The sequence below is a fragment of the Microchirus variegatus genome (genome assembly GCF_963457635.1).
Source record: "Microchirus variegatus genome assembly, chromosome: 10".
Taxonomy (NCBI): domain Eukaryota; kingdom Metazoa; phylum Chordata; class Actinopteri; order Pleuronectiformes; family Soleidae; genus Microchirus; species Microchirus variegatus.
Window position 1 is genome coordinate 18,774,020 of NC_139811.1, and position 70,040 is coordinate 18,844,059.

General features: G+C 40.7%; 7 protein-coding genes across 9 annotated transcripts; 5 read left to right on the top strand and 2 right to left on the bottom strand.

The window, feature by feature from the left end:
* Nucleotides 1–1,087: 1,087 nt before the first annotated feature.
* ddx42 (DEAD (Asp-Glu-Ala-Asp) box helicase 42) lies at nt 1,088–9,731 on the bottom strand. The gene is made up of 18 exons (XM_083897109.1): nt 9,658–9,731; nt 7,844–8,056; nt 7,606–7,756; nt 7,446–7,507; nt 7,105–7,141; nt 6,608–6,760; nt 6,386–6,490; nt 6,174–6,293; nt 5,898–6,074; nt 5,653–5,781; nt 5,431–5,530; nt 5,298–5,345; nt 5,112–5,209; nt 4,022–4,295; nt 3,592–3,818; nt 3,396–3,506; nt 3,081–3,197; nt 1,088–2,097 (listed from the first exon to the last, which is right to left on the bottom strand). The coding sequence occupies exons 2-18, from the start codon at nt 8,047–8,049 to the stop codon at nt 1,501–1,503; spliced, it is 2,712 nt and encodes a 903-aa protein (XP_083753235.1). The 5' UTR covers nt 8,050–8,056; nt 9,658–9,731; the 3' UTR covers nt 1,088–1,500.
* A 65-nt stretch (nt 9,732–9,796) lies between these two features.
* strada (STE20 related adaptor alpha) lies at nt 9,797–18,994 on the top strand. Of its 2 annotated transcripts, XM_083896872.1 has the most exons (12): nt 9,797–9,871; nt 10,789–10,850; nt 11,249–11,341; nt 15,181–15,283; nt 15,412–15,533; nt 15,789–15,897; nt 15,997–16,120; nt 16,339–16,510; nt 16,660–16,764; nt 17,209–17,453; nt 17,559–17,601; nt 18,138–18,994. In XM_083896872.1, the coding sequence occupies exons 2-12, from the start codon at nt 10,800–10,802 to the stop codon at nt 18,291–18,293; spliced, it is 1,323 nt and encodes a 440-aa protein (XP_083752998.1). In that variant the 5' UTR covers nt 9,797–9,871; nt 10,789–10,799; the 3' UTR covers nt 18,294–18,994. The 2 variants fall into 2 exon arrangements, with proteins under 2 accessions (XP_083752998.1, XP_083752997.1); XM_083896871.1 differs by lacking the exons at nt 9,797–9,871; nt 10,789–10,850; nt 11,249–11,341 and having other exon boundaries at nt 15,118–15,283.
* A 194-nt stretch (nt 18,995–19,188) lies between these two features.
* On the bottom strand, nt 19,189–21,764 carry rnf113a (ring finger protein 113A; the record flags this gene model as incomplete). Its single annotated transcript, XM_083896982.1, has 10 exons — nt 19,189–19,325; nt 19,445–19,551; nt 19,646–19,739; nt 19,824–19,913; nt 20,001–20,107; nt 20,204–20,313; nt 20,407–20,514; nt 20,637–20,732; nt 20,813–20,895; nt 21,659–21,764. The coding sequence occupies 10 exons, from the start codon at nt 21,762–21,764 to the stop codon at nt 19,258–19,260; spliced, it is 969 nt and encodes a 322-aa protein (XP_083753108.1). The 3' UTR covers nt 19,189–19,257.
* Nucleotides 21,765–22,554: 790 nt separating this feature from the next.
* On the top strand, nt 22,555–35,018 carry rundc3aa (RUN domain containing 3Aa; the record flags this gene model as incomplete). Its single annotated transcript, XM_083896629.1, has 11 exons — nt 22,555–22,661; nt 30,205–30,320; nt 30,468–30,601; nt 30,784–30,869; nt 31,098–31,187; nt 31,725–31,805; nt 31,892–32,057; nt 32,137–32,294; nt 33,084–33,197; nt 33,866–33,972; nt 34,764–35,018. 11 exons carry the CDS (start codon nt 22,555–22,557, stop codon nt 34,904–34,906), a joined length of 1,302 nt encoding a protein of 433 aa, XP_083752755.1. The 3' UTR covers nt 34,907–35,018.
* Nucleotides 35,019–37,867: 2,849 nt separating this feature from the next.
* Nucleotides 37,868–50,126, top strand: fam117aa (family with sequence similarity 117 member Aa). Of its 2 annotated transcripts, XM_083896120.1 has the most exons (8): nt 37,868–38,240; nt 41,203–41,351; nt 44,668–44,763; nt 44,960–45,076; nt 46,192–46,308; nt 46,424–46,649; nt 46,738–46,912; nt 48,005–50,126. In XM_083896120.1, exons 1-8 carry the CDS (start codon nt 38,117–38,119, stop codon nt 48,216–48,218), a joined length of 1,218 nt encoding a protein of 405 aa, XP_083752246.1. In that variant the 5' UTR covers nt 37,868–38,116; the 3' UTR covers nt 48,219–50,126. The 2 variants fall into 2 exon arrangements, with proteins under 2 accessions (XP_083752246.1, XP_083752245.1); XM_083896119.1 differs by lacking the exons at nt 37,868–38,240; nt 41,203–41,351 and adding an exon at nt 43,094–43,538.
* A 794-nt stretch (nt 50,127–50,920) lies between these two features.
* On the top strand, nt 50,921–56,829 carry slc35b1 (solute carrier family 35 member B1). Its single transcript, XM_083896266.1, has 9 exons — nt 50,921–51,390; nt 52,733–52,836; nt 52,952–53,082; nt 53,164–53,194; nt 53,779–53,939; nt 54,092–54,218; nt 54,885–54,991; nt 55,571–55,724; nt 56,153–56,829. Exons 1-9 carry the CDS (start codon nt 51,266–51,268, stop codon nt 56,203–56,205), a joined length of 993 nt encoding a protein of 330 aa, XP_083752392.1. The 5' UTR covers nt 50,921–51,265; the 3' UTR covers nt 56,206–56,829.
* Nucleotides 56,830–58,513: 1,684 nt separating this feature from the next.
* On the top strand, nt 58,514–61,288 carry ndufa4a (NDUFA4 mitochondrial complex associated a). Its single transcript, XM_083896657.1, has 4 exons — nt 58,514–58,654; nt 59,778–59,866; nt 60,684–60,744; nt 61,060–61,288. The coding sequence occupies exons 1-4, from the start codon at nt 58,613–58,615 to the stop codon at nt 61,114–61,116; spliced, it is 249 nt and encodes an 82-aa protein (XP_083752783.1). The 5' UTR covers nt 58,514–58,612; the 3' UTR covers nt 61,117–61,288.
* Nucleotides 61,289–70,040: the final 8,752 nt, after the last annotated feature.

Below are 70,040 nucleotides of genomic sequence, written 5' to 3' on the forward strand. Positions count from 1 at the left end.
GTTTGTTAACAGTTAGTTTTTACATCTCTGCTGGAAACGCCATAAATTCCATAAATACCGTAAACATGTCCAAACAATACGATCTTAGATTAAACGTCTAAAAGACTACCTCACAGACACCTTTAGTCTTATTATTTTGGTGTTGTTGTTATTATACATGTCTCTCAATGTTTTTGTACCCCACTGTCTGCTATATCAAGTGTTGTTTATATTCTTACCTTACAGTGTGTCGTGAATGAGACGTTTACAAATAAATAATTAAGAAAACAAACCAAAAAACTGACTGTCTTTCTATCCCTTAAAAGCAGTTATATCACGCGGAATGATTAAACTAACAGTGAAATATTATTTTATTTTCTATTTTATTGTATGTGGAATGCACAGACATGGCATACACTGCCCTTTTGTTGCAGCTTTCCAGTTGATTTATAAACTCTTCACTCCCCCTGCAGATCACTGAGATGTTTAGTGTGTGTTTCTTGAAGTAGATAGATTATTGGGAGATTATGAGTTCTGTTTGTAGATCATTGTCCTGTTGTAAATGACAAATGCTTTTTTCAGTTTCACTCCCTGACTCACTGAAACCAGAATTTTGCTTATTGGCATTTGTCACATTTGCTGTGCAACATTCCCCCCACACACACATACACAAAACATAATTCCACTTCCATGAATGAACAGTGTGAAAATAAATGCATGACTCTCTGGTGCACTTCTGTTTAAGCCATTTTGATTTGATGGGAGATAAGTAAAAACATACACTTCAGTTACACTCGAAAGTTCTCACACAAAAAAACACCACCACAAATATACTGGACACACTACTAAATAACATCCTGTAGTATCGTTTTTACCATAATTTTTGACAAAAATGCCTTTTATTTCCTTAGTCTTTACCGCCCTCCTGTGGACAGACAATGTAACCGTTTTTTATTTTTGCTTTTTTATTTAAAAAAAAAAATGTCATCACAGACTAAAAGGCACTTCACTAAAACTTGCTAATATAGTTCTGTGACTAAATGATCATAGAGCCTGTTCAGAAAGCTTTATAATGAACAAAAATCCAAACTCAAAACCACACTTGGCAAAGATTTATTAGGAAAAGAAAATGTGTCAGATTTGCAAGCACAGAAGCATATTATGAGCCGAGTGAGTAGAAATGAGACAAGAAAAAAGACATCCTAACTTTGAACTGCTTACTCACACCAGCTACACTGGTTGCTCATATTGACTTTAACAACAGTCCTTATGGTGTATGTACAGTGGCTCTCTCTGAGCTGCTTGTGCTAAATCGGTCTTGACTTGACACACTGTTGAGTTCTGACCAAATAAGGAGGTCCTAGCCAAGCTGACAATGGCATGGTTAACTTCATTTTTTCCACAAAATCCTCCTTATCACCCTGTGCTTGAGCCAGCCTCTGCTATCTGCCTACACAGACAAGCTTATCATGAGCAGATGGTTGCACATATTATTCTATTGAATGTGTTTCTGTTTTTCCTTTAGTTGTCCCACCTACTCTTTCTACGTTTTGGTGGTTCAGGAACAGCAAAGCTATCATCTCCTCCTCTGTCCCTCCCCTCCCCACTCCCCCTGTCTCCCCCATCCCTGTCACTTCTCCGATCCTCTCGGTCCCGCTTGCTTCCATCCCCGTTGCGGCTGTCACTGTGGCGGCTGCTGCTGCTGTGGCGATCCCGATCCCCGTGGCGGTCACGATCTCTGTCTCCATGCCGCTCTCGATCACTGTAGCGATCGTCACTGCTGTGCCGTTCACTTCTATCACTGTGGCGGTGGTAACTGTCCCCATGTCGCCCACGGTCTTCACTATGTCTGTCCCGTGAGCTGTCTCTCGGCGATGAAGGTGGAGGGAGGCTGGGCTGGGAAGTGGGTTGACTGGCGGGCACTGAGCTCAGGGTGCCAGCACTCGTGAAGCCGGACATTGACAAGGTGGAAGAGAGGGATCTTTCTGAGCCATTGGCAGCTTCTGTTGGCACAGAGCTCAGACTGCCAGCACTGGTCCAGCCTGACGAGCCGCTAGCCTTGGTGCTGAGTTTAGGAGGACCACTGGATGCAGCCACAAAGTGGCTCTTATACTGAGCCTAGAGGAGGAGGAGAATAAGTTAAGAACAAGAGATTAGCTGTCTGGACAAAAAAAAAAAACAAGGTGTGATGGATTTTATTCCTCCTTAATTCAAAATGACTAAAGTACTGTTGAAAGGAAACTTTTGGACTCAAGAGTATGAAATTAGTATTTCCCTCTTTTCATGGAATTCCATGTTCAAGCTGTAATGAGCTGCTAGAAGTTTGTAGACCATTTCAATTAGTACCCCATAGTATCCAGCAGAGGGTGCTCGTAAGAATTCCTAACATAGAGTTCCTGTTTGGGGACCTGTGCAAAACCCAGCGACTTTGGTAAAGGCAGCTGCTATCTTGGAGATAGCAAGCCTACATGAAGGAGACTCCTCTCAGAGAGAAAGTTGCCACATAATGTCTCTGTAAGCTGGCTGTGTGTACCACTGACATCTGTGCACTCTGAGCACGTGTTCTCATCTACATGTAGTATTATAAATAAAAATGGAGCCGCATTCCATCCCAATCAGCTTGAAAGATTTGTGCATAATAATAATAATATATATGTATATGATAACAATAAAAACGATATAATATGATTTCACTTTCATTAAAAGCTGTTTGTTCCATCCTACAGCACCGAGTGCGATATCTTATATATATATATATATATATAATACTGCAACGCTAGCAGCACTGTTTATAAAGTGACGATTATTAAAATTGTCAATAAAGTAATTAAAACTGCAATGTTTGCCGAGTATTAGGTGGGAGCGTGGGTGTTGAATTACGTGTCATCATAAACTTGTTCAAAGTGCATGGAGGTTTGTTGTCTTTATACCAACATATTTCAGGGTGGACTTTGACATAAGACCATTTCTTTAATATGAAGACCACAAACAAACAAATCTGCTGGGAATGCAACTAAATGAAATAAACCTTTTCAGGCTGATTTGAGTGAAAATATATATATATATATATTTTTTTTTTCTTAAATAAAACAGAACAGTACCTGGAAGGCTTGTTTCATTGCAGCCATTCGATCTCCCATCGCCCCAGTAGCTGGTTTGCTGTAGCCCTCAAAGCTACTTGTGGAAGACAACAAGCTGCTGCTACTGCTGCTGCGTTCCTGGAAACACAAAAACGGAGTATTACTCATCCTCTGAGTTTTTCTAAATTTAGAGGAAATATCATTCTTTGCCATCATTGTTTTTCAGACTCTCAGAAGAACTCCAGTCAGAAATATTAGTTTTATTCATAATTTCACAGCACATTTAAAAAATGAATCCTGAAGAGCAGATTAATAGACTAGTAAACAGCAACTCACAGAACTTTCAGCCCCTAGACCAGGTCTCTCTTTGTAACCAAGACCACCTCCACCAATATTTGGCTTCTTCCCTTTACCTCCCTTGAATCTGGACTTCCTGAACCACGGATTCTGGGAAAAGTAATGCAAAAAGAACAAATTAATCCACTCAAAAAGAAACAACAAAAAAATATGTAGGGTAGTTACATATTCTCACCTGCATAGCTAAATCCATGAGATCTTTGGAAACAGCTTGATTTGCTCCCTCCAGATTTCTCACAAGGTCTCCAGCAAAATTTGTGTCTTTGTTGGTGAGAAGGGTATAAGCTAGACCCTTCTCTCCAGCACGACCAGTTCGACCGATCCTGTGTGTGTGCGTGTCAATGTCTCGTGCCACATCATAGTTCACTACTGTGCGAATAGACGGGATATCCAGACCTCGAGCTGAGAAGGAATTATGACAGTAAGCCAAAAATACCATGGGTTTTTGTCAAATTTGTAAGCAGATATTAAAGTCTTATCACACAATTATTGATATACTGTCACAGCTGTTCATTCATAGAGCAAATGTTTGAAATTGGACAAGAATGGGTTCATGTGGTCATTCAAACATAAGGCCAAGCTGAAGGAAGAAAACAGGGACTCACCAGCAACATCAGTGGCCACTAGAACGGGCAAATTCTTCTTTTTGAAGTCACTGATGACCTTGTTCCTCTCACTCTGGTCCATATCTCCATGCAGGAGGCCAAGGCTGTAGCCCTCCTGTGTCAGGTTGGTGGCCAGTTCTTCACAGTTTAGTTTCTTGGTTACAAAGATGAGGACAGAGCCGGTGGAGGTGAACTCAACCAACCGACGGGTCAGCCATGACCATTTATCCGTCCCAGGCAGCAGTTCCACGACCTGGGTCACATCTTCATTGGCCTGGTCAGAGAGTTTTTCAGAACAGTTTTTTAAAATTACATTTACTGAGCTGAAAGGTAATATTACTTGTATTTGTGAGGTACTGATTCATTGTTGGCACTGACTTTGCCGAGCACACTGGTGAGCATATTGCCATTGCCAACAACCAGCCTAAGAAACTAACGCTCACTCTCACTGACAACAAGGCTGCCAGCAGCAATGCAAAGAAAGAAGGAATTTACCTACTTAACTAAATAAGCAAATGCATCAATTCTACAGCCGCTTAAGCCTAAGATATCTTAAGAATATATTTGCCAATTTTTTTGACTGTAACACAGTCTTTTCTGACTGGGATATTAAGTGTATGTCATTATCTTAAACAGTCAAAAGTCCATAGGGAATCAAAGCAAATCAAAGTTGATGATCCACTGCCGTGTTAGAAGCTCCTGTGTCCAAGCTAACACTGATTTTCTCTATGGACCTTGTTGAAAGAGTGTTAGTTAATTGACTGTTTTTCCCTTTGTCCCTTCTGTGAGCCATGTTTTCAGTGACAGTGTCTCGGTGGTGTGCTCAGCGAAGTGAGTACTAACAATTTGTCTGTACTTCATACAACCAGACTTCAAAAACAATCTCTTTAAAATAAATGTTTCTGTGTAATGCAACATTCAAGGTTTTTCAGTTTAAGCATACTAATATCTGTGTGCTTGAACTTATCATTTATAGCAAACAAACAGACAACCTGAAAAATAATAAGGGCAAACTATTCTTACAGTGAAACTACTGCTCTAAAAATAAATGTTAATTTTATTGTGACATATGATGTGCGATGCCACATACCTCTCCAATGTCTCCCTGCACCACACGGATAGGATCTATCAAGATGTCTCTGGCGAGCCTCTCGATCTTCTTTCGAAAAGTAGCACTGAACAGAAGAGCTGTGACAGAAAACACATCATGAGTAAGTTAAAACTTGCATAAGCCCTTGCTACTAAAATAAATAAAATATTGTTTTAACACTCTTACTCTGTCTGTCTGGGCGGACATGGCTAGCAACAGACCTAACCTGATATTCTGAAATAGGGAAAAGAAAAATTAGCTACAGTGCATTATAAAGATTCACAGCATCTTTTCTTGAGTACTGATCTTTTCAACTCACCAAAACCCATATCAAACATGCGGTCTGCCTCATCAAACACAAGGTATGTCACTCTCTGCAGTGATGTGGCCTTCTTTTTAACATGGTCAATCAGACGACCCTGCGTAAACACATGTGAAGGGTAAAAATAGTGTTTGGTGCAGCAGTGAATTATGTGGGGTTTTATTTATTTATTTATTTATTTTTTGGAGAAGAAAGTCAGTTTGTAGTCCTGTCTCTTACCGGAGTGCACACCACAATTTCTGCTCCCTCCTGTAGAGCCTTGGCCTGCTCCCACATGTTGCCTCCTCCATAAACTGCCACAGAACGCAATGAGTAGGCTTTCCCAAAACGCTTACATTCTGCATGGATCTGGTAGATATTTAAAATGATACACACGATTGCAACAAGTGTCATAAAACAGATTTTTGTAAATATTGTAGCAAAGACAAAAAATAAATTTACCAAAATCTCTTCCCATTTCATACCTGCTGACAAAGTTCTCTGGTGGGACACACGATAATTGCAATGGGCCCCTCTCCTTCTTCTAACTCCTTTTGGTCCATGATGTGAACCAGCAGTGGCCAGATAAAAGCTGCAGTTTTACCACTGCCAGTTTTGGCAATACCTATCATGTCACGTCCAGACAGGGCTATAGGCACACCCTAGATTAGACATCCATAACAAAACAAATTTTACCATCATTAAAAACGAACATATAGCGTCTTAATATGTTGCAAAATTATAATAAACCTGCACAAAACCTGGCACTGAATCGGCGTGGGCTGCGTGTACTCGGACTTGCGGATTTGGTGCATTAGCTGTTCATCAAAGCCAAAGTGGGCGAAGCTGGTGCACGGTTTTGGAGGGGCAGCACCTGATACCTGACAAAGAAATGTAGTGAACGTTACAAAGGAAAAAGTCTGCAGTAGAGTCTGGTTAATTCAGCATCACAACTTGTAATGAACATACTTACTCGTAAGTTCAGTTTATGCCTTAAGTCCAACATTTGTGTTCCAGTCAGGCTGCTGAGCTCTTCATGCTCATTGTAGAAGTTTTTCTCAAAGGGTGCGTACTCAATCTATAAAAACAGGCCACACATATCACAACAAAATAGTTTATAAAATACACAGATACACAAAATGTCGATCCATGGTTGAAACACTGCTCTGTGTTTTATTAGTATTGTCAACTCTACCTCACTGTGGTCAATAGGAGGAAGCGGCAAGATGATTTTCTTGGTGGCAGAGGGGATTGGGTTCCCGTCGCTGTCATAGTCAATGTTCTCGTCCTCCTCCTCCAGGGTCAGCCCAGCTGTGGGATTCTCTGCCATGTAGCGGAAGTAGGCTTCCTGCAGAGAGCATAGCACCTCACATGAAAAATCCAGTTGGATTGCTGCTTACCACAGCAAAAGTGATCAACAACATACCTGAGGACACAATCAGCATTGTAACGAAAGGATAAATTATGAGTGAGAATCTGATATTGACACAAACCAACAATGTGACATGCTTTTTCTAAAACAAGACTATTCAAAACAGTTAAAAAATGTTCCATCATGATGCTATTACATATGCAACTTGTATGATCAGCTATTTAATTAAAAAAAACACAACAGAAGACATGGAATGTTTGGTCAGGAGACCTTTCTGATCAGCGATGTAGTAAATTAAAAACTCTGTGGTTCTCACTCACTTGTTCATCTTCTTCTTCAATGTCATCACGAATACCCCTGAAATGACAAGCGGAGAAAAAAAACTTCCCTGCGGCTCGTTCATACACCCAAAGCAGCCCACATCCCACTGTGACTACGAATGTGTTACTTACCAGAAATTATATTTTAAATCCTTTAAAACAATGTTGTATGAGCCATCATGTCCTGAGAGGAACTTAATTAAGATATCATCATACTAATTGTTACACATATAATCAGCTTTTTCCATCTGGTCAAACTGATAATTTAACACTAGTATAAGGACCTAAAAGGTGACTTCAGAACTAAAACAAAGAAAAAAGTGACTGTATTTAAATCTTACTTGGCTGACTTTTTCTCTTTTTCCTTTTCCTCTAGTTTCTTCATGTCTTTAGCTGCTTGGTTCTGAAGGAGAAAACAAAAACAAGATTTGTAACAGAAAAGAGCAGATTACACATTTGAATAATATGTTAGCCTCTGCTTCAGTGACAGTATCTTCCCACCTCAACTTCTGCCATGAAGGCATCCAGTGGGTCATCCTCACTGTCTGACCCACCACCAGACTGCATCTGCTGTCGCGTGGGCGAATTCTCAGCCGGGATGTACGGTAGATCCACGTTGCTGCCAGGCTCCTCTTCATCATCTTCAAAATACCTTGTTAATGGCAAAGTAGCATTTTTGTATTAATGTGAATATATGTGTATACATTGAGCTTATGTAGGGGAGAGATGTAATACATACGCATTTTCCTCATCAAAATTAGCTCTTTTGGTCCCTATTTTGTAGAATGATGGGAGCTGCTGGTTCTTCCCGTAACCTCCCCCTGATCCTGTGGCTGCTCCATGAGAATTTGGAGGAGTGTGAGGTTCCTCCTTTTTCCCTGCTAGAGCAAATCCTCCAAACCCAAAACCCCGCTTAACACCCGGACCGCCTTTGTTCCAGTTCATGGCTGTGCTGTGAAAACAAAAGAAATAGTCTCACTCTATAGACAGTACATACAGCACAAACAGTACACACAGACATGCGAGAGTGAGCGTGATACGGTTCCAATATCAGGTGATGTTTTTGTTCGTAGCAAGTTGCACCTTATTACAGTCTTATTACATTTAAAAATGTTAATGATGTCATGTCCTATGTTGCATATTAGGATAGGTAAATTAGAATTAAACATCCCTTTCACTTTACGAAAAGCAGGTTTCCATAATTCATTGTGTGGCCCTTTGTTTCCTTTACCAATGCCACCTGTAGACAAATGTTGCCCACCCCTGTCATATTGGCAAATGTCAAATCACAGAGGCAGGACTGGTCACTGGTAATCCTGGGTCAAAAAGTGGTAGGTTACACTTGTCATTTTAACATTTAGTAGTTACTAGCTCATGTGAATAACATAACAGACATCCTTAATTCAGTTCTGCTCAGTCAAAATGAACATTTCAGATAGCCATAATAATGTTCTTCCTAGGACAAATGCTGTCACTTTTTCCATTCATGTGTATGGGGTTTATCATAACAGATACATTTAATTTAAAAACTGAGAGCCCCCAAACAACAAAATTATTACCATCCACAATTCCAATTTGAGAGACCTACAATTTAATTTCAGAATCAGAATCGTTTTATTGTCATCGCACAATGTACAACTAAATTTTAGCAGCAACCAGGTGTCCACACAACATAATATAGTAAAACCACGTACAAGTAAAAAGTACAGGTTAAAAGAAAGTAATTTTTGACTCATTATAATTCCAATTCATATATAATAATAATAATAATACATATTTTGGGATTGCAGTTCACTCAATTACAGATACCAACATTGTCCATTTTACATATATCAAGTTTGATGTGGTCAAAACAACAACTAGAAGTAAAAACGTGACTAATCAAACCATGCTACTTTTGGGGATACATGCTGTATCCCAATTTTGAATAACTTCATTTTAGATATCTTATAGTTATAGTGTATAATGTAATGCATCTTCAAATAAACTTTAAATTAGAAACATGTGAAATCGGAAGTAGTGAATATCATAAAAACAGTCAAACATGAATTACTGACTTAGACGAGTCAAAACGTTATTACGACGAATAAGATAAATTATAACAACGTTAATTTCTGCAATGTTACTTCAAGATAATCAAATTGAGAAAATACATGTAACCAAAAAAATCGTCATCTTCAGCGTCGTGCATGTCTGCCAAGAGGCGATGCTACAATTATCTGGGATAATCCAAAGAGGGAGTGGACGTAGTGAGACTAGAGCATGACGTTCGTGACCTGAAGCAAGCAAGTATTTTACTAAACACAAACATACAGCAACACGGCTCTACGCGAAAATGTTCGCATCAATTTAACACTGACCATGTTTTAGTATAAATAGCGTTAGCTTGGCGTTAGCTCAAGGCCGCAAAATAAGGCCGAGGTAAGACAAGTTCGACACTTGGCCGTGCAGCTTTATTTGGGTCTTTTCTCGCGAAGCCGCAGAGTATCCTGCAACTTTTTTTTTGCGTTGAGTGAATACATCGATTTGTTTTTGTCAGGAGTCAGTATTTACCTGTTCCACGCGTTTGTAAATGAGCCCGTCTGTGTGTGTTGTCTTTAGAAGAAGCGCCGTATACGTCATCAATGCGCGCAAAAGTGGTCTTGTCGTCGTTTACGTGCGACGTTCATGTTTCTGGTAGACAGCGTAGTGGAAAGCTGTCAAATGATGTCTCTCCTTTGATATGATATAACTCCGAACAGACTTCGCTTTTCTGAACAACACATAGGTACGTTATTAAAACATTAAACATATTTCCGTTTCCTGTTAAAGTAATTAATGACTGCTGCTTTAGCTAACGGGAATTTACTAATGCTAGCCTGCGCGCTCCATCATAGCAACATTAGCGAAACACTAGCTCGAATGGTTCTGCTGGAGAATCATTGATATGCTTTGATTTATTTTTTTCCCCTGTTGATTCGTTTTCTATTCGCGTGAATTCAGTGCATGCGGGTGCTTAGTAAGCACAACTATTCAAGCCTAAATTGTTTTCAACCTTAACATTTGCATTAGGGGTGGGAATCACAGTATACCTCACGATATATGGTCCATGATACCACTGTATCACGATGCAACGATTCTGTGATACTCAATATATTGCAAGACAATCATATAGCGCTACATCACAAATTCTGTGAAGGGAAGAAAGCAAAACGTGCTTGAAAAGTTAAAAGGGCACGATTTTGCTGTTTATTTACAACACTGACAACAATGTGCGTCTATGTATTGAACATGGATGGGGCATCTCTTAACGTAGCTTTCTCCACCATTATCCCACTGTAAACTCCCTCTTCCCCTTCCCTCTTCTCTAATTTTGTTAATTACAATTTCGATATTTGCCATGGCTCATTGATTATCATATTGCATGAGGAAGGACGGCGATATATCACAGAATCCATGATTGGGTGATATGGCGATTATGACTTTAAGAAGTTTTGTTTTCTTCACTTCTTCAGTAAGATATTGCGATTTATCGCTATATGATTGTCTTGATTTGTCTATTGTTGCAGAATCGTGTGATATCATTGTTATCATGGACCATGTATTGTGTATTATTATTATTAGAAGACACTGAATCAAACACACAAAGCACATACATTAAATGCACATTCAAAAGTATATCAAATATCTAACTTTTCTTCACAGTTATTACCTGGATGTTTTCAGCATCATCTGTAACACACTCAAGAGGATCCATGTCTTTTCTTGTAAGTGTTTGCCGAATACAGATTAAAATAAGATTTTTTATGTCTTTAATTTTTTTTTATTCATTGTCAGCAAAATTGGTCTGTAAACACATATATGATAGATTTCATTTGAAGCAGCTAAACGCAAGATCATTTTTACCTGTTAGACTCTGAATGTCTTCAGAAACCAGGTAATTTTTTACCAACAGGAAAGCCTTGTTGAAATTGTTAAGCTTTAAATTGAGCTTTCCATGACTTTGTCTTCTACACAAGCGACATAACACTTTTTTTTGCGTCAGATTAGGTCATCCTCATAAAGCATCTTCATTCAACAGCTTTAAATATGTAACCTTCCCTTATTCTCGCTTGCATTTTCTCTCCTTTTTTTCCATGTCTGTTATTAACCCTCTGTCTGTCAGCGTTGGGTATCTGAGAAATTGAGTGTGGAGAGCCTGCGGGATTTGGAGTTATTTGGAGGTGAGCTTCAAGGCAAACCAGCCCATAATGAAAGTGTTCAACATTCCCAAACCAGTGCTTACACTCTTGACCTTTCATCAGCACAAAGATTTAAAGAACATTTGAAAAAGCTTTTTAGATCAGACCCCATGCTTGAATTACAACCATGTAAAAATGCCATTCAGGGTCTCAGTCATGGGTTTCCTTTCTTTACTTTGATTCCATCCTCATTTCTGTTTGCTACGATAGCTTATCACACACAGGATGCACAGACAAATGACTTTTGAATGCATGTGCGCGCTTGTTACATACAAAACCTGTGTGCTATTTTAGTTCATGCTGATGTGTGTGATGTGGATGTTGAATATTTTAATTGACCAATGTTTTTAAATGTGAATGTTGCCTCTTGTGGAGCTGTTTGTTTTCTTCTGTATCTCATAGTGTCATTGTTTGTATAAAAACAGCAGATGAATCCAAGAAGATGAGAATTTGTGTGTGAGGAAATTGTATTTACTCATGGAGATATAATGAAAGAAGGGCTCTGCCATTGGTCTGTTTTTGATTTGATATGAGATCATGCTAGAGCATTTTATAAGAGCGGTAAACACGCATTTGTGTTCGCCAAGTTCCTAAAAAAATGGATTTCAATTAAGTTCTTTTTCGTGCTTTTACTGTCAATTTTTATTTTAAACAACAACACAACATTTGACCCAACTGTAAGATTTCAAAATATATTAATTGATTTCTTACATAGTAGAAAGGAGACATTTGTTGTTAGCTGTGGTTGGTATTTTATTTATCTGGGATATTTCCTGCAGTCATTTTAAGAGACATTACACTGCCTTGCAAAAGTATCCACCCCCCTTGGCATTTTTCATGTTTTGGTGCCTCACAACCTGGAATTAACATGGATTGTTTGAGGATTTGCATCATTTAATTTACAGAACATACCCACAACTTTGAAGATTTTTTTTATTGTGAAGCAAACAACAAATAGGACAAAATAACAGAAAAGTCATTGTGTGGAAATCACAGCTCCACGTCGCTTTGGATAAGTCTATATGAGCTTGCAACAACTTTCCACTGGGATTTCTGCCCATTCCTTCTTGCAAAACTGCTCCTGCTCCTTCAAGTTGGATGGTCTGCGCTTGTGAACAGTCTGACCACAGATTTTCTTTTGGATTGAGGTCTGGGCTTTGACAAGGCCATTCTAACACATTTACATGTTTCCCCTTAAACCACCCAAGTGTTGTTTTAGCAGTGTGTTTGGGGTCATTGTCCTGCTGGAAGGTGAACCTCCATCCTAGCCTCAAACACACACAGAGTTGTACAGGTTTTGCTCAAGGATAGCTCTGTATTTCATCCATCTTTCCCTCAACTCAGACGTCCGGCCTGCTTAAAAACATCCCCACAGCATGATGCTGCCACCACCATGTTTCACTGGGGTATGGTGTTCTTTGGGTGATGTGATATGTTGGGTTTGTGCCAGACATAGCATTTTCTTTGATGGCTGAAAAGTTCAGGTTTAGTCTCATCAGACCAGAGCACCTTCCTCCATGCATTTTGGGAGTCTCCCACATGCCTTTTACTAAACACAAAACGTGCCATCTTGCCTCTCTGCCATAAAGTCCAACTCTATGGAGCGTACGGCTTATTGTCGTCCAATGTACATATAATTCAGTCTTTGCCGTGGAACTCTGCAGCTCCTCCAGTGTTATCTCAGGTCTCTGTGCTGCCTCTCTGATTAATGTCCTCCTTTCCCAGTCGTTGAGTTTTGGTGGGCACGGCCGTCTCTTGGCAGGTTTGTTGTTGTGCCATATTTTTCTCCTTTCACGTCACTGACTTAGACTACTGTGTTCTGATCCATCACATAAAATTCAGATTAAAAAAACATTGAACTAAATGCTGTAATATAACAAAATAGGTAAAAATCCAATGGGGGTGAATACTTTTGCAAGGCACTGTATATGGTTTTGAAAACAAACCCATTGTATATTAGTGGTTTGCTTTTCTTTGGCACATTGGTTTTACTTAATAATTGTGAATTATGTTTTCTTTCCAAGCTTTGCCTCATTTTCATTTTCTGATAAATCATTGCTTAAGGTTGCGTGTTTGCTTCAGTGTATTTATATTTTGCATGTTCTGCATTTCCATTGCCTTTAGTAATATTTGGAAAGAACTTTCCAGATTTTATTAGATTTATTTTATTCTATTATTTTTATATTTATCATTGATTTATTATTATTTGTGTGGGTAGAAAAATATTGTTTATATTGATATAAGCAGTTTACTCGGGGCAGAATTTTTATTTTTATTGTATTACTACACTTTCAGATTAATCCTGACTGCACAGATAAGTATTTGTTAATTGGTTGTTTGAAAGGCAAAACTGCTGTTCCAGACAAATCCTGTTAGCCATAGGACAACAAATGCCATCGATAATCATTGACTCCCACAACCAGAGGTCGATTCCCAGTTCAAGAGCTGCTCTTGACACAGATCCTTCTCTTGTTTTGTGTGTGTTCATGTCAATGATGTGGTTTTTCTACCCCAGAGCAAGCTCAGGGACTCTCTCACAGGAAAGTAAGTGTGGTACTCCTGTCACTGCATCGTCATCCCCCATTTGCCTTTTGTGTATGTGCTGGCATGTGTATGTGTGCATACAGATTCAAATGCAGAGGACTCCACAAACCCTTGAGGCTTTGCACATTTCTGTATGCATGCGTGTTGAATCCAGGACACACTGTACATGCTTCTAGCTCAGAAGGTCATTTCACGCCACTCACTTGGGCTTCTCTCGTAGAATACAGGGACATTGTAGCTTTTTTAAATCTCTTTTCTGTCTGAGTGTGTAGTGTGCGGTGAACATGCTGTGGTCAGGGTAACTGCCCGGTTTGGATTTTTGAGATTTTTCCTTTCCTCACTTAGTCTAAATTGTTTTCCTGAGAGTATTTTCTGTTCAGAGCAAGAAGTGTGTGTTTTGACTCTTGCCTGTCTGTGCTGATGGCTTGTTGGTTGGTTTGATGGTGAACTGATTGTTTCACATGTTGATGTGAGCCACTGCAGGCTGTAGATGGATATGGAGCGTAAGAAACGCATGGTAGCGTCTTCAGAATCTGAACAGTGTCAACTGTAACCCATGTGATTTGATCAACATTTACAGACATTTCTTCAGCTGATGGCTGCCATAGCATGCTGCACTTAGTGCCAGTTTTGATTGAATATAACGTTTCTATATGGCAGAAGGCGGTCACACGTGGAACATGGTTTTATTAGTAAGGGTATTTTCAGAGTTGAATGTGTCTCTGATCTCTAAGCTATCTCTAACTCATACGCTAGAAGTGCACTATTCAAAATTCTGAATGTGTGTCTTCTTTGTCGTCACCATGGAAACAGTCCAAATATCCATACAAGCTTGCCTTCATTTGCGTCCACAGCTTGCTACTGCAATCTGTCCCATTTCCATCATTTGAATGTCAGTGAACTGATGGAACTCAGGAGTCCTCACTGCCAAGATTTATTTATATTTTGATGCATTAGTCTAAAATAATGTATATGTACATATGTAGTGTGTGTACCGATATACTGTTAGTCCTTTAGGCCATAAAAAAGTGCCTCCGTGCCCTGTTTTTACACTTTTGTAATCTGTATATATGTATTAGTAACTCACACCTGTGTGTTTTGTTTCATATTTTTCTTATGCTAGTGTGATGGTCACGCTAACACCTTGACAACACTTTGGTGATCTTTTAACAACCGATTTCACAGATACTGAGCCTCTGGTAGTCACTTAACAAGCCCTTGGGCACAATCCTACACTGTGAGACTTAAGGTCAGTGTCCAGCCAACTGACGACCAGTTTTCATTCACTCTTTTCCTTCTCTTCTACCTTCAGGTCCATGAGGACAGTCGGGAGAGTCTGACCTCCCTCCCTCGTAAGGACACGATGGGCAGTTTCCTCCCTGACAGCGGCTCGTATGAGCTCCTCACTGTTATTGGTAAATAAAGGCAGCTAGTAAAAAACATTTTTGTTAAAGACAAATTTTGTCAGACATACTACTACTAATGTAACTCTGACAGAAATATTTCTCTAATTGAACCTTTTCTTTGCCTGTGTGTGTTTTAGGTCGAGGTTTGGATGACTTGATGACTGTGAACCTGGCTCGGTACAGACCCACAGGGGAGCATGTGGCTATCCGACGAATTGACTTGGAGTCGTGCGCTAACGACATGGTTACCTACCTGCAGGTCTGCATCAGTCTGCCATCTTCCATCAGTCCTATCAAACCGTGTGATACAACTTCACTGCTGTCCTTGCCTTTAGTGTAAAAAAAAAACTTTCTTTCAGCTCTTTCCCCATCGGGATACACTGTATACATGCAGTATGTTTTCATTGATTGTTTTGTCTTTACCATTCACCCCTCAGAATCATTGTCTGTGCCTGTTCTTCTGACATATTAAAATGTCTTTTAAAATTAAAATTTCTTTTCATCTGCCTGTCAGTGTGAACTCCATGTGTCAAAGTTGTTCCACCACTCCAGTATTCTGCCCTACAAGAGCGTCTTCATAGCTGAAAACGAACTGTGGGTTATCACTCCCTTCATGGCTTTTGGTAAGAAAATCACTGTATTTTATTATACAAGTAATAATATAATTGTAACCAGAGTTTAATCTGTTTTCTCACCATGGTTGTGTGTGATTCTTTTGTTAGGGTCAGCCAGAGATCTTATCTGCTCACATTTTTCTGATGGTATGAATGAGCTGACTATCTCGTACATTTTACTGGGGATGCTAAAAGCGCTTGAATACATCCACCACATGGGATATGTGCACCGGTAAGAGACTCCTCATACTAGAGAAATATTAAACGTTGCCTAATGAAATAAAAAGCAAAAATAACATTTGACTTTAAGAGTTTTAAATCAAGGGATTCAGCACAAGTAGCACATCACCTGTCGAGTAAATACAGCTGTTCATAGAGTTCATGCTTCCATCAGCTTCTACTAATTAATAAGGGGTGTATTCATTGTTTTGACTGTCTGCTTATTTGTAGGAGCGTGAAGGCCAGCCACGTGTTGATCTCAGCAGACGGACAGGTTTGCATGTCAGGTCTACGGAGCATCTTTAGTCTGATCCGTCATGGTCAGAGGGCCAGATTTGTTCACGACTTTCCTCAGTACAGTGTGAAGGTGCTGCCCTGGCTAAGCCCTGAGGTGCTGCAACAGGTACTGAATTCTCACTGAAATGCTGTTATGCTGTCAATGTCTTATGGGGGTTTACATGTCTTCATGCTGTGGCAGTAGCAGGGATTGGTCATTAAGTCTGAATTGATAGCAGGGGATCATTTTAAGTGTCTTTCTTTTTTCATTCTCAGAACCTGCAGGGCTATGATTCTAGATCTGACATCTACAGCCTGGGGATCACAGCCTGTGAACTGGCGAATGGACATGTTCCTTTCAAAGACATGCCAGCTACACAGGTGAGTGTGTATTAGGAATACTTGATTAGTCAGTTTCAGAGTCAAATATAATAGGGGTATATTCTCCTAGAAAAACTTATATAACAGTATTTTCCGTGTTGATTCATCTGTGGCATATTGTCTTGATTAGTTGTTTGGTCCATTAAATGTCAGAAAATGTTTCCCAAACCTCAAAATGATGATGTTCAAATTTCTCATTTAGTCCACAAATCAAAATGACTACAATAAATGACTTAATTGGTTTATAGAACTCATTTTTATTATTAAAAATAATAATAATAATAATAATAATAATAATAAAAACACTCAAGGCCATCTGTGTGTTCCTACTACTATACTTGCCTTCAAATTGCCCCTCGGGGACTAGATCTAAAGTTCTTTGAATTGACTTGAAATGAAGGTCAGTAAGCTCACCTGTCCTGCTTCCTCTGTCGACTTCCACAGATGCTGCTCGAGAAGTTAAATGGAACAGTGCCATGTTTGCTGGACACCACCACTATTCCACCGGAGGAGCTGTCCATGAAACCATCCCGCTCTGGAGCTGATTCCGGGATCTGCGAGGGTCCAGGAGCTGGAGGGGTCAGACACTCCAACGGAGACTCATCAGCAGGACACCCATACAATCGAACGTTCTCCCCACACTTTCATGGCTTTGTTGAGTTGTGTCTCCAGCGAGACCCAGAGAGGAGGTTGTGCATTTATTTTATCAGACAAGTTCAAATTGTAAATTTTTTAATTTTCAAGGCATGACAATAATTTTCTCACTGTTGTTTTTTTTTTGTTTTTTTTATCAGACCTTCTGCCACCACTCTTATAGGTCACCCCTTCTTCAAACAGGTAATTTGTCATGTCCAGTGTGTACCAATTAGTGTCATCTAATGGTGAGACTGCAAGTTGAAACAAATGATCTGCTCACTTGCATAAGGGAACTACAGTGGCCTTCACATACCAGTAAGGATGGTGTTCTTTATTTGCTGGCGAGTAAGCTTTTGCTTCAAAATACTAAATGCACTCTGGTTGGTTTCATGTGTCAGTGCGAGCAATGACCCTTGCCTAAAGTACATATAAAAGGCTAGTTCAAGGTCACTGAAAACCAAACTATTGTCAATTCAAGGTGATGATACACTTATTTTAATATGCTTATGGATAGTACATTAAATGTCTGCCAATAAACCCTCCGAAATCTTACACACTAGACAGTGTGTTCAATAGCATTGTGTCCTAACAAAATGAAAGGTTTCATTAGCTCACCTGGTCCGACAATACATGCCATCAATGTTGCTCATTTTATTTTGAATATAAAAATGGTTGAGACTGAAGAGCGATGACTATTTATGAAAATATCAGCTGTTATTTTGTTTTTCCTCTCTCAGATTAAACGTCGGCCCTCCGAGGCGCTGCCTGAGCTCCTGCGGCCCGTGTCACCCATCACCAGCTTTGCGAGCTCCCATCCACAGGACTCTCCCTCTGGACTGGCTAGTTTGGAGTCAGGTCTCAGCCATCTGGAAGTGGACGACTGGGACTTCTGACAGTGGACTCAGTAAGGAGACACTTGTGGGACTCTAATTATGGGAGAAACTACAAAAATCCAGGAGATATTTTTTGTAATGGTCCCATTGTAAATAATCCAAATCTTAAACTCAAAAGGAGTTGCTGTTCTCAGAGGTTAAAAGCCAGCAGCCATCTTGCCTCTTTTTGACGTCTCTTGCACGCTTTTGTTCTTTAGATATGCACAGACCCTTGCACTGCACTGATGGCCTCTCTTTCTCTTTGTAACACAACTGTTTACAGATTGTTCTCCCTCATGTTAAACCCAGCTACCACAATAGTCAAAACACAACAGGACTCCTCATTTTCTCATATTGTTGCTGAGATATCACAGAAGGGTTTATGGATGTAAGTATAATCTAAACCCAAAGATTCTAGAACGCATGAGTGGGACACTCCGACTTAATATTCAGAGGAGACTCTCTACCTCTTGTTAGCACATGGCTACTATGGGTGGCTTATGTGTTCAGTGAGACCACCATAAGGCTGCACACCAGTCCTCACAGCTATCTCTGTCTGCAACACCAGATGGAAGGTTTGACTTTTCCCCATGTAAATGCATTTCTTTGCTCAGCTTGTGACACTACAAACGACATCTCATGCTTTACACGTCTCACTTTTGCTACACGGAGGTTCAGTGTAACAGCTGTTTGGTTCAACCTTCAGAGCACAAAAGTGTGTATTTCCTTGAACTTAAGCTGGATGTGATGTTACTTATGTCTAAAATATGAATGTTACATTGGTGCTCGTTTTGTCTGCATGTATTTAACGGTGAGAACAAAACAAAGTGTTTCAAATGTTAAACTTGACTTTTCAACAATAAACACTGTTCACTATTATGTTTTTATTTAATTGTATCACGCAGGGAGTCAGAGAGACTGTCTAAAAAAGTATTTTATTCAAAATGTACACAGACAAACACTTAAGGGGAAGGATGGACTGTTGCTAATCCTCTTCATCGGATGGGGGTTGGTCTGCTGCAGCCTGACGTTTCTCCAATTTGACCATTAACTCTGGAACAGGGGGAAATAATAGAAAATATGATTTAAGGAAATCAACTTCCTATTACCATTAGAATTCCTGAGAAGATGGTGATGCGTGCATGGTCGAAGACATGTGAAACTCTGCTTACCTTTAGCAGGGTTGAAGACACCATTGGTTTGAGTGTTGCACACATAGCAGCGCTTTGACTTGCGGTAATGCTGAAGAGCACAGACCTCACAAAAATAGTGCCTGCACCTGGGAGACATTTGGCAAGTTTATACTAATATACTAAAACAAGGCTCTGTGGGGTGTGGCAGCAAAGGAAAAACAAGCTAAAGAAGAAACTTACTTTGTGATAATGGGATTTTTAAAGGACTCTCTGCAGATGAAGCACTTGAAGGGAAAGTCCTCATCATCACTACTGACCTCGTAGTTCTCCTCATCTAGATTTAATCACATCATAGTTCAGGAAATGTTGATGCAGAAGCTGGAATAAGAAAGACATGAAATCCACATCCTGAGCTCACCATTGGCCCCATATCGACCCTCATCCAGCTCCCTTTCAATCTGCCAGCCATGTTTGTAGTCTGATCTGTCGTGAAGGAACTTGCAGCTGTCTAAAAGCAAGAGAGAAGAACATGGAGACTGAAAACAATTCTTCTTCAGGGCGACTTTAAAATGTTTAGATACAATCTAATAATTACCTCCAAAACCACAGAAACCAGTCTCCTTATAATCTTTGCAGATGTCTGGCTGGTAGTCCCACCTGACCGTAGCTCTCAGGTGTTCCGGGGCTCGGATTGGTCCTTTTCTGAAATAAAAAAAAAAGTAAATTAATAAACAATGACCAACACTGATATTCATGAATCCTGTCTTATTAAAGCATATAACGTGTGTTAGAACTCACCTGACCATGCCAGAGGAGGCGTTGCCCATGGTGGTATCTTTGGGCTTGATGAATTTTTGGTAATTGTTTATGCCACGGTAGATTTTATCGTCCTCTTTACCCGTCAGCTCCTGTTGAAGGAGGAACAGGTGTCTTTCTTTAGCTGTACATTTGTGAAAGAAGTTACAGTTTGATGTTCCAGGTATGAGTCATCTCTTTCTTACCTCTTGGATTTTCTGACTCCTTTCAAAAATTGCCTGTGCATCGTTGTCCTTCTCTGTGTCCAGCTGATATGTAGCGGTTGCCCCCATGTCGTCAGGTCCCTCTGGTTTCTTTTGTGTATGATTGACAGAATAGTGGAGAATGAGAAGATTTCAGCAGCACTTTCAAGCGAAGATTCTGTGGCAATAGTGTGACAAAGTGTAATTTTTTCAGTAAAAATGTCTCAACTCACAGCTGATCGTGTGGACTTGTAGGCGACAGTGATCTTGTCTTCTTTTTCACCTTCACTCTCACTGGAGGATACAGCATCTCTCTCTACTTTCTTTGACTGAGAAAAAAAATAAACACTTGTATGTGTCTATTAAACTCAGATTTTATTTAAAATGATCATTGTTAATATTCCACTACCTTTTGAATCATGGGGTTGACTCGTAAACCTTTCTTTTCTCTTCGGATCACAGAGCACTGTTCCTCGTTGTCATTGTTGCTATCTGGTGGGGGAAAAAGCAAGTTTAACAGATTTGCATCTTCATTTGAGGTTAGACACCTCAAACTTAAATGTTTGTTCATTTGTTGTTTTTCCTTATATCATGTATCCCTCCACACCAGGGGTGGGTCAAAATGTCAATTTCAGTGATATATCGCCATCCTTCCTCGTGCAATACGATAACTAATGCGCCAGGGCAAATATTGATATTTTAATTATCAAGCGGAGAAAGCTACGTTACATGATTCCTCATCCACGTCCAACAGATAGACTTAACGCACTGTGTTCTCGGTGTTGTGAATAAATAGAGAAATCCTGCACTTTTAACTATATGATTGTCTTGCAATATATTGATTATCACATAATTGTTATCGAGTATCGAGTATCGTATGGTGAGGTAGCCTGTGATTCCCACCACATCTCGATTACGACTGTCCCATGTAACACCGAATCTATTCTGTGTGGACTAAAGGAAATAAGGAAAATATCCTAACAGGTCGCATCACTCAAAATTCCGAGGGAACAAAAACGCCACAATGACACAATCGCTTTCTGTTTCTCTGCCACTATCTCATCGTGTTCCGCTCTTTATCTTGTAATTGTATTAATTGCTATTACGAAAAACCATAAGCGGAATACACATGAACGCACACAAACCATAGATAGTTGTTAACATTAACAGGTCTGTTGACATAATTTACGACGTCACAACCACACAATAATGTCGTCAAAACATCGGGAAAAATTGCTCGACGACGAACGGTTACCACTGTCGCTGTTGCTTGCTTTCCTTTTTCGCCCGGAGAATTTTTTGGTGGATTTTTTGAACAGAAAAGTGCAAGAGCCCGCTTTAGGTTCTTCTGATTCCGCCATCTTGATTACAACAGAACATAAATAACACGCCGGGTCTCCACAGCGCCCTCTAATGTCATGGAGTCGGAGGAGGCTGAGGAGAGAAGAAGCGGAACTGGAAGACCAAAGAGAAGAACTTTGATGTGCGTTGGGAAGCTTTGAACTGTGACTGAGCAGACAAGGTGAGCTGGGTTTGAACTTTGAACTGAGCAGTTGTGTAATTATGTAACGCAGTTCTGTACTTAACTACAAAATTCACGTATCTGTACTTTACTTTGTTATTTATATTTCTAACAATTTTACTCCACTGCATTTCCCCTAACTAACTGTGGACATATATACGACACAATCTGAAATGTAACAAGCCCTATCAATGAAGATTATTCATTTATATCAATTCTACAACGTAAAAACCCCCACGTGAGACTCCTTTTTCATGTGTGTCATATGCTGGTATGTTATTTTTTATTTATTTTGTCCGTCCTTTTGTGATTACCAATAAAGCTTTATTAAAAAAAAACCAAAAAAAAAAACCAATAAAGCTTTGTTGAACTCTGATTAAAATCTGAAAATAAAGGCGTTGTCAAACACAACAATTAAAAATGTTTTATTTTGAAAGTCTCACCCGGAAATCTTACATGTAATTGCTTCTATCTTGCTAGCCTCCTCCTCCTCCTTCTCCAGCATCAGCAGTAGCGTCGTCCGTGGCTCTCTCGCGGTGGATAGCGGGTGTTTGTAGGACACAGGGCCTACGGAGGGAGGGGTCCTGGCCTGGGCACGCTTCCCTAAGAGGCCCCGGGGCCGCCGCTGGATGGAGTCGGGCTGCATTCAGACAGCAATGGCTATGGGTCTGACATCGAAGAAGGCGTCTGCACGGAGCGTCGGCGTGGAGCGAAAGAACCTCATCACGGTTTGCAGGTACACACCTCATGAAGTCATCGATATGCTGTGATTCTGTGTGGCAAACAAATCCCGATCCTGCTGCTCACCTCTCATGTATGTTTAACAGCAAGATGGAACATGATGATAATGATAATACAGGATAATGTTAAGGATGGAAAAAAGGGCAGGTGTGTCCCCGTACAATAATCTATAATTACCTGTTTTGATTTAGTGTTTTGTATCAAACGCACCTGCAACGTTGCCTTATCAATATTATTATTACCAATTATTTTAATAGACAACAGTCTCTCCATCACAGGCAGGTTGAGTGTCCGTGCAGGACAAGGGCACGCCGGACTCCTCCCCCTGTGTCAGTGGTCCTCAACCCACAGAGCACACACACACAGTGCTGATGGTCTTTATATGGCTTCCCATAAATCACTGTCTTGTACAGTGTTCAGAACGGTTGGAGCTGAGAGTGTCTGTGCAGCACCAGAGAGTCCATCATCCACCAATTAAACCTCCATCAATTTAGTCGCAACTCACCTGACAAAAGGAAAAAGAAAACATCTGCGCTGTTCAGAACCCGCTTTCAAATATTCAAGGTCAGGAATGAAACTGCTTTTATGTGCAGCAGAGTAGTTTCCAACTTGTGTTGCTTACAAGGTTAAAGAACCAGCTTGTAGGAATTAGCGACATCTCATGGTGAGACTGCAGATTGCACTACCCACAGATAATAAATACACCCACACAAGACCATATAAGGTCGTGGTTAGCACTTAGAAGACCTGGGTTCGCAACCCAGTCAGAACAAGGGTCTTTCTGCATGGACTTTGCATGTTCTCCATGTGTGTGTGGGGGTTTTCCCCTGGTTCTCCAGTTTCCTCCCATAGTCCAAAAACATGCAGATTTGGGGATTAAGCAAATTGGACACTCTAAATTGACCGTAGGTGTGATTTTGAGAGTAAACGGTTGTTTGTCTCTATATGTGGCCCTGTGATGGACTGGCGAACTGTCCAGGGTGTACCCCGTCTATTGCCCAATGTCAGCTGAGATAGGCACAGCACCCCCCACGACCCTTTGGTGGAGGATGAAGCGGTAGATAATGGATGGATGGATGGATGGATGGTTGTTTGTCTCTATGTGGCCCTGTGATGGACTGGTGACCTGTCCAGGTTGTACCCAGGCTTTCCCCTATGGATAAAGTGGTAGACAATGGATGGATGGAAAAATCATGGATATATTGTTGATGTTTTTGCTTAAAATGACTTATTTGGTAATCAAACAAATTTATTAACTGGTGTTCTTTGGTTTTGCAGGATGAGTGACCTCATCCAACTATTATATACCTCTATTTTTGTATTCATCACCAGATAATTGTGGTAAAATCACAGATTTCCTTTGATAGTTCAAATAGGTTGTTGTTGTTATAGTGCTACTGTGGTTCAGGAATTGCAAATTGACTGCAGTCGTAAATGGAGCCTCACAGGGACATAAGTATTTGTGGAAGATGCATCACGCATCCAATCCACGCCCCAATATAAAAAAAAGGAGACTGATGCTGAAATTGACACTCAATCAAGCATTTTTATTCCACTACCTTTCTGTCCAAGGTTCGTTTCCTACATTTTAGTGACACATACAGTGAAGCAAAACAAACAAGACCTCACAGAGCATGACTGCAACTAAAGAGAAGTTCTGACGAAGGACTGACAACACAGAGAAATATTAGCGGCAGCACAGCAGCACTGTTGTTGAACCGACTGAGCTTAGACTACTTTAATCATGTGAGCATTTTAAGGACACAAATACACACAAACACTCTGGACAAGACAAGAAATGAATCTCAAACAGCTTTTCATCAGTAATGCTTCACTACACAGTTTTTCAGACAAACAACATGATGACAGTGATTAGGTTCACGTCCATGCTTCTTCCTGCATCTCCTCATCCGTGATGTTCCTGACCCTTTTTGTTCTTTCTTTTTTTTTTCTGTTCTTCTCCATGCCGCTCTGGTCAGAGTTCATTCAAGTAGTCGTAGGAGAGATTCTGATGCTGAGCATCGTGTTGGTGCAGGACACAGGATCAGGGTGCTGTCGGTCGCGCTGACTGAGACGCAGCCACTTCTACAGCTTTGAGCTGCTGCCTGGCTACAGAAGCTGAGCTCACATTAGTGCGTGATTAGTACACCAAGCCAAGCTTTTATTTTTCTAACATATGTGTGTATATATATATGTATATATAAAATTTGACCTTCTCCCAGTCTTACATTAACATTAACAGTCAGAACACTCGGGGATTAAAACTTCCAGTTCGCAAAACTTCATTTGATGAAGTTTTTTCAATTTAGGGAATCATTTTAGGGGTCAAACAGTTCACATGTTGTTGGATAAGGTTCTTTTAACTCTGTTTATCACTTGTTATTTCTTCCTTGATGTAAAGTAAAGGAAAACCTGATCAAGAATCACAGGGAACTTATACACAAGGCCTGAGTGAGGGAGGGATTACAATTGGTTCATCTGTAAATCAACTGAAATACTCGTAATTAAAATAAACAAATAAACAAAACAATTTCTCTTGATGATGGAACATGTTAGAATTGATTAAAAATAGATTTATGTGTATCTTCCTGCAGAGGTTTGTGTCAGGTGTCATAAATATCAGTCACACCAAAAACGTCCAAAGGAATTAAATTTTACTGGCCACCCAGAGATAAGAGAGTCGGTGATATGTATCTATGGTGTCCACAGTGACAGCAGTGCCTCCTGTGCTGTTGCCACTAGCAACAGGTTTCATCTTAACATGACGGGGCCAAGCCTTCTGCAGTCGACTGAGAATTTCCCTGCCACTAAAAGGTTAACTTTGTTTATCGGAGCTGAATGTAACTTAACAGTCACAGGGCGGTTTGTTTACAGGCCTCATGCGGCACTCCTGATGTGTGAAAATGTGATGATTTGTAGCTCCTGTCTGTTTTAAAGAGCTGTCGTGCCGTCATCCGTGACTGGTGGAACATGTTGATGTGAACACACGGTGAACCTAAGAAGACACAGATGAGATGAGTGAGACCTGCCTGGAAAGAGAAAGGACGGGGGAGGGGAGAGGAGAGGAGGGATGGAGGGAGGGAGGGAGGGAGGGAGGGAGGGAGGGTGGTGTGCTGCTGTGTAATGGCTGAGGCCGAAGCTCTCGAGGAGAGAATAAAATGTTCTGTACTCTAGTAAACACAAATACATATTCACATCAGCTGGACATGCTTCTGCAAGTGGGCAGCTCTTTGTTTTCTTTTTTTATTATTATTCTGAGAAATAGCACAGGCTGACAGCTGCATCGTTTTGTGCCACACTCCACCTCTCTCACTCTTTCAACCTCCATGTCTCAGAAAACATTGTTTTATCTTTTTTTCTGTTTTTGTGCAGTTTTCTTTTTTCTTTTTTTATTTCCCTGATTTTGAAACTATTTTTTATCTTTATCATCGACCTGAATTATGTGAAATTACAGCAGAAGATTCCTTCATTTTGGAGCAGATCCGCCCACTCTCTTATCCCCACCAGTTTTCCCTGTTATTCCTCATTTTTTTCCCCCTCTGTCCTGCTCAAACATCTGATTTACACTCTTGCTGCTTCTCAGCCTTTACGGTCCATCTTTCACGCTGCTCCAGCTTCACCTCCTCTGACCATGAAACACTTTGCCTGGACACTTGTTAGCAGAGGGGATGGGTGAGAGAGACATGGACACACCCTGCTGTGGTTACTTTTTCACATCTATTATTAGGATTTGGCCCAGATCATTATTTTTATCTTCATATTTATCAGAGCACAAGGCATTCTTTCTCTTGGCTGCATGTGCCGCTCCAGCGCTGGACAGGCCTTCTCCCCCAACAGTCCAGGATGATAAACACAGCACTGGATGGTGTTACACAAGGCTGCGGCCAGTGAGGAGTCTGCTTGTGTCATCTGATCCTGCTGGTTATGCCAAGACTAAAGAGACAGACAGACAGAGAGAGAGACAGGAAGAAGAAGAGAAAGGAGTGACAGAAATGTTTATGTGGGAGGAAAAAAAAGAAAGTTGAGAGGGTTAATATGAAGCTTTGTGCAATTAGTTTTAAGCCGATAAATGCAGTGTTGGTTATTTCAGGTGGTGCTGCAGATCAAACACTCGTGCGTAAGTACAGTAGAGGGATGAAAAGTGAGAACAAGAGGGCATTTCAAGAGAGCTGAGAGTGGGCTGGGCGGGGATCCAGGCTGAGTGAGAGGAGGCACAAAAGGAGACTGTCAGAAGGCCCCGCAGTTGTTTTTCAGTGTCAAATCGTACCAAGAGCATGTTGCTTTTCCACTCCATCCATTTGCATTTAAGGCATGCCAGCAATGCCTCTTCAGATCAAAGGACTTTACAGAGGAATTTACACTCATCCGCTGTAATGGTCCTTTTGTGATAAAGCTGCCAATTTAGGTGGTCACAGAGGGTTTTCTGCTGCAGTTGACTTCACTCTTTTATGATTTGAAATGCTTTCACATAAACAGTCAGGCAGCCTCATCTCAGAATTCAAGGCTGCATTGTACAAGTGGAAGCTCATGGATGATTGTAGCACATACAAATAATACTACGGTGCAGCTCCATTAAACAATGAAATCATGACTTTTTGAGACAAAGTGAAAATGCCACTGACCTGTGTCCTTGATAATTCCGGCATGGTGGTAACAAGTCAAAGTTCCAAAAGTAAATTTAATCCAGTGTTTGCTCTCAGTTGGCATAGACCCAGTTTCGATGCTGTGGTGGTGTTTGTTTCTTCTCTGTGATGGTGCCGTTTTATGGTGACATTTTCTGCCTGGCCCCCTACCCTGCAACGCTGTCCCCTCTCATCTAAAGTGTCTTGCGTTTGGGGAGGAAGGCTTTCCGGAAAGAGGTGGTGGTGGTGCCTCTGCTGAAGGATGCGGTGCCCAGGGAGATCTTGGTCTTTCCACTTGTGATGGTGGAGGAGCCCAGCGATGTTGTGCTCTTGCCCCTCATGATGGAGGAGCCCCCCATGGCAAGCTTGGATTTCCCCCTCTTTATGGTGGTGTTGCCCACAGTTAAGGCAGTCTTCCCCTCGGTGAAGCTGGTGTTTCCCATTGAGGAGAAGCTTGTCTTCCTGACCCAGATTCAACGGTGAGGATTGGGGCTCACTCGACGCAAAGCATCGCACACTCATGCAGCACGCCCTGCTCTGCAAGACCTCGAGAGTAATAGTAGCATCAACCGCAATCCAGAGCAGACCAGAATGCTAAGCGTGGATATCGCGACCCCCGTGTCACATAAAGCTTTCGTTGAGCTGGTCGACGTGGGCTCTGGAAGGCCACATACCACCCATGTGTCCCTGTGAATGGACAGAGGCAGCCGTAGGTGGCCACAGCCTCTAGGCAGCCCAGGACAGTGGTGCGATTGTCCAACCGCCACGACGACACCGGACAGTTGAAGGACACATTGTTGTAAAGGGGACAATCTGTGGTGACATCACTATCTTCTGGGCCATTGTTCCTTATAGCCTCTGATTGTAAGACATTCCCTCTGTGTACAACTGTATGCACCATATGTGAAATGAGTTGCAAAGTGTCAGATTTGATAAAAGAACGGATGCACGTCTTTGTGTTCTCCACATGTGTTTTAGGCTTTGTTTGCTCGCATCCTGTATTTGTGTTGTCCCTCCCTGTCCCGGGTTGTGTCCACACGGTGACTCGTTTACAACTCTTTTCAGCGAGCAAGTCTGTATTTTTCTCCATTTTAGTTGTTTTGATAATTGAATATTCCACAAGAAGTCAGCTCTACATAAAAAAATCAAGCCAAGCAGTGTTTAGACAGGTTACCTTTATAAGCACGGTTACATTCGTTCAGTTTTCTAGTTCAATTGGTTCAGTTCAGAATGGTTATGGGAATGCATGGGACATGCTTCAGAATATCAGCCAGTCTTGTCAACAAGTGTGTCACATTTATACCAAAATGCATACTGGATGTTGACGACTGTGCATGCACATACAATACAGGGGGATCGTGCTGATGAAACAATACACACACACACACACACACTCTCATACATCACACATGGCTGTTTCGCAAGTTGACACACAATAAACCGTCTCATTGTTGGCACATTTACATAACACACTCAGCACGGCAGCTCTCAATTGCAAACCCATTAGATCGGCTGCTCACTTTGCACTTTCATACCTTATAATTGGTTCTTTGTGCAGACAGGGTTTTTATTCATGAATCACATCCTGCTTATTGATCTAGAAACTTCTGACACACATTGATCACAAATATTAGCAGCTCTTCTTCATACTACTAACCTGCTATCATTGACCAGAAAGACATATCCATGGGTTTTTTAAGTGTGTGAAGGATTTATGTGTGAAAATCCCAGTAGACGTTGCTGTGCTTTTCTTTGCCCCTGATGAGGACGGTTTTGACCATAGACATGGACTTGTTCCCATGAGTGAATGTCACAGTGGTGAGCGAGCTCGTGGTCTCCCCTCGTGTGACAGATGTTTTGACCACTGCTATGCCAGTGTTGCCCAAACTCACTGTGCTTTTGTTCCAGGAGATGGAGGATTTACCCCAGGAGAAGGTGTATTTGGTCCTCAGGATCGAAACCCTGCCTTTGGTGAAGGAGGTCTTGCTTGATGAGAATGCGGTTTTCCACTCATTGTTAGAGTCTTTTTTGGACTGCGTCGATGCTGTGGGTGTCTTTGCCCTTGCATCAGGGGTTCTCTCCATTTAGGTGTTCTTGCGCCTGGATGCCAACGCTTTCCGGAAGGAGGTGGTTGTGGATCCCCGGGTGAAGCTCGCTCGTCCCAGAGCCACAGTCGTCTTTTGTCTTTGAATGGTAGAGTCTCCCATGGAGGTGGTGGTCACACCCCTGAAGATGGAGGACTTGCCCATGGAGACGGTAGTTTTTCCCCTGGCTATGGAGGTTTTTCCCACTGCCAGGGCAGTCTTGCCCTCGGTGATGCTAGTGTTTCCCATCAAAACAGAGGCAGTCAGCCCGAGCCTGTGCCTCACAGCCGGCTCCTAACATGCACACTGCATAGCTTCCTCCCTGTGGCGGGTGCAGGGTGAGTGTGAGAAGTCGAAAGCCAAACTAAAGCTGCAGTAGCTGCCCTAAATAGATCGGACCACCGTGTATAGATGAGGGGGAGGGAATTATTTGATCATTCTTGATCCTTCAGAGGGACATGACCCAAAGAGACGTGGAAGCACATCATGCACAAAGGCTGAAAAGACAGGGGATTAATTGTGTCGTTTTCATCTTAACACTGCCAAAGCACTGAAGGGGTACATTGTACATTGTACACAAGACAATTGGGGTGACCTCAGTGTGATAAGATGGCACGGTTCCCAAAAAAGGAAAGAGAAATCTCTGCTGTTGTTGCAGGGTTCAAAATACAGTAGTACATTTGTCAGCTCGGAAGCAACATACGGCTGCGTTTCACTGGCTTGTGCAGCAGGCAAACGAGTTCAAACATCTGAAGTGGCTTCTCTTTTTTTTGTCTCTCTGCTCTCATTTGAATTGATCGAATTCTGCATCTTCTCTGTGTTTCTATTCCAGATTCTCTGTTAAGACTCTCCTGGAAAAGTACACAGCAGAGCCCATAGATGACTCATCTGAGGAATTTATTAACTTTGCCGCCATTATAGAGCACATCCTCAGCCACCGCTTCAAAGGTAACACTACAGGTGACATAGCGTAGGACAAGAGAGACAAATTAGTTAGTAAGGCTTTAGAAGTGTTTAATACAAAGTTGTTAATTCTAAAATGGTGTGTGTGTGTGTGTGGTTGGGTGTCACTGCTATGTTTAAATGTTTGACCAGGTTCTGGAAGCTGGTTCAGCTCAGATGGACAGCGCAGTTTCTGGGAATACATCCGAGTGGCATGCAGCAAGGTTCAGAACAGCTGCATCACCAGCATTGAAAACATAGAGAACATCAGCACATCACGAGCCAAGGCAAGTGTGTTCCCGTTCACTAGTGTGCGTGAGTTTGATGTGGTAGCAGTGAGAGTGTGTGTGTGTGTGTGTGTGTGTGTGTGTGTGTGTGTGTGTGTGGGGGTGTTGGAGGGGTGGGGTTTGCCAGGGAGAGCACCAAACAAAGCCTCATATTCCTACTCTTCTTTGACTTTGTCCTACAGGGCCGGGCATGGATTCGAGTGGCACTGATGGAAAAACGTCTGTCTGAATATGTGTCCATTGCTCTGAGAGACACGAGAACCACCAGGTCAGGCCAGTCATGTTAAAGGGACTGTCCCCATAATTCAGATTGTGTTCCTTTAAGTGTGGTTGCAATGTAGCAAAAGTGCAATATCCAAATCATGAAACACTACAATTATTTGATAAAGAAAAAAAGGTGTTATTAAAAGAATTATCATGGCTATTAAACTGCGATATTCGTGTTCATGTAGTATACGTTAATGATAGATATGATAACGACGTCTTCACCTGACAGGAGGTTCTATGATGATGGAGCCATTATGCTGAGAGAGGAAGCCACAGTTCTGACCGGCATGCTGATTGGGCTGAGCGCCATTGACTTCAGGTAAGAAAACGGCGACATACATCGTGTTTCAGTTAGAATATATACATTATTAATATATCTGCCTTAAAAATCTTTTATGACCCACATTTCACGGTGGACCTGTATGCATAAATAATACATTACTATAGTATTAATGTACTTTCTTCTGTTTAATGTCAAGAGACATAAGAGTATGTCTAAAATACAATATATACAGGGTTTTAATGTCTACACTACAGACATACAATAGCCTTCTAACGCGATTAGCAAACACAATGTACCATTAGAACACTGGAAATGGGCCTCGATACACCTATGTACATATTCCATTAAAAACCAGACTTTTGCAGCTAGAATAGTCGTTTACCACATTAACAATGTATAGAGTGTATTTCTGATTAATTTAATGTTACATTCATTGAAGTGAGCCATAACTTTTGACAGGTAATATTTACTGCACATCATAGGCTAGATATTTGCTCGTAGATAATGTGTACACCCATTGGGTTCGTGAGATTAATATGAAGTTTGGGTTTTTTGACTGTTGTTTCTGTGCAGTTTCTGTTTGAAGGGTGAGACTCTGGATGGGAAAGCTCCTGCTGTCATCGACTACACACCCTACCTGAAGTTTACTCAGAGGTGAGACTGATCTCGTCGCTTCACCCTTAGCATATCACGCGTGTGCAAGTGTAACGCCACAATCCCCTCCCCGTCTCATTGTACAGTTACGACTACCTGAGTGACGATGAGGATCGTCACAGTGTGGACAGCAGTAACAGTGAGGAGAGCGTCCCTGATCATCCATACATCCCCCTGGTGACCGACGAGGAGAGCTGGAGCAACAAGTGTCGCAAGATGGAGCAGAGGTTCAAGATTGTTTACGCCCAGAAGGTGACTCCCCAAAAAGAAACGATGAAATAAAACAACCACTATCACCAAACCAACCCCTAATTCCTTGTTTGGTGTGCAGGGTTACCTGGAGGAGCTGGTGCGTCTGCGGGAGTCACAGCTGAAAAACTTGGAGACAGAGAACAAGCGGCTGAGGGCCAAAGTGGAAGAGCTGAGTGTGCAGAGCCAACAGGAGAAGAAGGAGCTGGAGGCCATTGTGCTGGAGCTACAGGCACAACTGTAATGAAGCATGACAACAACATTGAGTTCATAGTGACCGAGTAAAACATTCCAAATGAAACCATATGCCCTTGAGATAATCACACCACATCCTGCACTCTTAGAAATAAGGGTTCTTCTAGAAGGACTGAGGTTCTACCTGGAACCATTTGCCTCTGAAAGACCCCTTCCAGAAGAAAGGGTTTTTCAAGGGTTCTTGGTAACACTAATGGTTCCAGTAAGAACCAATTTGATCCAGAGAACCCTTTAAAACCCCTTTCCTGAATAAAGGATTTTAAAAGGGTTCTTGGTGGAACCCACCAAAAGGGTTCCAGGTGGAGCCAAAAAAGTTTCTCCTTTGAGGACAAGCCGAAGAATCTTATATGGTTCTACTTTTATTTTATTATTTATCTACAAAGAGTGTGCTTGGATGACATTCAGTTAACTTTTCATTCTAATAGAGTTTTTAACAAGGAGATAAAGTGGGCATTTTAATATAACCACATAATTAGGAACATTTGTTGGTGATGGAACATTTTTACTCATTTGAGTTAAGTTATTGGTCTATGAATGTCCTTAATGTAACCAGATATGTTTCTCTATAGCAGATGAAACAAAGTCAATTAAATGCAGATGCAGTTTTTGATGTTGCCAGTTTATGAGGCGACACATCTGATAAACCACATACGCGTGGCTCAACCTTTAGAAGAGATACACAGTTTTTACTTTAACTCTATTTCGGTAAACATTGTTTTCCTGGAATGTCGAGTATTTCTCCTGATATGAATCTATTTTGTCTGATCTGTCCAGCTCGGCCCTCACACCCTGTGATTCCTCTCATCTGGATAAAGATCTCTCCATTCCATTGGTCAATCAGTGGTCCACCATCACAAACAACCAAGGCGATGTCAAACTGTTCCGCAGGTAAAGTTAAACGTTTACACTATAAGTTAAAGTTATAAGTAAGTATAAAGCTGATTCAGATTGTCTTTAAACGGGACATGTTATGCTAAATCAACTTTTTTCATTTAAATCCTTATATTTGGGACTCTGGAGGCCCTATCAGTTGACAAAGTGTGAAAAAAGCTGACTCACTCATGTTTTTGTGGTCCTCCTCAGCCTAAGTACAGGAGATAACACATGTGATGTTGACTTACTCACAATACATAAAACAAGCGAGAGTTCTGGCGAAGGCAACTTTATCCGAAAAGAGGAAATCCGCAAAGTCCACAAAAAGTTCTATTCTTGGCTCCACAGTGCAGCACAGAGTCCTACACAACCTTCCAGCCTCAGAGGATTTATCTGTCCAGTGGATACATTTTATATATGGGCGCAATGTGCCTGCTAGAGCCTGCAAATGATCACTTTTCCCAATGAGAAAAAAAGCACCAAGGTCCTGAGACTCCCGAGAGCGTAGCCAGAACCAGAACCGTGTCTGTCTGAAAGCACGAAGTGAAAGGATGAGGATTAATCTTTTGTTTTTTAACTATGATTCTTTCTTGAAATACATTTAGTGTAACAAGACTTGCCATTGATGCACAGCCTCATACCCAGTGTTAATTTGTGCCATTATGATGTTTTTGTCGATCCAGGAGGAGTTTCCACAGTTTTGAGCAGCTGTCTGCTGAAATCAGTCTGAACTCTGACTCCCAGAGGACTGATGGGAGACAGAACGGAGATGCTGACTGGACTTCAGCAGGTAAAATTACTTTTTTATTTTTTTATTGCACATCACAACATATTCATCACAGCTTATGAAGTAAAACATGTGGAGGTTTGTAGTGCTGATATTGAGCTCACAGTTATTTATTTGATGAGGAAAAGCCATTATTTGAATATACTTCATTAATCTTTGATGATACTTTTATATTAATTTTATTTCTTAAACTTAGTGGTGCTTAATTTTCATTAGCACAAAGGCCACCACACTAATGTTGTATTGCTTCTGCTTGAGTTTGAATATACCCTGCCCAGTAAAAAAACAGTTGTTTGACTCTCTTTATCTTGATTATGGCACACTTTACTTTGATAATATAACTCATTTTCACATACAGTTGCCTTTATTGTTTGCAGAGATCTTGTAAAAGCTTCTTAACGGGGTTAAGGTCTGGACTCTGGGGTGGTCAATCCATGTGACTCATGATAAATCCTGGCATTGCTATCAGGGAATATTCCTGAAAGAACTGTTCATTCAGTATATTTAGGTAGTCTACTGACATCATAAGGTTGCTGAACTTTGACCCAACTGAAACAGCCCTAAATCATAGCATTGCCCCCACAGGCTTGTAAGATAGACACTAAGCAAAATATTATATTATTTCATTATGTGGCTTTTTTATGGCTGTGTAGTGTATTTGTATACTTTCCCAACTGCATAAAACCCTTTCAGTGGCAGCCAGTGATACAAAGACAGGCTTGATGCTTGTTTGTGGTGTTCCATGTGGGCAGCTTGAACTATGCATGATCATGAGCTGATTTTCGTCCATGCAGGAAAAGACAACACTCCTTCCATGCTGGGTCTGTGCGGCTCTCTGGCGTCTTTGCCGAGCTCTAAGTCTCTGGCCAGCCTCAAGTCCAGCGAGTGTTTGGTCAACATCAGCACTGACCCCAGCCCCGCACTCTCCCCCAGTTAGGAGCTCCAAACTAACCGCAACTGAGATTTCACCCCCAGCCTGTCTGCCTGGTGATGCTGCGTTGACCAAGACCCTATACCATCCATCCATCTTTGGATTTTTGTACACAAGAGTGAAGCCATCTTGAACCCAAAAGGATCCATTAAGTTTGATTGTGTCCCTTGTTCACTTCTCACACACTCTCCCAACCACCACTTTGTAATATTTGTGAATCTCCTCAGCCATGCAAATCCACCAAAGCATCAGTTTATTTACATTAAAATGTATCATCTGTGCGGTAGTGAGCTTTTCGCTTCTTGTTTTTCCTCATTCAAATACAACCAAAACAGCTCTGGCTGCTCTGTGGATGCAGCCACCGACAAAGGGGTGTGATTATCATTGTCAGAGATAAAGATTATCTATCTTTCTCTGTCTTATTGCTGTCTGTTTTGTGACTTAGACTGAACGGTACTAGGGGTCTGTCTACACTGAAGCTGCATATGAGTTCTGCTTGAAAAATCAAACACCACAAACTGTTGTAGTCTATTTATTTATTTATTTATTCAATCATATCTCACGCCATCACTTTTGTTCATTTATGTAATTGTGTGGTGTTTTGGATTTCTTTTTTTACGTTGCAATAAACTGTCTTTTTTCCATTAATGACAGTCTGTTTGTGTACATCAGCAGAGGAAGAACAATGCAGGTCTGTGCTCTGTCCCCCACCTTCAATGCAGTTTAAATGAGACCTCAAATGTGTAAACGCTCAAACTGTTAGGAATTATTAAAACATAAAAAATATGAAAGGGCTGAAGACAACGAGTGACAAAATGGTGATTGTGAAAATGGTTAATGGCGGTATAATTGCACCAAACATAATTTTATGTGATTGGAGTATGGCCTGTATGGCATGGGCCACATGTACTTTGGCTCCACCCTGTGGCGTAACATAAAAAGGCATCATGGGGCATAATCCTGGTCCTTGGGACCCACTGCCCTGCATGTTCTAGAAAGTTTCCCTGCTCCAACACACTGGATTCAAATAGTCAGCACGTCAACAAGTTCTGCAGAAGCCTGATAATGAGCCAGGTGTGTTGGAGCAGGAAAACTTCAAAAACATGAAGGTCAGTGGGACTTGAGGACCAGGATTGAGAAACACTGGCTTAAAAGCAACCTTCATTTTCATTATCTCCATAAGAAAATAATGTAAACCTAATTCTAACTGAATAAGTAAACAATAGGTTCACCTGCAACAGAAGGACAGATGTGCTTTATTTATCCCAGCACCCCCGTTTTTATGGAGATGCTGAACTTCTACCTCTTACAGGATAAAGCTGCAGCTTTATAGCTGTTTGACCTCCCTGTAAAAAAAAATATAATGGGAGAGACAATTAATAGAGCGCATATCGAAACCGAATCATTCTTCGTTATTCTCTATTTGTACAGCACAGAATCACAACATGCAGTCCTGAACATCTCGAGGCGCTTCACACTGTAAAGCTGTGACCTTATTAGGACTAAAGAAAGACATGTTTCCTCACATGGAGACAGTGGAAAGAGAAAAGCCTCCACATTTTTAACAGGAAGACGCTAAAAAGAGAAGCAGAAGCAGATTTCAGGGTGGACGGCCACCACCTGAACAGCTGGACTGAAAGAGGGGAAAACTAGTAGCAGACTCACTGTTACAATTACCAAAAACATGAAGCAATTATAACAAATGAATGTGTTATTCAAAGCAATATTAACAGCACAGGTAATAATTATGCTGCTCATAATTAATAGGGTCATATGTTTTGCAGGAAAAGCACCTGATGAGTTATCACTTGGTTGTAAGTGAATGTAAGTGAACCTTTGCTCTGAAGCCTTTCATGACCACACTCACACACTCACAAAAACAGATTTATAGGGCTATTCTTGTTATTTTAGCCTCTGCATTGACTTGTATTCATTTGGACAGTTTAACTAAAACCTTAATCCTAACCTTAACCATAACCAGTTAATGCTGAAGTCCTACTATGTGAAACTTTCAAATATAAACAAATGTCTTTTGCATTCAAACCAAATGACACAGTTTCTCAGAATAGCAATGGTTTTTATATTTTATAATTTTATTATGTGTCTGATATATGTATTTTATTATCATGAATGAAGGTGCAACAAGCATAACAGCTAATATATTAATACAGCATATAGAGATACAGCAGCAAATCACTTTGTCTGAAACCTTACACATGCAGGAGTAATCAGACTATGAATCACATTATCCAGGTATGTTAGTCCGACTAAGACTGGCTCGATTTTAGTCGGACTAACATGCTTACATGGCATTAAGAAAACCAAATTATTGTCTTAATCTGACTTAAACATGTAAACCTACTGAGTGTTTAGGCGACAGAAGTTACACACTGGAGGGTTTTTTTTTTTTTTTAATTCAAACCTGAACCAGAGCCTCAGGAATGAGGTTCTACATGATTAGAACCAGGCTTTGGTCCACATGAGGACTATACTGGTACCAGAAAAGGTCCTAAAGTAGTAACAAAAACACACGCACACAGTGAATAGAGTGGGATTTGGATGTGGGTTTGAGGGGGAGGAGTGGAAGAAGAGGCATGTTCGACATCGTGGAAGAAGAAAGAAAATTCAGCAGAGTGGGTGGAAACTTCAAGTTTTTTTTTCTCCCCCCAGCTTTTACATGACGGACAGATGCAATGGCCAATGAGAGCTTAGTAGTATTCTGCAGCAGCCAATCAGCTCGTTGCTGTAGGTGTTGCCCTCAACGCGATATGTACACAGGTTGAGCTGTTGTGAATGTGTTGTCAGTAGTTTGCGCACAGTTGAGACTGACGAGTAAGCTGTCTGTCCGTCCGTCTGTCTGTCCGTCTGTCCTCCTGCTCCTCTCGCTTCAACATGGAGAAGGAAGGAGAACTTTTCATGAAGTGAGCTGCAAGTTTCACTCTGCTGCAAACTTGGGAATAAGCTGTGCTGTGTGGCCGCAAATCATGGTCTTCATCTTCATCATCACAAAAGAAAGCTCAGACAGGGTGCACGAGAAGAGGCCCACGCACTGCTGTGGATCATCTCTGTGGATCGAGTGAGTGTGGAGGGAGAGAAGAGCAGCAGCAGCAACAACGAGAGAAGAGTAGGAAAAAGAACTGTGCGCGCGTGTGTGTGCGTGTGCGTGTGTGTGTGTGCGTGTATAATCTGAGTCCGGCCGTGGGAGCAGAGTGGGGGATGTCCGGCAGAAGTGGAGGAGCTCCTCGGGGGTGCAGCAACCCCAGCCTGCATCCCCTCAAAGCCACAGTGCCATACCAGCTCCAGAGAGGCGCAGCACTTCTCAGCAGAGAGGTCAAGACTGGTAAATCCACGCTCACTGAGGAGGAGGAGGGGGAGGAAGAGGGGGGGGGGGGGGAGCAGGGGGTCACTCCAAATTCATGCATCCACTTCCATGTGGGCCAGTGTTTGGTGTCAATGTATCACCATTAATCCTAAAACAGATGGCACCAATGCTCAGGGGTTTAACTTTGTTCTTTCTGTCCAACAACAACATAGATTTATCTTCTCTGTACACGGTCTCACCAAAATACCTTAAAGGGATACTTGAGTGCTACCAGAAAATGACTTTGGGAGAAGTTGAAGTCACAAAAAAAATAAAAAATAATATTACTTTAGTAAAAGCCTTAAAGTATATGACTTTTACTGTACTTATGTGTCAAAAGTAATTTGCCAAGTTTTAGAAGTAAAAGTTTCTATAAATATAAATAACAAAGTAAAGTACAAAGTCAATTTTGTACTTCAGCACAGTAACTGAGTATTTTTACTTTAGCTGTCTGTAATTCATCAAAGAAAGAAGAATTGGTGTCAAAGAATAACTCACTAATCTCTTGTTTGACAGAAAACAAATCAGAACCAACTTGAAATCGATTAATCGCTTTCCATTAGTCATTTTCCAGTCAGGACAATTTTGAAATTGTCACTGCGGTATGATTCATGATATGACAGGGTAATGGTAGTTTTAATAATTAAGATAATTCTCATTTTCATTTGAATAACACATTTAAAATGATTACTGTGTGATATTAGTGCAGATTTGTGAGACTGTAGAATATGATGTGTAAACATCAGTCAGGACAATATCTGACGATTCATTGTTCAGCCCTAGGCAAAACTGCCAAACATGTACTTGTTCTAATTCCTACACAGCAAATATTGTATGCCTTTCTTTCATACATACATCTTTATTTGTAAGTAGGTTTAGCCTGTATGCTCTGAAGAAAATGAGGCTCTGAGAAAATGGGATTGTCCTTTTGTGGATTTTCGTTTGACGAAATGGCTAATTGGTAATCCAGAGAATACTATTCTATCATGGAAAGATCATTTTGTTGGCTGCATGTTATTAAAAGAGAGCAACAGTGTTTTTTTTTTAACTTCAACATGTGCTGATTGTAGCACACTTTTATTTGACAAAAGTGTTTGTTGTCTTGATGCAACGACGACAGTGCAAACTCGTGCTATGAAATAGCAAACTGCACTTTTTATAACGTTTATTCAAACCAGATCTGCACTCGATCTGCCGTCTAAATAAAACAAACAGCTACACGGTGAGAAAGTTGAGCCAACAATGAAGCCTCTCCCGGTGTTATTTGGACACTCGGTCTCCCCCTGTGCACTCTGACCTGCTGCATGCTTCATGCTAACACAGCAGCCGCCTTAAAGGCGTCTTTGTTCTACTGCGTTTGGTCTTTAACCATGTCCATGAAAGTCACATTTGCATGTAGTGGTGTTTATTTATACATCCTGTCTGCCCTGTAACCTGGGTAACCTGATGACAGCATAGAGGATGTGTGTGTGCTTGTGAGTGCACAAAATATTGTTTCCTTTTTAGGACATTTTCTGGTATAAACATTGACCTCATTAAGACCAGACTTTGGTCCTAATGAGGCAGAACCTAATTTCTGAGTTACTGGTTTAGATTAGAGGAAAAATGTGAATTGTGGTTCGGTTAAGGTCAGGGTCAGGCACTAAAGGTCAAGTGTGTAAGAAAAGATTGCAAGCACAGTAAACCAGCCCGCGTTCACACACCCCATTACCAAAGATCCACCACCGTACGTCATCAACGGCGGGAGTTAATCAATGCTATACATGAATTAAACACGACAGTGGAACAGGGTGGACTGCCGCAGTGTGAACACAAACCAAAATTTGGTTTGGCGACCGTGCCGGAGCAGTGCCATGTGGGGACGACTCCACTCACCACTCCCTTTTCCCAAGCACGTCAGCGCTTTAGAGAGGATGTTTTTCATTTTAGTTTGCATGGTAAACTTCCATTTTAAAACATGATGGAACATGTGTGAGCGTTTGTCTGTACGTGCTGCTGTGGAAACCTCTGAAAAGCAAGTCGAGGACTATTTCAAAGCCAATAAACTCTTTTAAATGTTACACACTGGACACTTTCATTAGTTAGAATCAAGCTTAGGGGGAAAGGCTTTAGTAACCTCTAACAAGAGTACCTGCATAAACTAGGAGTGGGTCAATAATTGTCGTTGATAATCGATATAAAAGAGCAAATATTGAAATTTTAATTAACAAATGATGGTGCTCAAAAGTAAACAGTTCCTGCTACTGCTCAAATGATTGAGGGAAACTTGGGTGGAAGTTACCTGAAGAAGAGGTAGTTAGTAGCGGGATAATGGTGGAGAAAGATGCTCTACCCACGTTCAATACATAGACTTTATGCACTTTGCTCTCCATGTTGTGAATAAATAGAGAAATCCTGCACTTTTAACTTTTCACGGACGTTTTGTTTTCTTCAGTTCGACAGACATCGTGATGCATCAATATATGATTGTCTTGCAATATATTGATTATCACAGAATCGTTGCATCTTGATATTATTGCTATCGCGGACCATGTATCGCGTATCGTATCGTGGCGTATACTTGCGATTCCCACACCTGGATGTCTTTGTTTCAAGGTCAAAAACTTGTTCCACATCTGCCTGAGTTTACGATGAGCTGCCAACACACACGCACAAATGAACTTACACGACTTGACAAACTGCATGAATAATGGTGGGGAGGAAGCCTGGGAGCAATTTTGTGAACAATTACCACTGTTGTTATAAAATAGTATTTAGCAGACAGCTGCATTCACAGCCTTCACGTTGAGCGTCACTACAAGCTAAATATGATCAGCCCAGAGTAAGTTTCTAGCAGACTTCTGTGAGGCAGAAATAGTCTGGACTTGTACTGGATGAGGACTTGCACAACCCTGACACACTAACTGACTTAATGTGTTTTTTACGTCTGTCTCCAAAACAGCAGACAGGACTGCGGCTCGTCCTCCCAAACCCACGATCCGCAGAACTCTGTCTTTAGATGCCATCGTTGGACCGTATCTGCAGGGCCAGTGGCCCAAAGAGGCCGAGGGCATGGCGGCTGTTACCTGTGTCAGTAACAAAGCCACGCAGGTGAATATCCGTCACAAACTGTCTTCTGTACAAGCTGTTGCTGCATGTTGAGATATGATAAGAGTCGGACACTTTTCTTGAATGTGAAGCTTTTCTGTAGAGCACATGATATCTGATGTTAGCGCTGCAGGTGTCTGGTGGTTCCATTTCCACCCTGTGAGTAGAAGGCAGCCAACTGGAAATAGTCGTTTTTGTTCTTCTTCAAAGTCTGCTGTTCTTCCCTTTCTGCCAACCCCCCCCCCCCCCAAAACTGTATCTGCTCTTAACTAGTGCACAAAGCCCCGACTCCCATCACCAAGCTCCGCAGCTTCGTCTCCTCGCTCCTGACACGGTTTTAACCCAAACGAACCCCCTTTGCCTCCATTGTGAGGAACAGACCCTGCCTGACCTCATTTATACAGACACCCCATCCCCCAGCATTCTCCTCAACCACACACACACACACTTGCATGCACACAACCACCCTGCCCTTCTACCACAGTTCCTTTACGTGACTTCAGATGATATAACTGCTTGTTTTTTTTTGTTCTTTTGAAGCTTTTTTTTCTCTGATCAGGACAAGGGCTGAACTGTAAATTGTTTTCAATTTGAAATTGCAAGTTGCAAAAATACAACAAACACATTTTATTACGTTATTTTTTATTATTATACTATGCTCTATGACAGAAATGTTTAAAGAAAAATGGACTACATACTCACTGGAAACAAACCATATGATAGACAACACAATAACTGACAGTAACAGTAAAATTCACAAAGACAAAGCATTTTCATAATATTCAGAAGATATTCATCCAAAGAAAAAAAGTATGAACCCTAAAATGTATGACATTTAGTGATAAAACAGGAGAGTGTGATTCACGCAGTAGGACTACAACTAACTATAATTTTCATAATCCATTAATATGTCAATTATTTTCTCGATTAATCGACCCGAACCCAATGGTTCATAAAATGTCATAAAATGTTGAAAAATTTTGATGATGACATTCTCAAATGACTTGTTTTGTCCAAAAAAAACTAAATAATTCAGTGTTATTTATTTCTTTGTGATATGGAGCAAAGAAACCAGAAAATATTCACATTTATGAAGCTGAAAAAGATATTTTTTTAAAAGACTTGCACCGATTAATCGTTCATCAAAACAGTTTGCGGTTAATGTAGTTATTGGTTAATAACTGACTAATCAACATGTGTCATAATGCTGCAACATGTTGTTAATGTATAATTCAGAAAAATAGTGGACTGAAGCTTGACGAAAAAAAAATCAAATATGATATAATGGTATGATATGATCAATAAAGTAAACACAAATGTGAATCTCAAACTGATGCCAGAGGAAAAATGATGATTGAAGTCAGTGAGATTCATGTCCAAAACTGCATGGCACTCCATCCATAAGTTGTTTAGAGATACTAATCAGTTCCTCCAGCTGTTTAAAGATGAGGATTCTTTTTTTTTACCTTTGCAGCAGCTCTTTCGCTGTTATTGTGTTCACATTGCAAGCAGGAATTGAGCAAACCTTGAATGAATCGCCAAAGCTTGGAAACATTAGCCATGCGATCCAAATGCTGTGCTACCTTTGAGTCTTTTTATAGATCTGTGTTCCATGATACTCTGGTCATGTTTTGTGGAGGGTGTGGTTGTTGGTGCTGGGGGCGATGGGGAGGTGGCAGCTGTAACTCTACACCAATGTCACTGTATGACTGACTGCATGCTGCATTTTGACTTCTGAAGCCTTGGCGATGGGCTGCGTCCGAGCCGACTGGACCGAACAGAAGATGGGAGCTGGTGTTTACCTGCGGGCAGCTGCGGCGCCGGCCAGATTTCTCTGAGCTGTGGGGCCGACACTTGAAAAAAAAAAAACAGGCTGAGTTTTCTGGGGGACAGAGAGCTGTGACATAACTGTGCTGCAGGCAGCGAGAGCTACATGACTGGGTGTAATGTTAGCCACCTCGTGAATGTCATGGACACCAGTGAGTGGCTCAGATTGTTAGCGAGCGTCTGAAGCAGTGGACTCTGAGGAGGTGGTGAAGAACACCAGAACTGCTGAGAAGCTGTCGCTCACCACCGTCTGGGTTTCACCTGGTGATGATGAATTTCCACTCACCTGCACCCAACCAACAAGTGGCAGCGGCCACCCAGACTCCCACTGGTAGAAGATCCAGAGTCAAAGTGAAGAAATCGGTACAGACATATATGAGTGGCATGAGGAAGTTAGAGAGTTGTGAGTTTTGAAAAGAAGCGCACAAAAACTGGTTCCTGTTTTGTCCCTCTACAGTTTTGTATATAACAGCTGTATGTGTGATTATATGTTAGTGCATTGAAGTGTGGAATGCTGATAGTCGCTCTGTATTTATAGTCTTTAAGGCAAATGTGGTTTGGGTGTTTGCGCTTGTTTGTGTGGAAGTGAAGCTGTTTTACAGCTCATCGTGGTTTTTTCTTTGGCTTCTTCTTCTGCACAGCTGTTGTTGGGCAGGTGTGTAAGACAGCTGTGGGGCTCCACTATCACAGTTGATTATAGTTCACTGGGTTGAATAAGAGATGGTACAATACCACTTTTTTTGTGTATGATACTGATATCACAAACTCAAGTATCTACAATATTAGTCCGATACTGTTATTTTAGACCATTTATGAACTATGAAGTTGGTTCTAGCATGAATGTGCAACAGGAATTCTTCTTCTTATTATTATTATTATTCCACGGAATAAATTGCGTTTTTCAGGCCTTTCCCATGCCCCAAAACTCACAGATTTTTGCAACCATGTCAGACCTGGTGAACGATTGTGTGTCAAATTCGTTTTAGGAAAAAGTGTGGAAAATTGGAAGTGGGAGGGACGCAAAAAAAAGTGCTAGAAGGTCATCTCCTGTCGGGTTTAACGTACATGAATGAAACTTGGTACATTAGGTTCATTAGGTTGGGCCCTAAATAAAAATTGATGACAAGTGTCCTGTGAATCCTACAGGAAGGCCGCAATTTTGGATTGAAAGCAAAAACTTTCAGGCGTTTTTGGCGAATTTGCACCAATGCTACAAAATCTATCTCGTCTTACAGTTTTTGAGCGATCAAATTTGTCTTTGAGTCATTTCAAAGGCATATTTTTTCAAATGTGTAACAAATATTTATCTCCCAAATAGAAGAAATAAACACCTCTACGTGATTTTGATCAGTTTCAGACAATACTGAACGATACCAATTCCCATCCTTAGGTTTGAATAGAAAATACTTCCAGAGATTCTTTCCAAATAAAAATGTCTTAAATGCCTTTTCTTGTCTTAATGCTCTGCCTTTTTATTTGTATTTTTTTAAAGACTCCAAGTTCCTGGGCAGAGGAGACTCCGGGAAGGAGAAGTGCTGGTGGACACAAGCGCTCAGCATCGTGGGGCAGTGCAGAGCACCTGAGGGAGGCAAGTATTTCAGTCCATAATAACAGCAGGTCATGGATCTAATCTGTTTCTCACTCCACAGTTTTATTTATTCATTTTTATTCTGCAGCGTCTCACTCATAGCATGAAACTAAAAACGGCTCCAGGGGGAAAAATGTGTAACCTCTTCTCTTTTCAGAAGGAACGACTTTCATTTTGTTCACCGCTCTGCCCTCAGGTGGCCAAGCTGAGGCACCAGTTGCAGAAGCGCTCCCGCCACGTCCCTCCCTCAGTGGGGTGCGAGCACCCCCACCACCGCCACATGCCAGGAGGTCATGTGACAGGCGTCACTCAGGTAGAACATTGCTCTTCTTCCTTCGTAGGACCGTTTTCACCATAGATACAAACACCAGACTGCGTCTCACAGGCAGAACAGGAAGAGCTCAGTAACAGGGATATAAAAAAACCACTGGTGCTTTTCTTAGGAGCGACTGTCATCGACGCTCCTGTGTCACTCACGTGTCATCACTGAGAGACAATTTGAAACATCACACTGTACCATTCAAACCATAGAGAGAGAAAAGAGCAGACATGGAATGGGCTGAAGTACTTGGAGAGAAAGAAATGAGATGAATACTTTCATTGTTAGTCAGAGACTTTTAACAGCTCCATTTGTAATGTCACACAAGATAAAGATGAAGATAAAATATGGATGAATGTATATATGTATGTATGTTTGATAACCTGAGAAATACCCCACAATGAGCCTTTTATATTCATATCAGGAGCAAAGTCAATTCTGTGGAGGCCACCATTTTGGACCACCGTGTTTTTACATTAGCTCACAATGGACAAACTAAACATAATTTGAGATTTGAGGTTGATAACTGAGGGCAGCTTCTCCAACACACTGGGAAGGGAAGGGTGAGGTGAGAGATATTCAGCTGCAACGTTGTACGTCACAGAAAAACCACCAGCTGTCGTCTTCCCTCACTGGAGGAGATCTCCGGCTCCAGGTGTCCAAACAGAGCCGGGAGAATTATCAAAGACTGCTCCCACCAAGGCCGTTAACTAGGAGCATAAAGTCTTTAACAAACAGAGTCAAGGACAGTTTTTTATGTCCTTGTCTATGGTTCACCATTATGGCTGTATGCTTAACATACAATCTTGAGCCATGTGCAATATTCCTTTACAGTATGTGCAATATTTGTTTATTTGTCAATTAACAATCGTACAATTGTTTGTACTGATTTTATTGTCTGTCACTTTCCTGCTGAAATATTCTATTTTAATGCACTTCACCAATAAATGTTGCTGAAATTTTACATACTGTACCTTGCAATTATATAATATTAGTATACACATTACAGTTAACCACATAATTAACCACACAACACTGTATTGATACAGTTATTGTAAATGCAGATTCAAGCCCAGATTCATCCTAAATGTGTCATATTTGTTCTTCAGACAGTGCCCCTGATACCACTGAACAGACTTGCACCGCGTCTGCGACGCAGTGTTGAAGGTCTCAACCTGGAGCTGGAAGAGGTGTTTGTGTCTGAGAAACCTGACGATGAGCACGAGGTTATAAAAAAAAGAAATGACTCAAATTACACCTACGTTTTAGTTCTCTTGCTCTTTGATTTTGTGTCTTTTAGCTTTTTATGTCTGACCCTTTTTACTTGACTGATTATCACAGATTCTGGATATTCCTGATGGCCACAGGGCTCCTGTCCCAGTGCAGAGATGCAGTAGCAGCTCTCAGAGTGAACCATCTCCGGGGCCCCTGGATCCTTCCCTCCTCTCTCCTTGTCCGTCCCCGTGTCCTTTAGATCCAACTCTTCTGTCACCTTCAAATTCACCTCTTACTTTGAATCCACTACCTTTGTCACCATCCCAGTCTCCCTGTCCCATGGGAGAACCAGGTCAGCCGTCATTACATTATTTTTGGAAATTCAATTTTTGTTTTGGTTGTTATTGACAATACTTGATTATTTCTGATCCTGTGTACAGAGCCGGTGGACTGTGAGACCCTGTGTCCTTCTCCATCTAAGCTGCTTCCTTCATTTGCACTGGCTCCTCCTCTGCTGCAGTCCTGCTCCTCGTCCCCTCGGCCCAATAAAACCTACTCCTTCCAACGTGAACAACCAGAAGGCTGTGAGCTAGTTCCAGTTTGTGATGAGGGATTGTAAGTGTCGCTTTACAGATCAGAATATCATGATATAGATGATGTAGAGATATGTTATCACAGCCGGAATGTGCAGCTGGAGGGCTTCAGCACAAAACTTTACTTCTCTAGACTCCTTCTAATAGTTTGCTAAACACCAAGTGTGTGGTCCTGCATCGACTGAATCATCTAGTCTTTGCTTTCTCAGAATTAAAACATGAAAAAGCGGTTACAAAGTTTGTTGTGTCTCTGGTCGCCCATGTTTTTGAAAATCCTTGAGTGTGGGGCAGGCTTTAGATTCACAGATACAGCTACAAGAAGATTTTTCAGAATGAAAATAGATTAAAATAAACGTAAATATAAGTAGATAGCAGCAAAAATAATTTGTGTCATTGTAAATATTAATACAATAGTGCAAAGGTACATAAAACACAAACTGGATAGTTATGCACAGTATTTGCATTTATTGCAATTAACAGTTTGCTTAGATTATATTTGACAACAATGTTTAAAGATGCATTATGTAATAAATCTAAAGCAACTGATCTTAAAATCCTCCTAATATGTCACAGAGACTCAGGAATAATGTTCATATAACAAACTGAACTCACCAACAACAACAGTACAGACAAAATATTTGCATTAAAAAAATATTTTGCAGACTGCAATCATGTTTATGTTTTGAAATCATGTTTTGCCATGTGGCGCCACCTACCGCCGTCTACCAATCATTGCAGTCAGTAGATTCTCAGCTGCCGAGCGACCACGGGTTGCCAGTTACAGTACGTCTGAGCTACAATGGTGGAGAAAACGAAACCTAAAAGACCTCTGTATTTTGAATTTGAATGTAGTAAGCGTTTTTGGCCACATTCTTACATATGACGTCTTTACCGAGCAGTTACAGACAGTGTTTAGTATCACAGGTTTACTACATAGGGATGTGGGGAGAAACTGTTCTTATATTGATGCATTGAATATCCGCCGTTGAAGGGGGTGAATAGCTGCTGTGATAGAGAATGGGGAGACGATGATTGGGGTTAACATTGCAATTTGAAAACAAGCTACAAGATACAACTGACCCCGCTGCTCTCTCTCCACTTTCTTTACCTCCAGGTCTGCTTGTCAGGATGAGCCTCTCCTGCAGCCGTCCTGTCCTGACCCCAATAAAGTGAACTTTACGCCCCACGGAGGCTCTGCTTTCTGCCCTGTCAGTCTTCTGAAGCCCCTCCTGCCCTCCATGGACCTCCTCTTCCGTGGTCTGTCAGTCTCTCCTGTCACTGGTTGTCCAGGTCAAGCCTCTCCAACCAGGCACCTCGGCATGCAATAGGTGGACATGGGAGCAGATCCCCTCTGGACTAAACCACACTGCAATAGCCAAAACCTGGAGTAACTGGCTGTGTTTTGCATGTGGGGTATGTGGCGCTCACCTGGGTCGTCGCTGCTGTAACATGACGTGATCCCTGTGATCAAAATAAGAGACCTTGAGATCAGGCATCTATTTTTCATCATACTGAAAACTGATATTGACCTAAAATGTGGCTGCTTTGCTGATTGTTTCTTAGCCCTGGAGTGTGAGTGTGGATTCAGATGATAATTACTCTACATGAGCACTTGACAATGACAAGCTCAGGAAATATTTCTGAATGCTGGAAATGTTTTATGTATGACTGACATTTTGAAACAACAGCTCAGACAAAGACTGCCGTCTGCAGGGATGATTTTTACTACCACCTTAAGTGAATTCAGTCCAAAAAAGTCAAGCACTTAGTGCACATGTTGACATGAGTATTATTTTCTTTCTATTGTTTAGAAACTCTATTGTCTCTGAGAAAATGAATTCAAACCCTGCAACACTTTAAGATATAAACTGGTTCATCATAAGGACAAAATCCCCAGATGTCGTAACCGCCTCAGCACAGAAGAGCCAGCTCATCTGGAAAGGACTCAGCTGTGCACTTATACATCTGAAGGACAAGGGACACTCTTTTGAGGATGAGGATGTTCACATTCTGGCCAAGGAAGACAGATGGTTTGAAAGAGGAGTGAAGAAAGGCATCTACAGTATGTTAACCTGGAGAAACCATCACTCAACAGAGGAGGTGGGCTATCAGCCACCTGCAATGCTGGCCTGAACTCTCTTCCAAAAAGAATCAACAAGCAAACGCATAACAGCAACAGTGAAGTCGATGCTTGCACAGTAGTAGTCTCTGCCTCTCAGGTGACCCACCTAACGACCCGTTCATACCTTGTTTCAGGTGAAACCAACAACCTGAAACTGGGAGTGGTGAATAATCTGCATGTTTCTACTTAATGACTCTCTAGACCAGTTTCAGCCTCCAGAGGTTAAATGTCTGGTTCTTCCCACGAGCTGGTCAGAACTGAAGAACCCTCTTGGATGAGAGGTGAAACGTCTTCAACTCAAACAAGTCCAGTCGCCCACAGCTAACTACTGAAGACAACATCCTTAGTAAAGCATGGACACATTTAGAGGATGTTTCAGCTTAATTCAACAGACTTCATTGTTGAAAAACAGAATAGTTGATGGGTTTCCTCCTGACGTTTTCATATGATTTGACCTGCTGTTTACAGTGGTCCACTTTTCTACAAATGTATTTCTAGCTAGATATATATTTTTGTATTTTAAGGGATACTGTGTTAGTATTCACTATAGAAAGTGACTTGTATTTATGTGTCAATTACACACAGTGATGGGTGTTTTATTAGCTTTACTTGCCTACAGCTGGCAGTGTTTATACCAAACTGTGCTTTTTAAGATTTTGAGTGGGCCACACTGAGCATCTGGTCAGCCTGAGTCTGGTTGGAGAATGTCAATGTTTCACCATTCAATTTGATGAAGAGATAATTCCCTCCGTGTTATTGTTTGAATATATTAAACCATGTCTTTGTTTTCCAAAAGACAGAAATAAGGAGCTACTTGAAACAGGCCAAAACAAAAATTCAAAATGTACAAAGAATGTGTGATCTGTAAAGTAAAATTTGATTTGTGATATACATGGCTGAAGGATTTATTAACGGTTAATCCAGTATTTCACGTTTACACAATCTCTGTTGACAAATCGTGGACATTATTTGACTAAATAAATTTTTTACATAATGTATTAATCAACTCATGGTTATTTAGGGCTTAATTGCTTAATTTGTAATGGTGATAACATTTAAACATGTTAAATGTGTTGTTACTATTGTAATGAAAATAAATTTACCAATATTTCTGGATCCCTAAGAATATTTTCTATGTGATTTTTAAAAAACGTATATACACAAAGGGTGGGGGCAAAAATTAGAAAGGGGAGTGATGGAGGGGGTGGGGGGCTGTGTAGGGGATTGGATAGCAATCAGATCTTAATGTGTACACTGGAGATATATCCATGTGGTGAAGTGTTATCCGATCAATGTCTGATCACAGAAAACACATCCAATAGCAGGAGTACAGGGGGCCAAGTGTAGATAATAATTTTCAGTGGAACTACTCCTGGGGTCTGTGCCATACAACTTAATGTTCAAAAATCCGAAATATCCCTTTAACGTTCGGCGTTTTTGTACATTAGGGCACCTCCACCATGGACCTCCACCCGTACCCCACTGTGCAGCGTGCCACTGCTGTCTGTTCGCCGGCGTGTCACTGAACACGGGCCAATGAATGGAATCCACATCCTTGGACGACAAAAGGCCAGGCGACATTTTTAAAGGAAGGACCCCTTGTTTTCTAATAGCAACCTTCGAAAAGCTACGTTGCAAAAAAACAACAACCCGACATTGGCGTGACCGCGTTTATTTCTGAAAACAAAGTGCAGCGCCGTGGACTTACGCGAATTTAGCATATCTTGCGGGTTTGTTTTATTCAAGTCGCAATTCTAACTCTAATATTTCAGGCATTGCCACAGACACCCTCGGGTCCTTTGTCCAAAAAAACAGTCTTCCTGACGCAATCTATTTATTCCACTAATTACAAGTTTGGGTTTTGGAAGAAGACGCGGACATAACTCCATAACTCGACGGACAGTCAACATCCGCTGTTGGCAATAGGATTATGTTGACATAACAGTAGTCCCGGACCTAATAGTTTGGCTGCCGGAGATAGGATGACACAAAATAAACATTAAAATGACTTGACATGTCCCGGCAATTCAAACTACTCTTCGCAATATTTGGACAAATACTCGCTGAAGACGGGACAGTTTGGGATTGTTCTCTGTAAGAAATCTCCGGCCTCTTAAACATCAACAGCTGGGAGGAAACAAGAGCAACATTTCCGGGTTCGTGACATCGGCTATAGTGGAGCGGGACGTCGGCGCGAGGGGAGCGGGGAGCGGAGTGGTGTCGTTGTCCATACCCGGGTTTGTGGAGGACAGCATGGCTACGGGAAAGGGAGCAGGAAAACCCGCCTCGCTGTGGGATAATATGCGAATACGGTTCATCGTTTGCTTCCTCGGAGTCTTTGTGTGTTACTTTTATTATGGAATATTACAAGAAACAATGTAAGTAACTATATAAAAAAATAGAAATGTCCATGTGCTACCCTAAACAGCGTGTGTTTACATTGGAGAATGAGCTGCTTTCGCTCATACATGAATACTGTATGTGCTTGTGTGTTTGGACCAATCGTTTCATGCGTATTTGTCCCAATTATTACATATACGTAGATTTAAAAGTGCAGGATCTTATAATGGAGATTAATTATTAGTTAGTTGTCGTTTTTTCTTAACCGTGTGTACATAAGTAATCAATATGAGAATGTTACAGTGATATTCTGTTAAAAGTCCATTCTATGTATCATCTCTATCAATCATCTGCCATTAATGGAATAGTGATTATGTTGTATGTCAAACATACACTATCCACTCACCAGCCATTTTTATTAGGTACAAAGGACATCTAAAGATGCAGGAGTGGCACCTGGTGAGGTCTTCAGCTGTAGTCCACCTGCTTCTATGTTTTGACGTGGTGTGCCTTCAGAGATTGCCTTCTGCATAACTTGGTTGTAATGAGTGGTTCTTTTTTTATTATTATTATTTTACTGCTCCCGCTCTATCGTTTTGATTAAATCTGGTCATTCTCCTCTGGCATCAACACGGCATTTCCAGCCACAGAATTGGCACTCACAGAATATCTTCTCTATTTCTGACCAATCTTTTTAAAATCCTTGGCAGGGTTGTGCATGAAAATCCCAGTAGACCAGCAGTTTCTCAAATACAATAGCTTTCCCACATATCGTTCAGTCAGGTTGTCTTCACACCTAAATTAATGAATTCATGTTATTGCCCTGTAAATGGCTAATTTGATATTTGTTTTAATAAAAAGTTAAACAGTTGTACTAAACAAAGTGTCAGCTGAGTGCAATGGGATCAGTTAACAAACCAACATAATGATTTGATGTTCTGTAAAAACAAAGAAAAATAAAACATTGCGAGAACGCCATCTGTCAAAAAGAAATACTGAGGAATGATTAGGAATCATATGAGGTTTTAAAATGTTTGCTTGAACCTGCTATACATGGTAAAACACCCTTTTTACAAGTACAGTACTCATTTTACATATTCGTTATGTAACACTATTGTTGTCCTGGTTTTCTGTAACAAAGAAGACGCAGAATAGTGGAAAACTGACATAACCAACCAAGCAAGACTAACCACAATAACGTGTCTTTATACACTGCATTGTGCCCATTCCTGTTCTAGAAAGAGTCTTAAATCTTGGAAGAGTGATGAAAGGGCCCCACCCTTAAACATTTTCTTCCTTGCTCCTTCCATAGCCAGGGGTGTACATTTTAACAATCATTGTCTGTGACCAAAACCATGTTGTTTTTTCTGACTTTTCTAGTACCCGTGGTGAATATGGTCAAGGAGAGAAAAAGGAGAAGTTTATATTTGCCCGGACATTGGTGTTCATCCAGTGCATTATCAATGCTCTGTTTGCTAAGATCAGTGAGTATGCCTCGTACAAGACATGACAAATGAAAAATACAACTTTTTACTATTAAAAAAATATAATACAACATATTTCACACTAAAATATGAAATCTTTCTTTTGTTAAATCAGTGATCCAGCTCTTTGAGAGCTCAAAACCGGATCAGACCACGAGCTGGCTCTATGGATTGTGTTCCCTCTCTTACCTTGGAGCCATGGTGTCCAGTAACTCTGCCCTTCAATATGTTAACTATCCCACACAGGTGAGTCTGCCGTTAAGATTTTTTTATTGGATTGTATTTTTCTTTTCTTCCATTGCGAAACTCTACTTTTTCTTGCGATAGGTACTGGGAAAATCATGCAAGCCCATACCAGGTAGATATGATATTATCACCATTGCACATTTACATCTCTGTACATATTGGCATGCCTGTTGACTTGACTAATATGTATGCATATCTTCATTAACTTGGATAACACTAAACAGAAATAACTTCAGGCTTGTTTCCTATGATCTGTGTCAATATGCTGTAATAATTTGTCAATAATGTGCAACGCTATGGTGATGCGTATAGAGCACTTGTCAAACGTGATATTCTGACATCACCCAGAACAGACCTTGGATTACAGATAAAGTAACAGACTATTGTCCAATGTGTGGAGTTCATGGCAAAGTTGTTGGAAAGTGTGTTGTGTTTGTACATTAAGGTTATGTCTCCCTGCTCACAGCAGAGCTTATCTGTTCTTTTCACACACATGTATACTCTTTTCACCATTCATGTACTCCAGTCTCAGGGAAGAAAGCCTGATATTGTATCTAGTATCGAGATTAGCACATTCTACAGATATGTTTATGTATTCTTCTTCTGTTTCTCTCTTGTAAATGTGCACAACTGCTCTACTTGCGTTACATTGCCCCTCGGGGACAAATTAAGTTCTTTGAATTTGAATTGTTCTAGTGATGTTGCTTGGAGTTACAATACTGAGGAAGAAGTATCCACTAGCCAAGTATCTGTGTGTGCTGCTGATTGTGGGTGGTGTGGCGATGTTCCTCTACAAACCCAACAAGAGTTCAGCTGTGGCAGACGACCATGCATTTGGATTTGGGGAGATTCTGCTGGTGAGTTAACAAAGTTTTACAATACATTAATTTCACTTTTGTCCATGTATTATTGTCACACATTGTTACAGAAGTGCTCATGTAACCATGGATACTGTGGCATTTCCAGGACATTGGTCTCATGCTGTAGTTGTTGTTTTCTGGTGTTGTAGCTGGTGTCTTTGACATTGGATGGTTTGACTGGTGTGACCCAGGACCACATTAGGTCTCGCTTCCAGGCGAGTCCCAACCACATGATGCTAAACATCAACATGTGGTCCACTCTGGTGCTGGGACTAGGTGAGTAAACCATGGTCTTTGTCAAAGATTCACCTAATGTAATATGTGTGACAACTAGTGCTACAACCATGGAGTGTGTTATTCCAATTGAAACCACATCAGGCAAATTGACAGGCATAGCTGTAGCTGGAGAGGAAAAGCTTAATGATCAACATCATCTTGGTATGATTCAATACTGGCCTGCAGAATAAAATGGTTACACTGTCAACTTTAAATACAGTTTCAGGCTGTTAGGCTTGGTTCACGCTGGAGATTAGGGTCCATAAAATAGTCATATAAAGAGATACAATGAGGGGAACTTTCAGGTTAGGTTCTAATGGGCTGTATGATACAAGAAAACCGTAAGACTGTTTGTTTTGTGTCACATTCAGTTTCAGTCTGTTTTTCAATGCTATTAAATAATATGAAGTCTTTAAATGGCTTAATATTTCACCACAGTGCAGTCAGTTTGTCACTTTTATATTTGTTAAATAAAAAAGCTTCATTTGAGTGTTGTCCCTGTACTCATCCACTAGGTGGTGTCATGTGCTCAAACTACAAACACTGCAGTCTAATCATTGCCAAGACAACGCACACAAAAGAGTGACACTAATGTCAATGACCGAGTTGTTTGAAATTGCATTAATGTTTGTTTTCTTTTACTGCTTCTTCCCGCTCTGCTCTCAGCTGTGTTGTGGACAGGGGAGGTGTGGGATTTCCTGAATTTTACTGAACGCCACCCCAGCATCTTTTACAACATTCTTCTCTTTGGACTTACCAGTGCTTTAGGGCAGGTGAGTGGATGGATGGAAGAACTGAAGTTGTTTGAGAATTGTTTTCCTGTTTTTGATTTTTTTTTTTACTATGATTAGGCTTCTTTTTAGGTCTCAATGTAGCATTAGGCAATGCGTCTGTACACGGGTCACACCCACCATCTCTTTCTAGGATAGCTTTGACCTAACTGATAAGATAGATAGCCTTTTCTATGTCTCTAGTGCGGCAGAGATAATAAGAATCCATATTGAAAGTCTGTGTGCCATGTGAGGACTTTTGGGCTTAAATACCCAAGGGACAGCCTTTGGAATTGAAATGCAATCCACAGCGTTAACCTGTGTTGCTCATCTCTTTTCTCCTTGATGCATCAAGCATCAATAAACAGCTTCTAAATAAGACATTTGTGTCTCTTAAAGCTGCTCACTTTTCAAATCACAGACATGCAACAGATGTATTAGAAATAAAAATTTTACATTTGTGTAGTGTTGTGATAGGAAAAAAAGAGTACTTTCATAAATGTTATGAATTTGATACAAAGAGAACACAAGCGTTGTGTCGTCAAGTTACACTGTGTGAGTATTTCTTTAATTGTCTTCCAGACCTTCATTTTCATGACGGTGGTGTACTTCGGGCCTCTGACCTGCTCCATTGTCACCACAACGAGGAAGTTCTTCACAATCCTTGGCTCTGTTCTTCTGTTTGGCAATGTCATGACTTCAATGCAGTGGTCTGGCACCATTCTAGTTTTCCTGGGTGAGAAATGAATCAATGTTGGTTAATTACTCTTCTATTTCGCATTTTTGCTGTTAATGCCATGCATCACTGTATAATTGGTGATGGATTATGTCATTATCAAATACATTTAAAAGTCTGATTCCATCAAGATCCATAGCCTGAGTCAGTTGTTTGTAAAAACAAATAATTGGGTCCAGTTGGGGATTACTTAGCCATCCCACGCAACCCATTTGGTTGACTGGTAAATTATATATTAGTAGTTTAGCTGTAGGGGAGTTGAATTTAAAGCCGACAGGAAAGATTCCTCATGTTTTGTGTTTATGTTTATTTTTATTATTGTTGTTGTTGTTTTTATTTTATTGGACACAACCTCTTGTGAACACCAGTCTGTAAGATAAGACTTCCTTTGCTTCTTAATCAACCAATCTTTGGTTTTCTCACTTTAGGTCTTGGACTGGATGCTAAATTTGGCAAGACCCCCAAGAAGACTACACACTAAACCATCTGAAGCACAAAGGAAGATGGGAACATTGCAGAACAAATGCAAACACTTGACAGACAGAATCTTATTTTCTTAAAACATCCTGTACAGGCATTCTCTGTGTGCCTATGATTTGTCCAAGTACAGACAGATTTCTAACGTTAACTCTATTTAAAAAGAAAAAAGAGAGAGTCGTCATAGTTTTCAACTCCATTGTCTGTCATGTACTGTAAAGACATTTTTTCTAGGGAACAAACTCTAAATGCGATCTGATGTGCAAATTTTTTGACCACCGGTTTATGGAGGAATGTGGACTGACTGAAAGTTACAGCTGTAAAATGCCTATGTTTAGACAAATCCTCATTGTTTTGAAAACCATCTCAACTCCACTCGATGGAAGTTGAACCAAACAAAGCTTAAGAAACATATATATGCATTTAACCCATGAAGTTACCAACAAACAAGACCTGATTAACAGAAAAACAACCAAGTGTTATGCCATTTATATGGGGAAAAACAATCATGGTATGTAGTCTGTCGTTACCTCCAGTCTCACTATTCAGCTGTTTGTACTTTTTATTTTGTAGTTCTAAAGTTGAAAATAACTTGCCATAAAAGGGAAGTGGTGATATATCTTTGTCATTTTGTTTTTATGTCCCAGACTTGATTTGTTTTTATAAAATGCCATTTATTGACTATCCTTGAGCATAAAAATCTTGTGTCAAACACTGGTTTCATCTCTTGTTGGAGGGCTTGTGGTAAAATAATGCATGTAGACATACAGTACAATTAATTAGGGATGGGCACGGGTATTCAGTTATTCGCTTGATTATTAAAAAGTCTATCAGTTACTGTGACTATTAGTAATAAAGAAACAAAACAAATGTGTTAAAAATATATACTATATATAATATATATATATATATATATATTCTAATATTATAAAAGCTTTATACTCCAATGACTCCCTAATTTGTAGTGCATCTATTATCACAAAGTGGCAGCAGTAGCAAGCATTTAGTTTAGTGGACTTACTGATGGAATTTCAGAGATTTCTTCAATAAATGAAGCTGCCCCTCTAAGCTCAACACGCACAGAATTGAAGTTGAGAATTTGACAGGGTCTTTGAATGCATCTGCAATACTTTCACTAGCTCTGATGCACTGGAGTTAGAATAATTGATGGAAAGTGGCATTTTTTCCTAGAAATCCCTACAATTAATATACTATTCTGAGGTACTTTAAAAGTATGCGTTTAGCTCCACTGCAGTGTGGAGGAAACTATTGTACACTTGGTTACTTATACTTAATACACAATCAACTTACAGTATACTGAACACATGACATTACATAGTGTACATTGGTGAAATTAGTTTTCATGGCATTGGCTGCCTAAAATAAAAGTATTTAATTAAATGTGGCTATTAAAAATGCAGCTAAGCTCAGAAATAAAGGGAATAAGCACATCTATTACAGACAAAAAAGACCTTTATATAAAGGGACCTCAATTGAAGTCCCTTCTGAGAGAAACTTTGGGAAAACAACTTTAGAACAGAGAGCAATAATATGAGAATGGATCTAGAATTAAACTTGATTTAATTATTTCCTTTTTTAGGTGGAGGAAACAGCGCCACCTGCTGCCACAGAAAGATAAACAGTTTATTATCTTACTGATAGGAGACAGCAGTAAACTTTTCTCCTTATCTCCATCCTGTGTCTCAATATATTACTCATTAAAATATATCCATGTATTTTGAAACAAAAACAAAACAAACCCATGTGTAAGTAAGTACATGTACACATAATAATAATAATAATAATTATTATTATTATTATTATTATTATAATAGGAATACACTGGTTGATTCATTCTAATAACAATAAAATGTTGTCACATGCTAGTGACACAACATTTTTGTATAACTTATGGTTATATATCATATATGTTATATATTATAAGAGTGGTTTGTTACAGTAGATCTCGTGATTTTTTTTAAATCGATAAAATTAATTTTATTTATAGAAAGTGTATGTAGGTGAAGTGGTATTGAGACTATACTGGTGATGCTGGTCGTTGTTTTGGGTGAAACCAGGACACTGTGCTTTAATTGGAACCCCATTTTCTTTGCCAGAATAAAACATTTTGTGAAAATAAAGCCTAAGACGACACAGTCACAAAGTGACGAAACTACACAAATTAGCCGTTTATTTAACCAAACGCAGTCCGACATAAGGCTTAAAATAGTACACATAGCGAGATAATTTGGGATATTTTAACGCTGTAAGTCAGGCAATGTGTTAAGCACCCTACTTAGTTTTCTCGGTCTTTCTTCCACCAGATTAAGTAGCGCACAAATTTGGCACGGCTGCTGGTAATCTGTTTATTTCTTTACAAATCGCTCCAAGTCGATCACGAACGTCTTAAAATGCTCGCCACCATCGGGAAACAGATGAGAAATCATCCAGCTGTAAGTATACATCAGTAATATCCAGTACAGAGTCACTTTGAGGGCTTGTTTTCAACTTAAACCATCTGTGGCTTTTTGTGTGCGTGTGTTTCCTAGCTGGTTGTGGCTAACTTGGCTAAAACAAAATAGTTGGCGCTACACGCTTCAAAAAAAACATGCACAAAAAGAGTTGCTTATTAGAATATGTGAAATGTTGGAGGATATACATGCTTCTTCAATAATACACTTGTTGATAAGTTTATAGCTAGTAGTCAAATCAGGTCACGTCTTCACTCACTCGCTCAAGACTGACAAGGGTGTTACTAAATACGTTCTGCTGATCCGATAATGGCCGCTGCTAGCTCTTGGTTACGGTTACGGCAAGCCTTTTAAACTTATAATCTTTAAGTTAGACTATGTGAAATTACATTAGCTGTGATTTTGACTCGTTGTAAACTAGTTCGAATTGTAGTTGTAGCTATCTGTGACGTCATTGCTAGCCAATGCGTTGAGTGACGTGAGTGTCATTTTGACGCGTTCAAACTGAATTGCAGATATCTGAAACTGTAGCGATGACGAGTGAGAATGACGTCAGAGTTAATTAAAGATTTCTCAAACTTGAGTTAGCCTATAATTAGTCATAATGATGTAGATATCTAACCCCATACAAATGCAAATGTGACATAATTCTGACTTGACTAGTACGAATGACATTGCAGATATTGGTAGCTGTGAATATCCTGTGATTCTACTGATTAAATGTTAAAGCTGCTTGCCATAGACTGTAGCCTATAACAAACTGTATAGCGTCATAATAGTCTCATGCTATTTTCTGGTTTAAAACAAGTTTGCCAAGAAGAGGTTGAAGGAAAAACACATCAGCTGAAGTGTGAACAATATGCACTAGAATTTGTATTATTGCCTAATACATACCAAAGATTTTTTGCTTTGGTGTGACTTGTTCAGCTGCACGTCAATGTTAATATCCAATCAGTGAATCATGTGACTGCAACTCAGTACATTTTAAGAATGAAGACATGGTCATGACGACCTGTTGAAGTTAAAAGTGTACACCAGAATGGAGAAGAAAGGTGACCTTAGTGACTTTTAATAATGACTGTAAATGTTTCTGCGTCGCTTTCAGCTCATCCCACTCTTTATCTTCATCGGTGGAGGTGTAACCATGTCTGTGGCCTACCTTGCTCGTGTGGCGATTAAAAACCCTGATGTCTGGTAATATGCCAGTGCACTGCACAGAATTGTGACTTTTTTTACTGATAAGTATTCAGTGATGACATTTGGAAATGAGAGTTGGTGTAAATACAGGGTGTCCATGGGGTCTAAAAAAGTATTAAATTTGATAAATCAAATTTCGGAAAATTAAGGCCCTTGGAAAGTCTTAATCACGATTTTATGATGTATTAAATTTTGTCCATAGTTTGACTGCAAGAAGTATGCATGAATGTATTTATTTTCCTTCCCGCGTTTGTTAAAAACAGCGATGCGCATTGCGCAGGCATGGCCGAGCGTGTACACGCGACGTTATGCATCTTGCGACAGTGAACACGCTCCTCCTTGCGAGAAATAATATCTGAAATCACACAAAATAAACTCCAAAATCATCAGACATGGGAAAATGTACGTTTATTGCAAACTTTAACTGTTTTGTAAGTCAAATATATGGTTTGCTGATTATAGCTTGAAATGGCGATAGTCTTAAAATATTTTGAGAAGGTCTTGAAAAAGTCTTAAAAAAGGTCTTGAAATTAACTTCTGGTTTCCTGCATATACCCTGAAATATGCTGATAAGTGTTCAGTTTATGGCTGCAAGTTATCGTTATTTTTATTTAAGATGAAAGTATTGATTTTACCACCGTTTGGGAATCTGGCTTCTAAAGGAAAAAGATGAGCAGCTAGAAAATATTTGCATTAAAGCTGCTGAAATCACAGGACTTGTTTTATTTTTTATCCATTTACCCATTTGCAAATAAATTGTAACCCGACTTTTGTTGTTCTGTCTATTAATGTGCAACTGTTTTGTCGTCTGTAGCTGGGATCGCAAGAACAATCCAGAGCCCTGGAACAAGCTTGGCCCAAATGATCAGTACAAGGTTTGCCTCTCAGCAGAAGTATATTATAAATCATGTTTCTTCTTTGATTGCACTGTTTCCTGAAGTGTTTTTATTGCCCTGCTGGTGGCGCTGCTACATTCAGGGTTCATTGTGTGAATCATTGCTCGACTCTTTGCTGAGCCGAGGATTATTCCCTTCAATTCGATTAATAAAATAATGTAATCTGGTTAAATATTCAGACACGTTTTTACTTGATTCCACATTATTGAAATTAAATGACTTTGTAGTTTTGGTAGTGCTATGAAATATGTTTGACCTTGAACATAAACAATGTTTTTTTTTTTGTATTCTCAGTTTTTTTCCGTCTCCACGGACTACAGCAAGTTGAAGAAGGAGCGTCCTGATTTCTAAAGATTGCAGCAACTGCACGAAAAGCACAAAGATGGGATGATCCGCACATCAGAGGAACGCAGAGGCTAAACCCGCACAACGAGTCAGATTAAGTTTGTCATTGCATTCCTTTTGCTTTTGTTTTGGAAATGTTTTTCGTTTTCAAACTAAATAAAGCGTGAACATACAGAGAAGATAATCTGTGTCATTGGTTGTTATTTGTGGGCAATTCATTTTCAGTGCACTTATGGCAGTCTCATTTGCATAATCACTTGGACTGCCTTCAGTGTTTACTGTCGTCTCTATGCTGTTGCTGTTTCACTCTCACCTCATGTCACCTCAGTCCTGCCTTAACTCAGCTGTCGGTGAAAGTGTCACATTTCTTGGCTGCTGTCCAGAACCTTATCTGTATGAGGGTCAGACTTTAACTTGGTCACATTTCCACAGTGAGCTCCCTCTGGTGGCAGTAGTGGGACTCCAGCAGATGTTGGTAGAGCCTCACCAGTATTTAATCCATTTTTTAAAGTGCCCATTGTTGCTTCTGCATTGTTTTCCCTGTGTTAAGATGATGCTACATTTGTGAACTATTTAAAGTGATGCGTGAGATGAAACTTTTTCTTCAAAAAGGTTGACAGTTTTTAGTTTAAAGCAATAACGTGTTCACGTGTAGCACGCAGCAGTGGAAACATGTCTGTGGTGGGACATTTGGCAGCATTTCTCCTTCTAGAATGCCATCACTCTCAGCCAGATGAGTTTGTAAATGTCAACAGGTCGTGCTTTTCCATCTGCAGTTTGGAGAAATGCGACAAGGATGAGCAGCCAGCGCGGCACAGAAAATGTCAAGGAGACCTTCATATTTGAATAGAAGCCCACGTCTAAATCTTCACCAGCCTCTCCAGTGCTGTTGTAATGTATTTCTCTCTCTCTTTTTATTCTCTATCATTTTCACCTGTGGAAAAGAAAATTAACTTCTGGCACAGCTTGTAACCGTGCTTCATTTTTGGAACATTCCTATTGTCTTGGCGTGTTCACCTTGTTCACCCTGAGCACTCAGCCTCCCACACCTGAATGCAAAATGTATATTTTCAAATACGCTTTTGCAAATGGAAAATGGCAATAAATGCCTTTATGTCTGCAAGCAACCTGTGATTTACAGGTAATGGTATATAAATGAAATCAAGTGGAGTGCTCTGTGGCTTGACAGCGAACACAGACGGTGACTTCTATCAAACTCTGATACGAACAAGCTGTCAAATTGCACAAAGACGCCTGCATCAGAAGCAGTGACCTAAACTTAGACGACAGAAGCGGCCCTTCACAACCTTAGCTCCTTTACAATGAGTTTCATCCTCTGGGAATTGGAATTGCCTTTAAAATATTTGAGGGAAATCTAACCGTTGAGATATGCAAGTGTGAATAAAAGATGCAGGCAGACCGTGTTGTCATCTGTACGGCCCAGCAGTTTTAGTAGCAGCACTGTAAATGATTTCAAAGGATTTAACTGCAACTTTCACAATAAAATAGCTCTTTATTATTTTCACGTTATTATTTCCTTCGTATCGGTGAGGCTATCGCACGAATCTCCACTAATTTGAAGTGTGATATTTTACAATTTACACATGAAACTACTGCAAAATCACAGTAATATTCTGCATGGCATGACTGTTGTGAAGTTGCAGGATAATAAAATCATAGTAATATATTGTATAACTGTGTGATTACAGTGCGCAGCTGTTGATTTACCGTAATTTGCTATAAAATTATACAGTAACCTATGAAAGTTAAGTATCTAGGACACAGTAATTCACTCTAAATATATACACAATAATTTGCTGTGAAAGTTATGGCACCAGTTGCCAGTATTGTACGCTGCATGCATAGTTAAATGTTTTAAAATGCAAATATAAGATGAAGCAGTGGTTTAGGAGTTCAAGAGCAAGTTGGTTTGACATTTGGCTTTAGGAGATTTTTCTGTTATGACACAGTGCAGAGAAACCTGAGGTTCTTTGTGCTTGTATAATATTTTGTCGTTTGATGTTAAAGCTGCTGTCTGGTCTATTATTATTGGTTGAGTGATTTTTGTAATCAAGACAGATAATGGTCAGCTCTGAGGGTCAGCGTTTGACAGACAGCTGCAGGGTTCAGAGTTCAAATGGCTTTGTCCTGGTGAATTCTCTGCGGACACTGGCTGAACACAACTGTAGAGCCGATCTGACCGGCATCTTTGGCCTCCTCCTCCCTGTGACCCCTCAACCCTCTGTTGAATTCATTAATTTCCTGCCAAACTGCAAAGGAAAAAGTGAAACAATTATGAGGGGAAATAATGGGGATTGAGGCACAAGGCGATTACTGCTGCTTCAGATTTCCTTCCAAAGGTCAAGGAAAAGGTCGGGTGGTTCAGGAGCCTGTGTGTGTGTGTGTGTGCAGAGCCAACACACTAACAAAGCATCTTCATTAGGCTGAGGAAATCAAGAAGCGAAACCAAAGTAGAATTGAATGCCATGTGCCAAGAACTAGATAGAACCAAGAACATTTTGTAAAAAATGTAGTATTGTGTGTGTGTGTGTCTAACTGTAGGACCTTTTCTACCATAAACACTGAGCTTGTCAGGACCAGTCGTCCTCATGGGCACCAACACTTGGTTCTACTGAGGCAGAACCTTGAGGAACTGGTTAAGTTTAGGGCTAAGCAAATTATAAATTGCGGTTAGGGTTATGCATTGACTGGATAAGGTTAAGATTAGGAATAACGCTTCGAATGTCCAACTGAATGGAAGCCAATGCAAGGCTTTAAAAAGATACATAGACTGTGTGTGTCTGTGGTCTGCACGGACAGGACATGGTCTCCTTCTTGGAATCTGTTGGAGCCACTCTCCCAGTTTGGGCTTTACAACTCCTAGTGCTTCCATCACTACTGGGACCACAGTTGCCTTTACTCCCCACATCTTCTGTACTGTAGCTCACCTCTCTCTCTCTCTCTCTCTCTCTCTCTCTCTCTCTCTCTCTCTCTCTCTCTCTCTCTCTCTCTCTCTCTCTCTCTCTCTCTCTCTCTCTCTCAGCCCTTGGTATTTATTTCTCAAGTTTTTCATGTTCCTTCTTCTTGATGTTGCTGTCACTTGGGTTTGCCACATCTATCACGACTGCCCTCTTCTGCTCCTCTCGACAACCATTATGCCCGGTTGTTCGGCTACCACCAGTTTGTCTGTCTGGATCTGGAAGTCCCGTAGGATCTTGAACCCTGTCATTCTCAACTGCCTTTGGAGACGTTTTCCATCTTGATCCTGGGACCCTCCAGTCCACTTGGTTGTGGGGTTCCATGTACACCTTCCCAGCCAGCGTATTACACCCTGCTGTGATGTGCTGCACTGTCTCAGGGGCATCTTCACACTGCTTACACCTGGGCTCCTGTCTGGTGAGATAGAGACCACAGCCTCTACTGATCTAGTACTTACTGTAGGGCCAGCTCCTGTGCAGCCATGATCAGTGCCTCTGTGCTGTCTGTCAGTCCAGTTTTTCCTGATATCAGCCACTTCTTCAATTTGATGGTGGAACATGCCATGTATATATTGGCTTGCGTATATATGGGAATTAAATATAGAACTTTTGTAAAATTAAATGAAATATTGTAATATGCACCAATGTATTATACTCATTATCATATCTTGAAGCTGCTCCTGTAGTTGCACCTGCGCCCATAACGGGAGAAATAAAAACAACAACCATAATGCATTAATCTTCATATTTACACCCCCAGGTGTACACAAAACCGAACCACTTATCGTGTCATGATACGCTGTTATGTGGACTCAACTCCGCTTATCAGATAACACTTAACAGATTACGTTTCCTTATCTCAGTTACATGCAGATGATAAATAGTCGTAAATAAAGACAAGCAGTCTGTAAATGAAACACATGGAATAGAAAAAAAACGCAGCATGCCTGCAGTGGATGCACATGAACACATGCATCCACTTTTATCTGCGTCAGGTCCATGTATCTAATGCTTTACTTACCTCTCAATTACCTCTCTATTTTCACACGCACACACACGTTACTGTAGGAACAAACACTGTTTTCCGTCCCCTGCTGCGAGCCGTGTTGTGTATAATGAGCAAAAGCCTTTCTCCCTCTGTTTCTTGCTGAGATAGAGCCTCTCATGTTCTGCCGTTTTGAGTTCCACTCAGAGCTTCTCTCCACACGTTTATGCTGCGTTTCACCTCTGCGTTTTTCCTTTGTCTCCCTCGTTCCGTGCTCTGTAAGAGTTTTACTTCTTTTAGTGTTGTGGCTGAGATATGGACACATACACACACAAGGCCAGTTAATTATGGAAGTAGTATTCAAATAAAACCAGATATAGGGCCACATGGCAGTGTAGTGGATGGCATTGTTGCCTAGCAGAGTCTCTCTGCATGGAGTTTATGTTTGGTTTTCTCCCGTTTCCTCCCGCAGTCCAAAAACATTCAGCGGTTAATTGGAAACTCTAAATTAACTTAATTGTTTATCTCTGTGACCCCGCATTTCACCCTGTGTCGGCTTGGCTGGGATTGGCTCCAGCGACCCCCGCAACCCTCATGTGGAGGATAAAGTGGAACACAATTAATGAATGAATGAATGAATGAAACCGAATTGATCCTTGAGTTTGGTCACTCAGGGTGACAAAGTGCCATTTGCAGCGGATGCACAAAAAGGTCAGTGTTGTCGATGTATTTTTGCATGAGGGATTGAGTAAGGACGCTACAATTTAACAGCCATTTCAACAGGAATACCACAGGAATTAATCATCCCTGATATCTCAGGGACAGACAGGCTGTGCGAACATGCTTTATGTCCTGTTTGAAAGCAGGCATCACTCACTCCGGGAGCCAATTCACTGCTGGGATGGCTGGATGGTTAGAGACTGTCTCGTAAATACAAGGCCCCAGGTTTGATCCCCGAGACAAGCGGCGTAACTCGTTTAAGTGTCCTTGAGCAAGACGGCGAACCTCTGAGGAGAGACTGTCGTCTACATGTCTGTAATAAAAAAGGATAAATAAGAATTACAGGTCCTGCGTGCAGGAATTTGTGACATCTAATAGATTGTAATGAAGTGAGGGCTCCTCCATGTTCCCCTTTACTTTTCCACACGCATCAGAGAACTATGGTGGCCTTCACATACCAAAAAAAGAAGGTAGTTTGCTTCAAAATTCATCATTCACAGACTGGCTGGTTTGTCTAGTTGGGGCTGCTTTAGAAATCATGTTTAAAATGTATTTATTTAACAAGTTAAAATTTCAGTTAACTTTATAAGACATGCTGCTGAGCATGGAAGCTTCCTGCACTTTTTGTTGAATTTTAAAACAAAGATGTCTATTGTTTAAGATAAAAAAAACAAAACCTAAAACCTTTAACATGTTGCAAATCTGAAAAGCTGTTTAATTAACATGTATAAAGGCATTTAAAACGTTAAAGTTAAGTGTTGATGTTTGTATTATTTAACATTTTGACACCAATATTTTCACTTTTACTGCAAATGAATATCGGCTCCAAATATCGGTTATTGGCCTCCTTGACGACTAATAATTGGTATCGGTCCTGAAAATATATCAGTCTATTTCTACTTTATATCACAGTACAGTAACAATATGGAAATCATTTTGTATTATTGAAGTGATATTATGATAATACTTAATTGTATAATAACCACCAAGTTATAGCTTAACAATAAAACAATGTGAAGGTGTTACATTTATGGTGTTAATTTTCTTTGGAAACAGCATGGTTTAACTGTTATATCCTCGTTATTACATTATTACCTTTATTATTATAATACATCTGGAAATCATATTAAGATGGTATTGCTATCATATTACCTCCCTATAACAAATGTGTAACCATATCCTTGCCATGTTGCTACTGTACTGTTATGTAAAGTGTTCTCTATGGTGAAAAAAGATGGCGGCCTCTGAAGTGTAAGGCCCTTGCAGAAAGTACATAGTAACATGCTTAGTCTAATGCTTTGAAATCAAAATAGTTTACATTTTTACACAAGTGATTATACAAACACACTTGTGGATAAATATTTATCTGCCACCAAACCCTCCTAAATGTCACATGCTGGACATTTAAAATCATTAAAAGGTAAAGCGGAAGTTTTGGCGTGTGGTGATTTCTCCAATGCTTTATGAGGATGTTATCAAAAACACTCAGAGATGCCAGATCCTGGATCCCATCAGCCGAAGCATCTGTGTTTTTATGAAATCTGTCTTTCTGCATCTCGGTAGGAAAGCAGGTCAAAATTTAAATAGCTGAAAATAGAACATCTGGCTGGGCCTTGTCAGTCAGCAGTGTGTAATGAAATATGGAAATTGGGGCACTCTTCAAAGAGATGCGTGCCTCTTGGTGCAGTCCTGGGTCTGTAGCAGGCCGCTCCACAGCCCCGGTGGAGCCCCGCCTCCGTAAAACGTGTGCTACATTTCCAGGTGCTGCCGCCGTGGCCCAGTCCGCCGCCAGTGCCAGCTCGTTAGCGCTCGCCGCCTGGCGGAGCTGGCAGCTGGCATCATTAAACTTCAAACCGGCTTTCGACCCAGGGTGCCGCTGCAGGGACACACCGCCCGCTCATCCGCCTGCCAACAGCTGATCAGAGCCACACTCACACCAGCAACACCAGCAACGCCAGCACACGCCATCCACAGCATATCCACACACCTGCGACCACAACACCACGTTACCCACACACAACCACATTACAGCACCACATATCCACACACCTGCCACCACAACACCACATATCCACACACAACCACATTACAACACCACATATCCACACACAACCACATTACAACACCACATATCCACACACCTGCCACCACAACACCACATATCCACACACAACCACATTACAACAACACATATCCACACACTTCCAACCACAACAACACATACCCACAAACCTCCAACCACAACACCACATACTCACACACCTCCAACCACAACACCACATACTCACACACCTCCAATCACAACACCACACACCTCCAATCACAACACCACACATCTCCAGCCACAACACCACATACTCACACACCTCCAACCACAACACCACACACTCACACACCTCCAACCACAACACCACACACTCACACACCTCCAACCACAACACCACATACTCACACACCTCCAACCACAACACCACATACCCACACACAACCACATTACAACACCACATATCCACAGACCTGCAACCACAGCTCACCTTCACACTTCACACAACAATATAACTACACATCACCAACCACAACACAAACTATATCCAAACAGAATCGACATTGCCGCCAATCAAAAGCTACACCCACACATCAAATCCACACACCCACAATCTCAACACCACACCAAAAACCACATCCAAACACAATCAGTCACATATGATACCCAAACAGTGCAGGAACTCACCACCCATAACACAAACACACACCACATGTACACTGTAGTGGCAAACGTTAACTTAATTCCAAAGCCACCCAAAGTTGTTAGCTGTAGGCAGGTTCCTATGGGCTTCACTCATACTGTTTCAATTCCACAATCACCAAGGCAGCGAAGAGTCATGTATAAGAATATTTACTCAAAGGCTAAAGGTCTACAGTTAACTACTTTAACTGTTCACATAATTACACTGTAACAAGTAATCCTGCATTTATCCTTTAAACTAATTCTAAACTAAGTTAACTCAACACTGGCTTCTACAAACATAGCATCTACAAACTTCATTCAACATCGTTAATCGCCTCTTGGTATAAACGCTGACTGCAGTACCAGTCAGTATCACAGGCTTCTCGAGCCGCCACTTTATCTGAGTGAGATCTGTTTCAAATAAAGCTTTGAAATGTGGGCGCATATGAGAGTCAATATTCATTTGGAAGCCGCATCTGAAATATGATTCTCAAATTAGCAAGAATCATGTGAAGACATGTTAGGTGACTTGGCAGGAAAGTGAGTGAAAAGTGCCACAACCAAAAGCTTGTGGATGGTGGAAAAATAGACTTTTGATGGGCTATGAAAGTGTTTCAACCAGGTTTATGAATATTCTGTATGAAGATATGTTTCTGCATTATTGGTTTTGGCCAAGATTAGTTTTTTGCAGTCAGCAGTTTCGCTGAAAGTTAAATAAGAGGATGAATGCTACATGAGGTGAACTTAAACCACGTGTAAAGCTTGATTCATAAAGAAATGTTTACGTCGTAGTTGTGTATCACTTGTGTGTCGTTAATGTCTGTGAAGTGTTTGCATGCTAGGTAACCTCACACTTCAAGGAACCACATAGTCCTGAGAATGTGTACAGTATATTCAACAAACTCCTGCACAGGAAAAACAAAAAACATTGATTTGACAATTCAGAAGCTGGGGAAGACGCATTGTTTCCTGGAAAGTGATCAATGAGAGTGGGGTTGAAAGCTGACGCAGAATTGTCCTCCACGCTCTGACAAAGACAAACGGCCGTGTCACTGCACACTTTCCAGCTGCCACTTTTCAGGACAGATCGCAAAAACATCACTTTTATCCACCTTATGTTGCTGACAACAGGAACAAAAACAAACACAAGGACGAGCGTTTCCCTTTTTTTTCTCTCTCTCAATGTGATAAAATATGAGAGATCCGCACGGGAACATCGTGGCTACATTCTCTGCTGCTATGATTTTCTATACAGAAATAGATTGTTGGCCGTTTGTGCTTATGCTTTGCCTTCCACTCAGATGGTGAAACAAGATTTAATTAGCACTCAATCAGACTCAGGTATGGCAGAGCGCCCATATCTCACTAAAACCCCAATGACGCACGTGAACGCTGGTCCCACTGGAGCCACAAACTGGTTTTCGAGCTCCATTATTGTCCTTTTGTTTCCTCACGTGTGTGCTCATTTTTCTCTCCTTTGCTGCTGGGCACATGCAGAGACGTGGTAATTTCCACTGTG

Coding starts and splice junctions, on each gene's coding strand:
- fam117aa (XM_083896120.1), top strand. CDS start 38,117: ATGTCCGGCAGAAGTGGAGGAGCTCCTCGGGGGTGCAGCAACCCCAGC. Junction 45,077..46,191: donor ATGTGACAGGCGTCACTCAG/GTAGAACATTGC, acceptor TTTGTTCTTCAG/ACAGTGCCCCTGATACCACT. Junction 46,650..46,737: donor CTGTCCCATGGGAGAACCAG/GTCAGCCGTCAT, acceptor TCCTGTGTACAG/AGCCGGTGGACTGTGAGACC.
- slc35b1 (XM_083896266.1), top strand. CDS start 51,266: ATGGCTACGGGAAAGGGAGCAGGAAAACCCGCCTCGCTGTGGGATAAT. Junction 53,083..53,163: donor ATGTTAACTATCCCACACAG/GTGAGTCTGCCG, acceptor TTCTTGCGATAG/GTACTGGGAAAATCATGCAA. Junction 55,725..56,152: donor CACCATTCTAGTTTTCCTGG/GTGAGAAATGAA, acceptor TTCTCACTTTAG/GTCTTGGACTGGATGCTAAA.
- strada (XM_083896872.1), top strand. CDS start 10,800: ATGTTTTCAGCATCATCTGTAACACACTCAAGAGGATCCATGTCTTTT. Junction 11,342..15,180: donor AACCAGCCCATAATGAAAGT/GTTCAACATTCC, acceptor TTCTACCTTCAG/GTCCATGAGGACAGTCGGGA. Junction 15,898..15,996: donor CACTCCCTTCATGGCTTTTG/GTAAGAAAATCA, acceptor TTCTTTTGTTAG/GGTCAGCCAGAGATCTTATC.
- ddx42 (XM_083897109.1), bottom strand. CDS start 8,049: ATGAACTGGAACAAAGGCGGTCCGGGTGTTAAGCGGGGTTTTGGGTTT. Junction 5,210..5,297: donor TGTCCGCCCAGACAGACAGA/GTAAGAGTGTTA, acceptor TTTCTGTCACAG/CTCTTCTGTTCAGTGCTACT. Junction 3,819..4,021: donor AGTGGCCACTGATGTTGCTG/GTGAGTCCCTGT, acceptor ATTCCTTCTCAG/CTCGAGGTCTGGATATCCCG.
- ndufa4a (XM_083896657.1), top strand. CDS start 58,613: ATGCTCGCCACCATCGGGAAACAGATGAGAAATCATCCAGCT. Junction 58,655..59,777: donor AGATGAGAAATCATCCAGCT/GTAAGTATACAT, acceptor CGTCGCTTTCAG/CTCATCCCACTCTTTATCTT. Junction 59,867..60,683: donor ATTAAAAACCCTGATGTCTG/GTAATATGCCAG, acceptor TGTCGTCTGTAG/CTGGGATCGCAAGAACAATC.